Genomic DNA, 62740 nt, shown 5'->3' on the forward strand with positions numbered 1-62740 from the left:
CCAAAAAAAAAAAAAAAAAAAAAAAAAAAACCAATTAGTTCATCTAATTTTATTTATTAGGAAAATACCTAGTGCTACTTTCAAAGTAGTATTCAACATACTTTAATAATATGATAATTTAAGATATTCATTAATTTTGTAATATCTAACTATTTATCTATTGTGGTTTTACAGGGTCTAACTAAAGAAAATACAATTAAAATTATTTCCATGAATTATTCCCATTCATTTATATAAAATTATAATTGACAAGGCTTTATTGGATTTTCTTACTGTGAAAGAGAAAACCTTTGATATAATACCTGTTTTAAGTTCAACTAATCTACTTTTCTATATTTTATGAGTTATTTGAACTACTATATATGAGACTTTAATTCTCAAAATGCTATTATCCATTCCTAAAAATATACATTTGCACTTGGCTATTTCTTTTTGGAGTATATGATAAGTACATGAAAAATTGATCTGAGAAACTATTTCTAAAATAAAATTTTATAAAAGTTTAAGAAAATAGGTGAACACTATTTAGAAGTTTATAGTCCATTTTAATAACTTTCATGAAAATAAATTACTGCAGGTCTCCTTATGTTCCTTTAATATAGTATTTAATTTGTTATCATAGACTAGTCTTTAAAGGCTTTTGTTCTCATGAGAATTATGCCTATTTTGATTACTGACACATTAGAAATGAAATTGTCACTGTTATTTTGTATTAGAGTCTTGTGATATGCCTATACTTGAGAATGCTGCAACTAAGAATAATAGCACGTGGTTTAAACTCAATGACAAATTAGACTATGAATGTCATGTTGGATATGAAAATGAATATAAGCATACCAAAGGCTCTATAACATGTACTTATTATGGATGGACTGATATACCCTCATGTTATGGTGAGTACTATGTTCTCTGGAATATTTATTTAAATATTTAAAAATGAATGTTTATGTTATTAAAACTTAAATTTTCTAGAATCTTCCTTATGATTTTATATAATCTAAGAAAAAGGACTGTTTTCAAAACCATTGATGTTAATATTTGCATTTATTATTTCATTATATTTATTTATTCATTTATTTATTCTGTGTGTGTATATGCAATCATGTATGTGTTGATAGAGTTGTGTATACTGCACATGGAGATGTCGGAGATCCTGTAAGAGTCAGTTCTTTCTTTTCATTATATAGGTCTGGATTTAACTCAGGTCTCCAGGCTTAGAGGCAAGCACTTTCACTGACTGAGCCATCTTTCTGCTCTGATAATATGTTTTTAAAATAATATATTTGTCAGTTGTATATAGCACTAGATTATGATTCTAGCAATCAGGATCCTGGATGAAGAGGTTTTAAGTTTGAGAATCTATTGGGCTACTTACTAATTTCTGTTTCCTAAAGCAGGCAACCCAAAAATTTCATTAAATTAATGATTCCTTTTTTTTTTGTTTGTTTCTTTTTTTTATTACAATTTATTTTTTCTCAAATCGTAGTTCATTCACACATGGGTTATAAACACAGAAAGGCAGGATGTGGGGAAGGGAATGGCACTGGAGTGTGGGTGTTCAGGGGCAATACAGGTATCTTCAGAACCGGGTATCTGCTGGGTGAAGGTTCAGGGGACAAGTCACTATGACTCTGCCTATGGCTCACTTGTCCTTATCTAAGTTGGTATTGTCTGCCAAGGCTACCTATTTACAAGGTCTATGACTACTCAGGCTTGTAAAGTTCCACAAAAGCTACCTGTTTACATTAGCTTATAGCCATCTGTTCCAATGTTTTTCAACTGAGACCCAAGACTTGGTGTTAGTATACATGTATGACAGGCCTATTGTTGATTTTAGGCCTATGGCTGATTTTAGGCCTTCAGTGTGTAAGCAGGGCTGCCCCTGACATCTCCTCCCTTCTCTAAGTATAGAAGGGCTGTTGCAATTCTAAACTTGCAAAGGTGAGGATAGAGGCCTAACCTCCAGTATTTGAAGGGGACCTTGTAATGGCTCCAGTCCCCCTATCGTTGTCCAGTGAGGCATGAGGGCCACACCCATCCCGATGTCTTTTTCCTGGAGAGGGGATACTTTTGACATCAACCCCTATGCAGTCAGGCTTGTCCCTCAGGGAACCCAGAGAGATATTTTTATCTTTTATTTATATTCCCTTGCAGTGGTTAGCCTCGCAGCCTAAGCAAGAATTCAGATCGCCTGTCAGAGGGGGTTCTGGGTGGCCCCTCTCGGCTTGATCTAGGGGCAGAAGTCCCCCCTTTTAGGTTGGGTGGAGATGGGTTTTGGAAACGCCCTGTCTAAAGTAACAACCTCATCTTGAGTCTTGTGGTCCTCCATAGCTAACTTATGATAATGTATCTGAGTGAATACATTATTTGTTAATAATTTGTAATAATTTGTAATAATTTGTTACCAAATTATTTATCTGTTGTATCACAGAGTTAGTCTGCCTATTTGAGAGCCAGGGACCAGCAGAAATAAGCAAAAAGAACCCAAATAATGGTCCCAGGATGGGAGGAAATAGAGTTGACAACCTTGGAGAGGCTGAAAACCAATTGTTGTACCAGAATTCATTTGTCTCTCTCTCTCTGATTTTTCTTAGGGCCTTCACTATCTATTTCATGCTCTCTTTAACCTTCCTTGTCTTGTCTATGTAAAGGCAACTTTCTTCTTTAAGGGCTGTACACAGTCAAGAGCTGTACACAGCCTTTTCTATTGTAATAGAGTAAATCAAGTCCCATAAGGATCTTTGCGATTTTAGGAGGTCTCTTCAGACAGTGAAATGAGAGATTTCTTCAGATTAGTGATGTCAATCTCTAGCTGTTTGATGTTCTTGTCAGTGGCCCTTCAAAGGTCTGAGTAGTATAAGTTCAGAGGCCAGGATCTGGATTAGAACTTCTAACAGCAGACATCATGGGTGATTCATTTTTACCTGGGATGCTGCCTGAGTTACAGCTCCTGGGAGTCCCTCTTTCTCTTGGTTTTCTGGGGTTGGGTACAGAGCTGCAGCCTGTGACCTGCCTTATGCTCGGGCCCAGACCAGAAGTCAAATTAATGATTGTTTGTGTTCCCCTGGGTATATCATGGCCAGCACACTGGCCAATTGAGAGATGGCTGTTTCCTTTAAGGCTACCTCCTTAGCAGCCTGGTCATCCAGATTGTAACCTCTAGCCATTGGAATTGTTCCCTATTCATGCCCTGGGCAATGAATGATTGCCATTTTTTTTTTTTTTTTGCAACCAGAGGGCTTTAAGGATTTGTAGAATTTCATTTTTTTTTTTTTGATAGCTCTTTCTTCTGCTGTTAGGGGCCCTCGTTCCTGGTAAATGACTTCATGCATATGAGCAGTTGCAAATGCATTCCTAGCTGTCCCTGTTAATAGCTAGTCCTTTTCCTGTGATGAGGACCTGTGTTAATGCTATTACTTTGGCCCTTTGGGCTGAAGTGCCTGGAAAAGAATCTTAGTCCAAATTACTTCCATTTCTGTAGTCACTGTTGTCCTTCCTCTCCCCAGAGCCTCATGAATGACGCTGCTTCTGTCCATAAACCAGGTCTTCTCTGCCTCCAACAGAGAAGAGTCCATCAAGTCAGGTCCTATACTGTGTATCTGGGCCAGAACTTCATCCCATTAATGTAGTGGACAATCCATGTAACGATAGGGTAGGAGAGTCACAAGATTCAGGGAAAGAGGTGGCTGAAAAATAACTCAGCCAAGGTTGATTAGTAAAGTCTGATAATGAGTCATGTAGGCATTACTGAGCCATCAATCAGAAGGCTGCTTGAGTATACTTGAATTGCATGGTTGAGGTGCACTATCAGATTCTGTCCCAAAGTTAATTTATCTGCATCTTTAGCTAACAGTGCTGTGGCTACAATAACACACAGGAAAAATGGCCATCCTGCTGCCACTGGGTCCAGTTTCTTTAATAAATAAGCCTCGGACCATTTACATGTTCCTATAGTTTGGGTCAAAACCCCTTTAGCTACTCCTCCTCCAGCAATCTGTTGAAGCTTGGAGTTTCCTTTCTTTTGAATCCAAGGCTTTGTTGGCTAAAAATACTCTAACCAAATCTCCATTCAATTCCTTTCTTGTCTTAATCTGCACTCTTCTGTGCTCCCTTTGCAACTTCCGCTAGATCTCTCAAGGACTTCTCAATTAATCTTTCCTTGCCTCTGTAACTTCTTCCTAATATCCAAAGCTAACTGATCAATGAAAGTCAGGGCTACCGTACTACAATTCTATGTTTTCTCTGCTCTATGTGTGCATAACCCAATTAAAGAAATGCAGCTAGACTTTTATCAGTTTTCTGACTAATATCATATCTAAACCTTGGCCAAAGTTTTGTTGAGACCTGTTGAAAGAGCCTGGGGGTAAACCTGGAGATATTTCCTACCTTACCATGTGGAAATGCCAGTCTGGGTTTGCCTGTAGGTGCAGGAACTAGAACCTCTTTCTGTGGTGAAGAGAATCCACAAGAGCTTTGGATAGGTGGCTGCACTGAGTGCCCTGAAAGGGAGTGCCTATTGCTTCTCAGTGGGCTGAGTGTGACAAGAAAGTGTAAGTGGAGACCTACTCCTTACAACTCAGAAACTACATCTGTTCAGACAGGGAACAAGCACTTCTAGGAAGAAGGATAGGTATATACTGAGCAAAGTGAGTGACCAGGAGTCTGTTCCAAGCACTGGTGGAGGATACATCTGCCCACCTGGGGCCTCTCCTGTCCAGTCTGTGCAGATGTAGAGCCCTGCTCTCTGGGAACTTACCTGCCAACTCAGGGAAAGCCTGGTTAGGCCCTTAGGAGGCCCTTGTCTTTAAACATTCTAGGGTCCCTGGATGCCAGTGTGTTCTGCGCCTCCACTGGGCAGAAGGGGAGGGGAAGGGGAATAAGCCTATGTGAGCTGTCATAAAACATGGAGCGAGTTCTGAGGAAAAAAAGGAGTCACCAAGCAGTTACTAGAATTAAACTCAGGACGTCTGGAAGAGAAGTCAGTACTCTTAAACCCTGAGCCATTTTTTTTTAACCTTAAATCTGATTCCAGCAGGAAGGGTGGTGGGGCTGGAGCTGGTTCCTGTTGTTCCTTGTCACCCTGTGGCTGTTCCTGTTGACCAAAAAACATTAGCAGGGGAAAAGAGGGAAAAATTTGAAACACTTTATCCTCTACTGCTAACATGGAGAGGAGATGAAAGGTCCCACTCCAGTGACCATCCAACATCAAAAGCCAGCCACTCCACGTTGCAATTAGTCATCCTTAGCCCTAACTTCCTTAAAATGGTCAGGATAAGTTTAAGTTGAGAAACAGTGTGTCCCATGGCGTCCATCACTGTCTGATACAAGTAAAGACCAAGAGACACAGGAAACAGAATAGACAGGCACAAAATAACTGTTCCATAGGTGAAAACAAAGATGAATCCAAAATTTCAGACTCACAGATTCACAGATTGCTACTTCAGAAACTGAAAGCAGCAAAGGGAGGTAAACAACTGACCATGACTCTACGTTTGCACCAAAAATTCCTCCAACTGACAGGTGGATGCCTCATTTACCCTGGAGTCAGAACCTCCTTCCTTACTCCCATGGCTGCGACCTGCCAGTGTGTCTGCTCTTAGCTACTCCTTGCTGCTTTTACAGACACCTCAAGCCTCTTTCACCAACAAAAAGCACGTTCAAACACAGACAATACACAAAGACACAGACACTAGCCACATCAGACCCTTCAGATTGGTTACTGACCAATCCACAAACTGTTGTGCCTAGATTACAAAAACCCCAAATTGACCACCAAGAACCTCAACTCCAATACAAGCACATGAGAGTCTTTATTTAAGCTCAAGCTTGAGCCACAAACTTTCCTGATGGAATAGGAAGGAGAAAGACACTTGGGTCTAGAAGCTTAGGTTTTATATAGGGAAAGCATTCAAGATGGGGCTTTCAAACCTTGGTGTTACATGATGGATAAATTCATAAATAAATGTTAACCTTCAAACTGATGTCATCAGGGAGAGACCACACATCTAAAAAGGGGCATCTTATCATGAGAATGATTCATGTTTTCTTTACTTTTCTGGTTATTGTGACCAGCTTTTCTTATGTTGCAAGCTGACCACAGCTGTTATGTCTGCTTTCCACTGCTGGGAGTGCTTGGTCATCTCCTTCCCAGAGCCCAAGAGTGGGGATCATATCATTCCAAGGACAGCAGCTTTCTCTAAGGACAGCAGCTTTCTCCAAGGACAGCAGCTTAAAATAGAGTTTAGAGGGCAAGATGCAATCTGCTCTTTTTTAGCTTCTTCACAGTTTTTTAAAGGTTGCCTTCAGAAATATGGCTGACGAGTTTCTTATAGGAGAATAAATGACGTAAAGACAGCTGCATCACTAAAACCCACCCATTATGGCTGACAGCTCAGAAAAACACAGTGGAGCATATTACATAACTTATAGGCAGCACAATAGGTTGGAGAGTGTCTCTTCCATGTGACTCCGCTGTCTAAGCAACTTCCAGGTGCTAGGTAGGATCCGGCTTCTTCTGGAAAGAAGTAGGTGTGATCTTCTTCTTCTTCTTTCTCCTCCTCCTCCTCCTCCTCCTCCTCCTCCTCCTCCTCCTCCTCCTTCTCCTTCTTCTTCTTCTTTGAATTTAGGGTGATCTGAGTTTCTTCCTTGCAGCTTTGCTTCTCTGAGTGACTAAGTAGGATTTTTACTCAGGAAGTGGGAGGGCTGATGAATCTTCTCAATTTCAGTGACTTCCTGAAGCAACTTTGAGTTGTTTATCTCCCTGCTAAGGAGCTTATTTCAATCTCAAGGAATCTGTTACCCAACAAATTCCTATGGACTTTCAATATCTCCAGGCCTGACAGTGAAATTTGAATCAGAGGAGAGGAAATGGAGTGACTGAGACAACAGTGCAAACTGATGTGATCAGACAGTGTTATATTCCAAATTTAATGAAGACTAATGACAATGTGACACACAGATAGGAACCTGTCAGCACAATTTAAGTCTCCAAAAGTTGAATGAAGCTTAATGCTATTAAGTGTTCTGGCCTCAAAAATGTACGGTAGAACTGACCACCATCTAGGCTTGTTTCAAATGTTCTAGGAATTTCTCATTGTTAGGAGATGTGACCAAACTATTATTTTCAAGTCCTCTTGGGCTGAGTAGTATTTACTACAAAGTTAAAGAGCAATAAACATAAGAAAATAAATCGATACCTTTCCATACAAGAGCACTAAGAGAAACATTTCTCTTTTAGTGTTTCCCAGCTCAAAAAGATCTTTAATTCACATATCACTGGTTATGGCCTCTGTGAATTGCTTCTTCCCCTTCCCTGCAATAAATTCATTGGAGCCAAATTAAAAAGTATAAGGTACCTTCAGTTCCTTGATTCCCCAACATAGGGGAATGCTAGAGCAGTGAGGTGGGAGTAGGTGAGTGGGTAGGCCAAAAGGGGAGGGGAAAGGTGAGAGGTGAGGGAGGATGGGATGGGGTTTGTGGAGGGGAAATCATGAAAGGAGATTTCATTTGTAATGTAAACAAATAAAATGATTAATAAAACAAACAAACAAACAAACAAAAAACATACATTGTTCCAAAATGAAAAGAAAAAGTAAAAAGCAGATTTAGTCAGGGAATAGTTTCTCCCAGGTGAGCTCATGGTCTCTCCATAGGAGGTCCATGAAGTTACCCAAATAGGCTGGGTTAAGGGCCTTTTGTAGGAGAGTGGAGTGAGGAAGTAGCATGCTTGATAAAGTATTAGGGTCCTGTAGGCATGTCCTGAGTCCAGTGCTCATTTTAAAATCCAGAACTAAGTGTCTGCTTTGTCCATTGTTTTGAGAGGGCTTTTGTAACCATCAGCTTCTGCCTGGAATATATTCTGTTCACAGGCTTTTACAAGTGCCTGCTTCTGGAGTGCACAGGTGTGGACCCACACACAAACACACACACACACACACACACACACACACACACACACACGCAGACATAGGATAGACATGATTTCTGGTCTGACACACTTTGTATTAATATAGTAGCTAGGTCAGATAGAGTGGTTTTTTTCACATTAAGACAGAGTGTTATGATATATTTATTAAATAATTTGTATAAAAGAAGAAAAACACATATACAGCCATAGAGTCAATAAAAAAATAGTTATAGGTGGTTATATTGTGGCATTCAAATCGACTAGGAAAAAGCATAGACTTAGGCTCAATTCAAGTTTAGATTAATGAACTTATTCTTACTGCTAGCAGCATGGAGAAGGACTAAGGGGGGGGGCAGTATCAAATCAGATACCAAAAGGTGTGAATTACAATTATCTATTGAATCTTCACTAGGACAAAAAAAAAGTGTTTTACTCTCCTCAGTTGTTCATCCTTATCATTGTAGGCTAATAAGACCACTCCATCCTTGTCCCACAAAAGCAAAACTCAAACTGCTTATTATCTTACAACAAGAATTCCAGTAACCCAAATTTCTTTTCTCTTCTTTTCTTTACTTTTGTTTGCTTTTCTTTTTATTTATTCTTCTCTCTTACAATATCTCCCAACTGCAGCCTCCCTTCCCTCAACAGTTCTCAATTCCGTCTTCCCATCTCCACTATACTCATTGTTCTTACCTTCCCCTTCAGAGCAGAGCAAGCTTCTCATGGATATCAACCAAGCATGACAAAATGAGAAGCAATAAGACTAGTCACAAACCCTCATTTCAGGGTGGATGAAGCAACCAAGTAGGAAAATGGTCTCAAGAGCAGGGAAAGAATCAGAGATAATCCCCCCCACACACTCCCACTTTTAGGAGTCCTACAAAATACTCAAGCTAAACAACAGTGTGAATGTAGAGGACCTAGTAAAGATGCATGCAGGCTCTTCGATTGCAGCTCCAGTCTCTGTAAACCCTATGAGTCCTGCTTAGTTGATTCTATGGACCATATTTTCCTGCAGTTGCCAATCCACCCACAAAACATTCTACTGCTCTTTCCCAGAATGATATCCTTCTTAATTATCCTCCTTCTTACTTAGCCTCCCTTGGTCTATGGACTGCAGCATGATTATCCTTTATTTCATCTCTAATAACTATTTATGAGTACATATCATTTTTGTCTTTCATGGTCTGGTTGCCTCACTCAGGGTAGTTTCATTTCTAATTCTATCATTTGCCTGTAAATTTCACAATGGCATTTTTCTAACAACTTGAGAAATATATCATTGTATAAATGTACAACATTTATATACATTCTTAAATCGAGGGACCTCTAGGTTTCTGAGCCATCCAACCTATGGTTGCTGGTCATCCAGGTAGTCCCAGACATGGCTCTTACTCACTGCATGGGTCTTAAACTGTATCAATCATTGGTTGGCCACTCCTACAAGTTGCAGGCAGGACAAGTAGTAGGTTGAAGATTTTGTGGATGGGTTGGTGTCTCAATTCCTTTACTGGTAATCTTTCCTGGTTAGAGAAGATGGCTTCCTTAAACCCCACTACTAGGAGACTTTACTAGGCTTACCCTAAAGATTCCTTGGAGTTTACATTGCACTAAGGTTCTGTGTTGCCCTGATGCCCTAAATTCTAGTCATCTCCTCCAATAATTTCTCACTCCACCCCACCTGATTCTTCCTGTTACCATCCATCCAGTTTTGAAAGTATCAATTATCTCTTATGAATGACACTAATTGAAAATGTGACTTTTAATTAATACATTAGAAGAAGGGAGATTTTAAGGCAGGAATTATTTATTTATTTACTTACTTATTTTTGGTAACACTCTACAATGTCAAAAATTGAAGAAAAATTTTATCATACTGGAGAATGTGGTACATTCTTAATTTCCAGCAGTATAATTGACATTAGATTATTAATTAGAACTAGAAGTATAACAAATGGTTTAATGTGAAGGGTTTGCACATGTTTCTTATGTTCTTTTTAATTGTAAAATATACTAACTATATTTTCCTAACTTTAGATACATTAGAAATTATTTTATATATTTTATTTTCCCATTATATTAAACTGAAATGATTTTAATATGTTACTTAGGTATTGTATGACACTAATTTCAAATCTGAGTAAAAGAATTTTGTGTTGTAGGATAGGGAAGCTATCTCTTTAATATGAATATTTATGTGCAGCAAATCAGATCCAGTGAAAATAAGTTGATTTTTTTAAATCAGTTTTGAACACTTTCCTATATTTCTCAGAGACTACCATATTGATTTAGAGGCTATATTAATGCTAGTATGCAATGTTTTCATAAGGAGGAGGGTTACAGAACCTTCCTTGTGAATGTACATGAGAAAGATAAGCCTACTTATCAATGATTAATGGTATATTCTAATTATCTTACTTTTCAAGAAAGAGAATGCAGCATTCCCATGCTAGACCCAAACTTAGTCGTTTCTCCCAGAGAAGTAAAATACAGAGTTGGAGACTTGTTGGAATTCTCTTGTCGCACAGGACACAGAGTTGGACCAGATTCAGTGCAATGCTATCACTTTGGATGGTCCCCTAGTTTCCCAACATGTAAAGGTCAGTATCTGTTTTACGTTTGATGAATTAGGATCAGAAATTTAATTTTTATCTTTTAACATTCCCCATCATCCAACATGTCTATAGTATAAAATCTTCAGAGAAATTGACATCCATAAAGGACATGAATTATGTGGCTAATATAAAGCCATGTATTTTTGAGGTTAATAACAAGCTAACGTGATCCTTTAAGTGTATTATAAATGTATCTATATATGCAGACATGATGACTGAGACTGAAGATATTTCTTTTACTTTCTCTACATTATCATTAGTGCTGGTGTTTTAATAGCATAAGCCTTCCCTCATATTCCATAGAGTATGTCCAAACACGTAAAAATAGATTTTAATTAATTCAATACCATATATTAAAAAATTAAAATAGATACAAGATACAATGCTAATGCTTTTTACAAAATGATAACTCTATAATAAAATAGTATCAGTCAATGTGGAAATCATTATAATCAACACAACAATTACTTAGTGATTTGCATGTATCTTCAAGGTGTCAGGTTCACCAAAAATTCTTTCACCTTTAATGCATTTGCAATCGTATTCCAACAGTGCATTACAGCTATAAAATGTAAATCTAGTGTAAATAATATTTATTTTAAAAAGTGTTATAAAAGTGATATGGTGAATAAATCAAAATTTTCTCCATTTGCTAAAATTTTAGGCTGTAAGATGTACATTTTCATTTATATTTATACAGTATTTCTACAGTAGGTCAAGTAGGATCGTGTGCACAACCTCTTGAAATCCTTAATGGGGAAATTAAGGGAACAAGGAAAGTTGAATACAGCCATGGTGATGTGGTGGAATTTGATTGCAAAACTAGATTTCTACTGAAGGGACCCAAAAAAATTCAATGTGTTGATGGGAAGTGGACAACCTTGCCTGTATGTGTTGGTAAGTAAATACATTAATACGTCAAAGCTATTTTGTATTAGAAGTGGTGCCTTGATCATAAATACATTTTTGTGAAACATCTACAGAGGAGGAGAGAACATGTGGAAATATTCCTGAACTTGAGCATGGCTCTGTCCAGTTTTCTGTCCCTCCCTATCACCATGGAGTTTCAGTGGAGTTCACTTGTGCAGAAACCTTCACAATGATTGGACCGGGGTCAGTTTCTTGCATTAGTGGAAGGTGGACCCAGCTTCCTCAATGTGTTGGTAAGTATGTGTACATAAAATGGATACTTTATAAAGTTTAATATTTGTATTGTAGAAATATTTACTACTGTATACTTTTGAAGTTAGTATTCTTTTTGGAAATATCTAGTCAAATAATGTGAATTCAAACTTTTATTGTTTATAATTTGATGTATGTTGACAGATGAACAGAAATCATTAATATAACCTATAAAAGCTTACTCATTATGTTAAGATAGATCTAGTTGTAAATTATAAAGTTTGCTGTGAGTGAAATGTGAAGACTAACCACAAGAAGATATGACTATGGTACAAAATTATCACTGCTGTTATTGTATGAGACTTTCCTCTCAGGTCTTGGAACACTAAGAAAAAAGTCTACTAATAATCCATTTCCTACTCACATAACAAACTGTCCTCCCTAAGCACATCTAGAATACTTGTGTTTATTCCATGGGCTGCATTCTAAAGTCAATGTTGTGGAACTGGGACCATCTGCCCTGTCATCAGATGTAGAACTCAGTGATTGGATTGGATGAGAAACATTATTCCATATATCAATTCTGCACTGATTCCTCACGTTCTTTTGGTGATTCAATCCTAATAAGTAGTTGAAATCATCTTGGTGTCTACATTCTCTTTTCTCTGAAATGGAAGGTTTTTTGTTTTTAGAGTGATCTTGGTCATTCTTTCAGCATGGTCCCTGGTGTTCAGCCTTTATTTTTTATTGGAATTTTGGGTATTTGTTAATGCCAGGGAAACTTGGAGCTCCTTTGGAAAGAGCAACTATACTTATGTTGTTTATTGATATGTTCTCCATGCCCAGACAGCCAAACTCCATAACAGTTTCTCATGTAAATGAATAATAACTCTACTACATATTAATCCTAATGAATTTTTGCTCAACAAACACCTTTTGTCAAACCCATCTTCATAATTGCTTTTAAACTGTTTAAAAATAATTTCATATGGAGAAATATCAGACATAATATCATATAAAAATCTGAATTCTTTATTTAATACTATTCTATACTTATTTTTCTTTGCTCTATTCTAATTTATTATTTGTTCAGATATCAGAGGTTTAGTTTGATTAATCTGCATATACCCACCTTAATATGACTCTCTTCAGTTATGTCTTCCTGGGCTAGAAAGTTAATGTTATGATTCAAATATTTTTACCATGACACTATACATTACTTTTCACCATATCTTTAGCTTTCTCCTGTTAAATAATAGATTGAGAAGCAAATCAACTACACAGTTACCATGCCCCTTTGACCTTCTTCTTTTTCCTTCACAGAACATCAGCTTTTGTCTTTTTGTGGACCAATCTTTAGGAAGGGGCTAATTCTCAGGGGTCTTTAGTGTTTTCCTCACTCTTGTCGACATTTTAAATGTTACACAACCTTTTTCTAATTATTTACTTTCATTTGCACTATGTTCGTTTAACTCTAGATTTCAAGTTATTAATGAATGTTATCTAAGACCCGTACTGAAATGTGGAATTCTAAAAGGACTATCATTTTCACCAAATAATTAAAATATATAACATATTAAAAGGCCATAAATAGTCCTTACTTAACTCATAACACACCAGAAAAACTTATTATTATAACTTAATATTGCTATATTATAGAATAACCTGGAATATGAAAGTGTTTCTTATAGACTCATATGAAGGGAATATAAAGGATACAGGTGGTGACTACACACACCTAATTTCTTACACCAGTTCTCTCATAAAATACTTTGAAATATTTATATTCTACATATTATAGATGTTCTTTTTCATGTGTCACATCTATCAAAGAAAGAAATGTAGAGTAGAAAATGTCTATATCCTATCAACACATTTTTATTTTAATATTTTTAACATTTTAACATTATGAAAAATGGGAGAGTAATGAGTTTGAACATTTTTACAGGTTTTAAGGCTATGACAAGAGTTGGTCATGTTATAATCATTTCTTAGGTAGAACATCTGAGACAGTGACTTTTTTTTAATGTTTTTGTAGTTGCCTAGTACCCAAGTCTCTTCATGGCACAAACTGTCTCTGAGACATAAAAGAGTAGACATGACATCTAGTTCCCATACCATAGGTCACTTTGACATGGAAAGTCTGAACATTTTGGTTGGCAGAGTCTATAGTACTAAGGTGTAGTTTCATTTTACATCCACTGTATAAATATTTTAATGTAATAGCTCATTCACTTCTTATAAGTGTTTTTAATTTTCATTGAAATATTATCATATAGCAACAGATGAACTGAAGAAGTGTAAAGCACTGAAGTCAACTGACATAGAGGCAATTTACCCAAATAAGTATGAATTTAATCATAACTCTAACATGAGTTACAAATGTAGAGAAAAACATGAGTATGAATACTCAATCTGCATCAATGGAAGATGGGATCCTGAACCACACTGTGCAAGTAAGCTCTTTTTGCCACTGTCTTTTCATGAGTATTCTAGCCTTTACTCAATGATAGCAGTAATGTCTTTATTTTCTAAATAAAATTTCCTAGAATTTTATGTGTAAAGCCTGTGTTTATATTATTTCTACATCTCCCTCTTCCCACTCCAACTCAACTCCTCTTGTGTCCCTCCAATTTCATATCCAGTTTATGACCTCTTCTTGATGTATGTGTGTAAGTATACATACATGTATGAATAACATTTACAAATAAAACTTGTGTGTGTAAATTAAACCTGATGAGTCCATTTGGTGTTTCTCCTATGTGTAAGTGCTAGGAGTAATTGCATTGGATTGGATAACTTATTTGTTTGCTCTCTCATCCAGAGAGAAGACTGATTACTCCACAGTAGAAAGTCATTAATTGCCTGTAGCTCTTCATTTAGGGAACGGGTCATGTAACATTTTTCCTGTTTATACTAGTTTGCCAGTTGTTATTGTCATCATTAATATCTTGTTATGTGACCACTCTTTTGAGATTTCATGAGTTCAAATATCCTGCTATATATGAAGATATTATCTTCTAACAAAATTTCTTGAAAAACACTTTTTAATATAATAGTTGTTTTAGAAATTACAGTATCATGTTTGATAGTGACCTGTAGAGTAAAACACACAAACTTGATCAACATGGCTTTGCCTATGAGTCACAATGGTCCCTTACTCTTAGAGATCTACTACATATGATTATTTTATACCAACAAATGTGCTATGCCATTCCTGTGCCTATGATTAATCATCATGACTTTCAGTATGATTATGTGTTCTGTCAATATAACTACTTATTTAAGTCTTCTAACAATCACCTTACCTGGAAAATTCTGATTCATTTGATACCTTCCATTCCATGTCAGTTGGCAACAGCGTCATTCTACTACTATTTCTGCTTCTCTCTTTGTACTTATCACTGTTGTTTTGGAGGCCCTGCCTCATTTGATATTTTAACTAAAGTTTACAGAAAGTATTTCCTTGCCATTCCAAAATTAAAACTATTATGTGTATGTTAATGGAGTGCACCTGTTGTTCTGTAGCTGTCTCTGTTATTTTTTCTGTTATCATTTTGGTCATAGTATTAAGATAGTAATTGCTTTTCTTTTATACATGACTAGCTAGTTGTCCAAAGAATGTAAAGAACTGTACTTGCTACATAATGTTGATTTATTTCTAGTAATACCACTTTATTTAAGGAGAAATATATAAAAGAATGAAATTATTAGTAACTACTAAGTCAGTATCCATTCATGTTTCAATATGAGAAATGATTTTGAAGTGGTTTAATGGAAAACTGGTCAGAAGAGCCTTAATACCAGCACTAAATTATCCTGATTGTGAACCATCAGTTTTCACATCTCTATCCAGTTTAGGTTAAATGGAATGTTCAGGGTAGTTGACATTTAGAATTACATAACACACACCACTTGTTATCATACTCCATATTCTTATTAACCAAGAGTCAATCTAAAATTGATTATCAGTTGTGATGATTCATCTTATAATCTATCTGACAGAAACCACAATAAAGTAGGAAAAACACTCTGAGCATGTCTGTAAGGACATTTCTAGTTTAGGTTAACTGAGGGGAAACGAGCCACTATACGTGTAGGTGGCAGCATTTTATGAGCAGGATTTGTGACATAAATAATAAGGGAAATATGACTGCACATCCTGACTATATATACAGTATGAGCAGCACCTTCACATTTCTGTTGCTGTTGCTTCCCTGTATGATGAGCTAACTTAAACCCTTCCTTCTTTCTTCTTTTCTTCTTTCCTTCTTTCCTTTGTTTCTTCTTTCCTTCATTTCTTCTTTCTTTCATTTTCTTCTTCCTTTCTTTATTTCCTTCCATCTTCTTCCCTTCTTTCCTTCTTTCTTTCCTTTCTTATTCATTCTTCCTCCTTTTACCTTCCTTCCTAAACTTCTTCTGTCAGGTATTTCATCACAACAATGAGAAAAGTCATTAGTATATTAAATAAATACAAGTACAACTTTCCCTAATCAACTTTCATTTGTAAATTATTTCATGAGGATTTTTAATGTAATCAGCATATTAGATCATAAATATCCATAGACAGCTCTAGAGAAATATTTATGTAAGCTTAATCTTAATATAACACATTTAAGTGTGTAAAACAGCCAAAATATTTTAAAGGCTAGAAATGACTGAAGCAAGTTTTACAAAAAAAAATATAAAACTGCATTAAAAATGAGAAAAATTTCAAAGAATCACTATATTAACAAGAATCACTATATTAAATTGCTATACAAGTGAAATGTATAAAATATGGACAATTTTTACATTGTCATAACTAACTTACTATTTAATGAACATTATTACTTCAATAATTTAAGATACTGTCTTTACTAAAGAACTATGATTTTGATGCTTTCTAGGAAAAGAGAAAATATCCTGTCCTCCTCCACCACAGATTCCAAATGCCCAAGTGATAGAAACCACAGTGAAATACTTGGATGGAGAAAAAGTATCTGTTCTTTGCCAAGACAATTACCTAACTCAGGACCCAGAAGAAATGGTGTGCAAAGATGGAAGGTGGCAGTCATTACCACGTTGCATTGGTCAGTAGCTATGACTTTACAACATTAGAACTCAGGTGAAAGGATATGTATTGAAAGGGCATACTATAAATATTCTGAACACTTAATTCAAATAGTGTGTTTTATTTTCTAAATGTAAGTTTTTACTTCTGCTTGACTATTTCATTTATGTTCTTCATGTAGAAAAAATTCCATGTTCCCAGCCCCCTAAAATAGAACATGGATCTATTATACACAGATCTTCTGAAGAAAGGAGAGATTCAACTGAGTCCAGCAGCCATGAACATGGAACTACATTTAGCTATGTCTGTGATGATGGTTTCAGGATATTTGAAGAGAATGTGATAACCTGCTACATGGGAAAATGGAGCTCTCCACCTCGTTGTATTGGTGAGAGTGACATTAAAATTCAACAGTGGATTTAAACAAGTCATTACAAATATTCTACTCTCATCCTAACCAGAAGAAATCGTGATTTAGATCGGCAAATATACACATTTACATATTTTAACCATACATTTGTACTGGCATGATTCAATCCATGCTGCTTTAGTTGATTGTAGTGTTTCTATTGAAATCTAGTTTCATTCTTGAATTTCTATTTGTAAATATGATGTGTAGTCTAGAGACTTCATCTTCTCATGTGCGTTGTATTGTTTGATTTGCCAATGAGTGACAAAACCACAATTTTAGGGAAAACAGCAGAAGAAAAGAGATGAGAAACTATATAAACACAACGTGTCACTTTATACACTCAGGAATCTCATAAAAATACTAACTTGAAAACCATAATATATATAACAGTATCCAAAGGACCTTTCTGTACCAAAGATGCTTACCTCTGTAGGCACCAGTGCAACTTTGTTATGTTCAGTGAGTTGCACAGGTTTTGTCTTTCACAGTGTAGCCTTGCCTTCAGGCTATGGGGTACAATCTATAGTCTTGTCAACAGCCTGCCTGTGTTTTTTATAGGTTCCATCTGACCCCTTTGGCACCCACTTAATTACATGTACCCTAATCCCTGTAATAAAAGCTTCATTGGTGACAGGACATGTCCACTGGGATTCTGTCTCCTAACATTTTTTGGTAATTTCATCTATATGTCACAGGTAAATGATGGGATGTAGACAAAGATTTTCCTGAGTGAGGTAACTCAGACTCAGAAATACATACATGTATATATTTGCTTATATGTAGATATTAGCTGTAAAGTCAATGAAAGCTAAGTTATAATCCATAGAACAGTAGAGGTTAGGTACAGAGTAAGGGTTTGGGGGCAAGTTATTATCTCTTTGAGATGGAGAAACAGAGTAGATATTTATAGATGTCAGGAAGAAAAGACAAAAACAGAATATAGAGAGGGAAAGGATAGCAAAAGTTAAGGGTCATTTGAGGGATATTATAAAAATCTAATACAAGTTTACTTATATAATACAAGTATATATATATGTGTGTGTGTGTGTGTGTGTATAACATATATTTATATATGTAGCATATATATATATACATGTATGTTGCATACATATACACATATATACACATATAGATAGATAAATGATAGATAGATAGATAGATGATAGATAGATAGATAGATAGATAGATAGATAGATAGATATAATTACCCATCATTTACCTGTGACATTCATGATTTCATTTTTTGCATATAAATAAATGTAACAATTTTTCTTTATCCTTTCATCAAGTCAGGAATATATTTGGAATCTTATGCAATAATTAGACACTTAAGATGAGCAAATAGGTAATAATACTTTATTTTGCTCTTTAGATAATTCCTGTGTGGATCCACCACATGTGCCAAATGCTACTATAGTCACAAGGTCCAAGGCTAAATATCCATCTGGTGACAGAGTACGTTATGAATGTAACAAACCTTTTGAACTATTTGGGGAAATGGAAGTAATCTGTCTAAATGGGATTTGGACAGAACCACCGACATGCAAAGGTAGGGCATCATTTTCCCTAATGTTTATTTGACAACATAATTTACTTATTGTACATTAGTGAAAATAAACTGATGCAATTTTAAAAACAATTAAATTATTTTATTTATTTATGTCCCAAATGTTGTCCCCTCCCAGTCCTCCCTCCCAGAGCTCTTTCCACCATGCCCCCTCTACTTCACCTCTGAGAGGATGCTCCCTCCATCCCTCTTCCCTGGGTCATCAATTCTATAAAGGACTAGGTGCATCCACTCCCTCTGAGGCCAGGAAAGGGAGTCCCTTGGTAGATATGTGCCAGGAGCCTCTAACCAGCCTCTGTATGCTCTTTGGTTTTGTGGCTTAGTCCCCGGCAAGCTTAGAGGAGTGCAGGTTAGTTGATACTGTTGATATTCCTATGGGGTTTCTATCCCCTTCATCTACTTCAGTCTATCCCCTAACTCTTCCATGGGGTCCCAGACCTCTGTCCAATGCTCAGCTGTAAATATCTTCCTCAGTCTCAGTCAGCTACTGGTAGAGTTTATCAGAGGAAAGCCATGCTAGACTCCTGTCTGCAAGCAGAACACAGCACCAGTAATAGTGTCAGCATTTGGTGCAATGAGCATGGGAGATCTCTCCATTTTCTGAGGACTTCTTCAATTCCTTTCTTGGCAGACTTGAAGTTCTTGTCATACAGAACTTTTACTTGCTTAGTTAGAGTTACACCAAGATATTTTACATTATTTGTCCTATTGTGAATGGCGTTGTTTCCATAATTTCTTTCTCAGTCCACTTACCGATTGTATAGAGAACAGCTACTGAATAATTTGAGTTAATTTTCTTCCAGGCAATTTGCTGAAGTGATTTGTAAAAGTTCTCTGGCAAAATTTTTGGGGTTGTTTATGTATACTGTTATATCATCTCCAAATAGTGATACCTTTAATTCTTACTTGCCAATTTGTGTTCTCTAGAACTCCTTTTGTTTTCTTATTACTTTAGCTAGAACTTCGAGTACTATATTGAGTAGACATGAGAAGAGTGTTCATCCTTATCTTGTCCCTGATTTTAGAGGGATTGTTTCAAGTATCTCTCCATTTAATTTGATATTGCCTGTGGTTTTGCTGTATTATTGCTTTTATTATGTTTAGGTATAGACCTTGAATTCCTGATCTCTCCAATACTTTTAACATGAAGGAGTGTTTTATTTTGTCAAATGCTTTATCAGCATCTAATGAGATGACCATGTGATTTTTCTCATTGAGTTTGTTTATACAGTGGATTATGTTAATAGATTTTTGTATATTGAACCAATCTTGCATCCATGGATAAAGTCTACTTGGTCATGGTGAATGATGGTTATGATGTGTTCTTGGATTCCATTTGCTAGAATTTTATTGATCATTTTTGCATTCATATTTAGTAGTAAATTTGGTCTGAAGTTCTCTTTTTTTCTTTAGCCTTTGTGTGGTTTAGGTACCAGAGTAATAGTGGCTTCATAGAATGAATTATTATACTATTAGACAGTGGTCCTTCTCTTTCTATTTTATAGAATAGTATGAAGAGTGTATGCATTACCCCTTCTTTGAAGGTCAGGTAGAATTCTGCACTAAAGCCATCTGGCCCTGGGCTCTGTTTGGTTAGGAAATTTTGATAATTTTTATTCTATTTTTTTATGGGATATTGACCTGTTTAGAAAGTTTACCAGATCTTGATTTAACTTTGGTACATGGTTTCTGTCTAGAAAATCCCTCATTTCATCTAGATTTTCCAGTTTTTTTTTTTAATATAGGCTTTTGTAGTATGATCTGATGATATTTTGTATTTCCTTAGTTTCTGTTGTTCTGTTTCCCTTTTCCTGTCTGATTTTGTTAATTTGCATACTGTCTCTGTGCCCTCTAGTTAGTTTGACTAAGTGTTTATCTAGCTTGTTGGTTTTCTCAAAGAATCAGCTTTTCATTTTGTTGGTTCTTTGTATTGTTCTCTTTGTTTCTATTTGGTTGATTTCAGTCTGGTGTTTGACTATTACCTGCCCTCTACTCTTGGGTGTGTTAGCTTCTTCTTCTTTCTTTATATATTTTTTTATTTGATATTTTCTTTATTTACATTTCAAATATTATCTCCTTTCCAAGTTTCCCCAGAAACCTCTTATACTATCCTCCCTCCCCTGTTTCTATGAGGGTATTTCCCCACCCACCCATTCCTGCCTCCCCACCCTCAGCCTCTAATTCCCTTACACTGGAGCATCCTTTTTGTTCTAGTGCTCTTAGGTGTGCTGTTACTTTGCTAGTATAAAATCTCTACAATTTTTTTTTAACCAGGACACTTAGTTCCATGAATTTTCCCTTTAGAATTGCTCTCATTGTGTCCCATAGTTTTGGTTATGCTGTATCATTATTTTCAATGAATTCCAAGAAGTTTTAAATTTCTTTCTTTCTTTATTACTTGACCAAGTTATCACTGAATAAAGAGTTGTTCAGTTTCCATGGGTATGTGGGTTTTCTGTTATTTTTGGTCCTATTGAAGAATAGTCTTATGCTGTGGTGATCTGACAGAATGTGTGGGAAAACTTCAATCTTTTTGTATTGGTTGAGGCTTGTTTTGAGATCCACTATATGGTCAATTTTTGAGTAGGTACAATGCAGTGCTGAGAAGAAGGTATATTCTTTGGTTTTAGGATGAAATAGTCTATAGATCTGTTAAATCGTTACGTTCATAACCTCTATTAGTTTTACTGTGTCTCTGCTTAGTTTCTGTTTTCATGACCTGTTCATTAGTAAGAGTGGGGTGTTGAAGTTTCCCACTATTATTGTGAGGTTCAACGTGTTTTTTGAGCTTCAGTAAAATTTCCTTTATGAATATAGGTGCCCTTACATTTGGGGCATAGATGTTCAGAATTAAAACTTTCTATTAGTGAATTTTTTCTTTCAGAAACATGAAGTATCCTTTCCCTGATTACTTGATAACTTTGAGACTGAAAATCTATTTTATTGAATAGTTGATGGCAATTCCTGCTTGTTTCTTGGGACCATTGCTTGGAAAACTTTTTTTTTCAGTCTTTTACTCTGTGGCAGTGTCTGTCTTTGTTATTATTGAGATGTGTTTCTTTTATGCACCATAATGCTGGATCCTGTTTGTGTATCCAGTCTGTTAGCTTATGTCTTATTATTGGGGAATTGAGTTCATTGATATTGAGAGATATTAAATCAGATGATTGTTAGTTCCTATTATGTTTGTTATTGTAGGTGGTATTATGTGCATGTGATTCTCTCCTTTTTGCTTTGTTGTGAGATGATTAATATCTTGCTTTTACTTTGGTGTAGGTGTGCTACTTATGTTGGAGTTATTCTTGTAGAACTCTACATAGTGCTGGGTTGGTAGATAGATATTGTTTAAATTTGGTTTTGTCCTAGAATATTTTGTTTATTTTTTCATCTATGTTGATTGGGAATTTTGCTGAGTATAGTATCCTGGGCTGGTATTTGTTTTAAACAAATTGTGTGTGACCTCTGTCCAGGCTCTACTGGCTTTTGATGTCTTTTTTGTGAAGTTGGGTATAATTCTGGTTGGTCTGTCTTTCTATGTTACTTGGGTTTTGTCCCTTACAGCTTTTAATATTTGTTTTAGTTCTGTACACTTTGATCATCCTGATAAGCCCTTAGAAACAGTGATCTCAGGAGTTTTCACAGAACTTAGTTTATGCTTTGCTAGTTTTTGACTATTTGCATCTATGATATTGCTAATTTCTCAACCTAGAATTGACCTTAATACTTGCATGTAATTAAAAAGGAAAAGAAGGAGGTTTGGAGATGGGACAGCTGTTTTCTAGGGAGGGAAATGGCATCTGAAATATAAATAAATGAAATATCCAATTTTAAAAATTGAAAAAAAGTGCTCAGATTATTATGTGATGAGAGTATTTTCTTTTCTGGTCCAATATATTTGGTGTTCTACAGGCTTCTTATACATTTGTGACCATCTCTTTCTTTAGTTTGGGGAAGTTTCCATCTATGATTTTGTTGAAAATGTTTTCGGGTCCTTTGTGCTGGGAATCTTTGCTCTTCTCTATTTCTATTATTCTTAGATTTTAAATTTTCATTGTGCCCTGGATTTCCCGGATGTTTTGGGTTAGGAGTTTTTTATGTTTTGAATTTTCTTTGACAGTTGTGTCAATATATTCTTAGATATCTTCTCTACCTGAGATTCTATCTTCTATCTTTTGTATTCTGTTGGTGATGCTCTCATCTGTAATTTCTGACCTCTTTCCTAGGTTTTCCAAATCAAGGGTTACCTTTATTTATGTTTTCTTTATTGTTTCTACTTCCACTTTTACATCTTGGACCACTTTGTTCAATACTTTTACCATTTTGATTGTTTTTTGCTGTGTTTCTTTAAAGAATTTGTTTCCTCTTCAAAGGCTTCTACCTGTTTACCTATGATTTCCTGTATTTATTTCTATGACTTATTTATGTCCTCCTTAAGTGAATCTATCTATCATGAAGGAATAATCTTCATGAGTTAGGATTTTAGGTCAGCTTCCTGATTTTTAGGTGTGATGGTGCACCCAGGGCTCACTGTGGTGGAAGAACTGGTTCTGATGGTTCCAACTTATATTGGTTTCTGTTGCTTATGGTCTTGATCTTACCTCTAGCAATCTGATTATCTCTGGTATTAGCTTTCCTAGGTATCTTTATCTTTGTCCTGCCACTTGTGTCTCTGGGTTGCTTCAGGCATCCTGCTATGCCTTGGCTGTATCAGATCTCTTGTGAAGCCTTCAGAAAGTGAGGTCTTCATAGGTGCATGGATGCCAATGACCTATTGATCTGGTTGCAGAGGCTTTCCTAGGAGGCCTTCAGACTGTGGGGTCTTCAGAGGAGTAGATAAGCTGGTGATCTGCGTGGCAGAAGATGCAAGCTGGAAGGAACATGGAATTCAGTGGGCTAAGGGCTTGGAGGTGATGAGTCCTGAGTCTACTGGAGTCTTCGGGGTCAACAGCTGCTGCAGTTGTTTAGGAGGGTCTCTTACCTATTGTCCTCCATGCAGCAGAACTCCTAGGAGGCCTACAGTCTGTGGTGTCTTCAGAATAGTGGCCAAGCTGGTCAGGTCTTATTTCTTTTTTTTCACGTTGCTTTGGAGGAGTAGTTCTCAAGAATTTAATGGTGTCATGCATTTTATTATTGTTTTTCAATACACAATCTGAGTATGCTATCTCTCATAGTTTCCTAACCATCTGTTACTGAAGTCACCCTAGGTGTTTGTGTATGTATTATTATTGATTAATACTGACCTTTTATATTCTAATGATTAAATAGAATCTGAACTTACCTCCAAAATCCAATTATGTTTCCTATTTCCTATGTTTTCCTTAAGGATTCCTACATAGATTTCTGTTACATAGATTAAATACCATTCTTTTTTATTTTTTCTGAGTCCTTGTTTCATTATTTACTCGCCTACCTAGTATTACCCTTTAATAAGTCTCCTTTTTTGCTTTTCAGTATTATTCATCACATTTTTCTTTCTTTTTATTATTTTATTTATTTACATTTTAAATGTTGGCCCACTCTCCAGACCCCTATCCTCAAGTTCTTCACTCTATCTCCCCTCCCCTTTGCTTCTGAGAGGGTGCTCCCCAACCAACCCACCTACCCATTCCTTACCCCTACCAGCATCCCTCTTCCCTTGCACATAAAATTTCTACAGAGTTTGGCTGATCCTTCTTTATTAAGGTAAGACAAGGCAGTCCTCTGCAACACATGTACCAGAGGCCATGGACCAGTCCACATATGCACTTTCATTGTTGAGTTAGTCTCAGGGAGCTCTGAGGTTTGGTGGTTAGTTTATACTATTGTTATCCCCTTCAGCTCCTTCAATCCTTCCCTTAACTCTTCCATGGAGATCCCAGACCTCATTCCAGTGGTTGGCTGTAAGCATCTTCATCTGTTTCAGTCAGCTGCTGGTAGAACCTCTCAGGGGACATCCATGCTAGGCTCCTGTCTGCAAGCACAAACTGGCATCAGTAATAGTGTCAAGGTTTGGTGCCTGTGCATGGGATGGATTCCAAGTTGGGAGGGTCACTGGATGGGCTTCCCTTCAAGCTCTGTTCCATTTTTATATCTGCATTCCCTTTAGACCAGAACATTTCTTAATCAAACATTTTAAACATGAGTGGGTGACCCCATCCCTCAACAGGGGGCCATGTCTACCTACTGGTGGTCTCTTTAGGTTTTATCTCTTCACTGTTGACATTTTACCTCAGCTTATACCCATTGGATCCTGAAAGCCTGACATATCCTTACAGTCTGGGACTTTTAAGATGTTCCCATGTCCCACAACCAACACTGGTGCATATTTTTATACATTCTCCTAGCCCTCTAGGATTCTGTCCTGTCTTCCTCTCCCCAATGTCTGACCCTGACTTTCTTCTTTTCCTTCCTCCTCTCACCCTCATTCATGTCACTTCCTCCCTCTGCCTCCTATGATTATTTTTTTAACACTATTCTTAAATGCTAGGTTTCATTTGAAACACAAACATAATTTTATGAGTACAAAGATCATCTAGTATATACCCCTAATTTTACAGTTAAATTTCTCCTACTATTAATTTCTATTTTTATTTACATAATGAATTCTGGTAGGTATTCATTAGGAAGATATCTCTGCTGGATATAAATCCCATTTATCTTCTTTTGGTGGATAATGTCTATTTTAATGTCTTTATTCAAAAGATTACCACCACAGAATATAGAACTTAAAGTTGACACTCATTTTTTTTACTTCCTATGGTTTTCATGGTGGTAGATAGGAGTCACTTTCTTTGAGAACTTGGTCCAGTGTGGTTGCTGATGACTTCTTACTGATTTTTTCCAAGATATTTTCTTTAAGTAATTTCAATAGATGGATCTCTAGGAGTTTCATAGGACTTGTCCGATTTGAGTTTACTCAGCTCTTGAATATGCACATTCATGCGTTATGGCCATTATGTTTTCATTTTCCTTCAAACTAAAATATTAATTTTGTTTAAATCTTGAATGTTTTGTTTTTACCTAAAAAGCATTTGAGTTTTGTTCAGTTTCATGATGCTCCTCCCAAGATCTTATTGAACAAAATCAGTACTTTTGATTTCAGACTTTCCCTGTGTCCTCACAAGGGCAAGCAGTAGTTCAAAAGGAAGACACATAGGACAGTATTAGGTAGTTAGGTGAGTTCTGAATTTCTTTGCTAGAATTTTCAATGTCTCTTCTCTGCATATGTTTACTAAAAATGTCCAAGCATTTCAGATATACTTAGCAAAAGCATAACATATAGATAGCTATGCTTCTTTTGACCCTATCAGAAATCCAGAAAGCCTCATTAGCCTTCTGTAATATTATAAGCTTTAAATTCTTATTTACAAATATATTTTTAAAAGAGTGGGAATATATAGGATCGTATACTATTGAATTTTTAAAAAAAAAATCTTTCCTATCTACATTGGCATCTGTGTATTCTGAAGCTGTTAAGATATTTACTAATACTTGAAGGCTTCAGAACAGACATGTTTGCAGCACTTAAGTAAGTGTTTTAGGTGAGAAGGCAGGAAGAAATTGTAACTCTCATTTTATATGATTAATCTTTCTAAAAGTAATCATTTATTTAGCCAGAAATCACTAAAGTCTTGTTTAAGACTGTATTCCTTTTGGTTCTGCTTGAGCCTGTAATTTGACTTGATTCTCTTGACATTCAAATCTTGTCTCCTTAGACTCAACAGGGAAATGTGGGCCTCCTCCACCTATTGACAATGGAGACATCACCTCCTTGTCATTATCAGTATATGCACCATTATCATCAGTTGAATATCAGTGTCAGAACTATTATCTACTAAAAGGAAAGAAGACAATAACATGTAGAAATGGAAAGTGGTCTGAGCCACCAACTTGTTTACGTAAGTACCTTATTTTCATAGACTATAAGAGATTCTGTGTTATATCATGGATATTATTATGTTAATACTAGAATACTCACAAAATACAAGTACTGTTTTGACTGTGCGTCAGTGCCAAACATCAGCATGTGATGAAAACAAGATTATTAGAAATTTAAAAAAAAACACTAGTCAAATAAAATTGTGCTTGCTATTACTTATAATTAAGTTTTTACTACCATGTATTAATGTCCACAGAACTGGGAGCCAGCATGATATTTTATACCAGCTTCCTCAGCCAATGTTGTATTGCAGTAAAGAGGCACTATGACCATGACAAATCTTTAAAAACAAATAATCAAACAAAAACAAAACAAACAAACAGACAAAAAACAAAAACCATATTTGTTGGGTGGGTATTGCTTAAAATATCAGAAATTAGTCTACTCTCATGTTTGGGAACATGGTGGCCCAGAGGCAAACTTGATGGTGGAGAAGTAGCTGAGCATTCAACATCTGGCTCTAGAGGGAGCAGCAAACCATCATAGACATATCTTCTAACAAGGCAACACCAATTCCAGTAAAGCCATAGCTCCTAATCCTTCTCAAGTATCACCAGCCCCCAATGAATAATCAATATGTGAGTCTATAGAGGCCATTCTTTCTCAATTCACCACATCTTTGTACATCTTGCAGGTATTAAATCCATACAATATCTCTTTCCCTTAGATAAGCCAAATAACATCTATTAATCATTGTCATATATTCTAGAGAAATTATAATCTTTCTTTTCTCTTTGAGAAAGAACTCAAAATAGTTGTCTTCCTGTGTTTGGTTTATTTCCCTTAATGTCTACCAATGCCCTTTTCTAATCAAAACAATAAAATATATCTGTAATTTACGGACAACATTTTACATTTAAATATACCATGTTGTCTTTATAAATTGACCAATTAACATTAGTTCAGACAATTTTTTCATCTTAGCTATGCTCCTTTAGCAGTTTACAATAGATATGTGCATGCAGTTTGAGTAATTTGACTTTATTTCCTTTGGGTACATACCAGAAGTATATAAGAAAAATGTATGTAAAAATCTATTTTTAAATTTTTAAGATATCTCAATTATTATCTATAGTAATTTCACAAAGTCATATTCCCATCATTGTTTTATTTGTTTTTCACCACACATTCATGAGCATTTGTAATTATAAGAGCTCCTTTCTCTGGTGCTATTTTAACTGAGTGAGGAGATATTTTATTATGGATTGACAATGAAATTACAGCTAATGATATTCAGGTGGGTTTTTTTTACCCAATTTTGATTGGCTTACTTTTCTTTTAAAATGTGTTTTACCACAGATTAATGACAGTTCAGTTAAAGACTATCAACAAATTGAAATCTTTTTCAATTATTTAAGTATAACATAAGGCAGATATAGTGCAAAGCTTTTTCAAAATCAATTTATTGAAAATGGTGTTGTAACTTCCAAAAGAGCAACCATGCCCAAAGCAATCAATTAAAATCAAATAAAACAAAGCAAAGACAAATAAATGTATTTCCACTTCTTTAAATTTTTTTGACATAGGCAATCCTATAAAAGCTACGTAAATATCTGGAAACAAACAACAGACAACCATTTACTTTGATTCAAGTGTCTAACAATTTCTTAGTTGTATTGATTAACCTCTTTGCTATGCACAAGAACCACATTGTGATAAAATCCGTGGGTCAAGGTTTGCTTTTTGACTTGTGATTTGGAATCCCACCCAAACACCCAGTGTCCAAAACCAATGAAATGTTTCCCAGTTGTGCTTTTTTGTTCTTTCAGTGGTTTGTTCTTACATTGACGTCTTTAACCAACTTTCAGTTGACTTTGCCCAGAATGACAGACAGATATAAATTTTAATCATCTCCATATGATTACCAATTATTCTTATATCATTTATTGAATATGATATCAGTTTTCTAACCTAAGTTTTTGGAAAGTCTATTAAGATCAGTTAACTGTAGATGCATGATCATTTCTCAAATCACTTTTCTCATTCACTGGAGGGTTTATTGCATTCAAGTTACTGTGGGGCTCCTGGTGTATGTTGAAATCAGGTATTATGACATCTCCGAATTTTCCTTTCTACTCTAGTTCCAGTTATCTACTCATTCTATTGTACTTCCATACAAATTTTAGATTTTTACTCATATGAGTATGAAAAATGTTATTGGTATTTTGTTGTGGGCTCATATAGACTACTAGTAACCATAGGAGATGTGGACATTTCTATATCAATATTCTTAGAACCCTTTAATATACAAGATTTTTCCATTTTTGTCTTTTCTGATTCATTTACTAGTTAACTAATATTTATGATTGAAGTTTTCACTTCTGTTGATAAATTAATAGCTGAATTAATTTTCAAGTTACTGATCATGACATTGCATTTATAGTTAATTCTCTGAAAAAAATGTTTTTTTTATAAAAAAGGGGTGATTTTTGTAGGTTTATGTATTGCTTAATGAACTTTGCTAATTTTTCTTTCAGTTGCATGTGTAATAGCAGAAGATATTATGAAAAGATATAACATAGTCCTCAGATGGAGAGAAAATCAAAAGATTTATACCAAATCAGGGGAGAATATTGAATTTATGTGTAAACCTGGATTCAAGAAAATAAGAGGATCTCCTCCACTTCATACAAGGTGCATTGATGGTCACATCAATTATCCTACTTGTGAATAAAATCACAATACAATTATTAGTAAATCTTATGGGTGAACCTTTGTTAAAAATGCACATGCATGTTACTGGTACAGTTTCAATTTTCATTTGAAATATTGTTTAGCTCATTTCTTCTAATAAGTATAAACTTTTGTTATGTGGTGTTTAATTTATAACCTTAAAGAATGTTGCCACAATGAAAGAGCAGCACATTCAAAACTTCCAATCCAAAATATATATTTAAGGACAAACTATATCAAACAACAAAAATAAATATAAGTTCTTCAATGTCTGTTTCGGTTCAGAACTTTTCAGATTTTTCTGGACATCTTTTGATGTAAAGTTCTGATTCACAGTGAGTGAAAGACATATTGACACAGTCTTCAAATTGGAATTATTTCCCAAACTCATAACAACCAAACTATCAATTATATTGTCACTAATGCATGTCATTAATTACTATATACTACTTTTATAAATACTATATACTACTTTTGTATCAGTAACAAAATCTAATTAAGTTCTTGCATATGAACTTCTAATATTTTGTACATTGTATTAATGAAATATTCAAACAATTATACAAAGGGATTAAAATTTTTACTAGGTGTATGTTTCTATCACTGTAATAATATTGACATTAAAATTTACGAATATTTGTTATCACTTACGAATAGAAAATGAGCATTATCTTAGTTTTTTTCTTGTTTTTTTTAATTCGATATCTTATTTATTTGCATTACAGGTGCCATCCCCTTCCCAATTTCCCCCACCCATTAGTCCCCTATCCCATCCATCCTCCTTTTTTGCCTTTATACTGTTTAAATTACATGCAAGTATTAAGGTCAGTTCTAGGTTGAGGAACTAGCAATACAATAGATGCAAATAGTCCAGGAACAAGGAAGACAATAAACCCAGATAATCAAAGAACATGCACAACAATAAACAGAGTCCCATGATCACTCTGTGATCACTATTTCTAAGGACTTATCAGGATAATCAAAATATTTGAGCATATTTCTCTGTCCTAGTCCAAAGTCATTTTCATGCCTAAAGCCTACTTTTTGTTCTAGCTTAAGATTTAGATTTCTGCCTATAGTTGCTTCTTTGTTCTAGCCTAAGATTTAGATTCCCACCTGAAATTTCTTCTTTGTTGTAGCCAGGATTTATATTTCTGTCTGATATTTCTTCTTTGTTCCAGCCTAGGATTTAAATTTCTGCCTGAAATTACTTCTTTGTTCCAGCCCAATGTCAGATTCCTGCCTGAAGCCTACTTCCTTGTCTTTGGCCTAGGTCAGATTCCTTCCAAGCAGCGCATTTCTTTGTGTTTGGCCAATGACAGATTTCTGCTACGCAGCCCAAAAAGCTCTCCACATCTCCCCTTTTTTATTCCATAAACCAGACTGAGCCTGTCTTAGGTTCTTCTGACAAGAAAGACTTCCTTACCCACTGTGGAATATGCATTGTCACAAGCAACACATTTCTGTCTTAGGGTGATGAGGCTCACTGCAGAATCTTAACTGTCCTTGGCTTACCAGCCTGTTAAATTAATAACTCTGTCTGGGGGTCCATTATCAGTTTCAAGTCATGTACTTTGGTTGCCAGCATGTTGATGTAGTTAGAGACAAGCTTTAACGCTATGGGCAGGAATAAAAGTATCCCCAGGACAAGAAGGGCTAGCCTGATCAAGATATATATGCCAGTTGTTGTTGTTTTGAAGAGAAATATTAACCAAGGCAACTCAAATGCATAATGACATTTAACTGGGTTTGGCTTTTAAGTTAACATATTTAGTCAATTATCATCACAGTGTAAAGTAGGACAGTGTTTATGTAGACATGCTGCTGGCAAAGGAACTGAAAATTCTACATTTTGATCCATAAGCAGCAAAAGGCCATGTGCCACACTGAACATCACTTGACCATAGGCAACCTCAAAACCTGCCCCGACTGTGACAGACTTCATTCAACATGACCCTACCTATATTTGGTAAGCTACACCTCTGGTAGTCTAATAATATCTGTAAAGGAACAGAAAGTCCAAGAATTCAGTAGTTACTCAGTTCTTAAGGCTGCGTGTCTCAGTTGGTTTTTAGTTTTTAAATACATAATCTTTAATTCCAGGAAAAGAATTGGATGTACTAGCATGGTGAGGACAAGAAGGGAAAGATGAAAAGAGCAACAGTCCCCTCCTTCTATGTCCTTATATAGGTTTACAGAAGAAGTTGTGGCCCAGATTAAATGTGTGTCCTCCATCCTCAAATTCTGGAATAAAGTCATGTATCTTCCTGCCTCAAGTTCCAGATTAAAGATGTTTAATTTCCTACCTCAAAGGTTCACACTAGAAAAGTAGATTTGCCTACTTTTAACTAAGTAAAAATCTCTCAGAGATGTGTACTCCATATCTGGATTGTTCTTCATTCCAGATGTAATCTTGTTGACAGTCAAGATCAGCCATCACAATTTCAACCATTATTACCATGACACACAATCATATCTCCTCATTTCATGATTAATTTTCAAATGAAAACAATAACCAAGTCATAGTTACACTTGAACATAATAACTGTTCTACATACAATATAAAATAGAACATTGTTTGTGATCATTTTCTTATCCCAACCTTTAAGAAAACCATTGATATTCTTTTAATTGATGTTAGAGCATATGATTAGGAAATAGAGGAAATGGAGAGAAAAGAGAAATACGTGTTTAAATGCATTCTTAACAAAATACAACCAAAGCACTCATTTCAGCTATAATCCTTGTTTCTCAAATTGGCTACACTGCCTTAGTTGATGGCTTAGTTAGGGTGCTATTGCTGTGAACAGACACCATGACCATAGTAATGCTTACAAAGGAAAACCTTACTTTAATCTTTTTTATATGATATTTTATTTATTTACAATATAGATGTCATCCTCTTTCCCCATTTCCCCTCCCTAGAACCCTCTATCCTATACCCCCTCTTCCATTATGCTTTTATACCATTTTGATTACATTAATATATTAAGGTCAGTTCTAGGTTGAGGGTCTAAGAAAATCTTTAATTGGGGCTGGCTTCCTGTTTCAGAGGTTTTGCCATTATCATTATGATGTGAAGCCTGGCATCTCAAAGGTAGAAATGGTGCTGGAGCTGAGAGCTTTTACATCCTGATCCTCAGGCAGCAGAAAGAGACTGTGTCACACTCACTGGACAAAGCTTGAGCATAGTCTTCAAAACCTGCCCGCGAAGTGACATACTTCTTCCAACAAGACTACAACTAGTCCCAAAAGGCCATATCTCCTAATAGCATCAATCATAATGTTCCAGGAGTTCTACCACATGGTATATGTGGGCCATTCTTATTTAATCAGCACATCTGTATTTAGCTATATCCCTTTATTACACATGTTGCCTTTCTTACACCACCTGTAAGCACCTCTGCAGGTCTTGGCTCTTTTTCTGGAGCAATGACTCATACATTCATTCCTGTAAGGTCTGTGCTCTTTATCATGTTCCCTGGATTAGGCCATGGTAAGTTACCACTGACCTTCATCACAGGACAATGTAGCACCAAGTGACATCCAAAAGAATTCTCTGCATGCCAGACTTAATTTTCTTATCTCCACTGTAAAGTTCCGATCCAATTTTACCATGGAAATTTGGATTTATCAACACTCTTACAACTGTTAATTCCTCTTTATCCTGTTTGTAAAGGACATTAGAAGCCCAAAGTGGCCATATGGAATACTGAACTTCTAGGCCAATAGATTATTTGTTGTAGGAACATTCTCTACTTTGAAAACAAAACTTCTAGGATAGCAGAACTTATGGTCTCAAGAACAAGAAGCAATTTTTCCTAGACCATCACTAGGGGTGATAGTGGGCTTCTGTTTTATATCCCTTGATCTTTGACCCATGAATCCTGGATACAAGAGTTATCATATCATATCTTAGGTGTATAATCAAAACATAATCTGCCCTATGGATAACACTGCCACAGCTTTCCAGCTGTTGCCATGTAATTTTATTTTACACTGTAGCTGTGTCTTCACAAGGCCTTATCTCTCCATTAGGTTAGTTGCTGCAGAATAATGGGTAACAAGATAAGACCAGTTGATAAAATGATTATTGGCCTTGGTCAGCTGCAATACTGTGTAGAATACCATGATAGTGAATAAGGCACTCTTTAACTTCACAGATGGTTGTTTTGCCAGAGGTATTGCTTGCAGGAGAGGCAAGTCTAAAACCAAAATAAGTATCTACTACAGAAGGACAATAAGGTATACTTCCCATAGAAGAGGTGGTCCAATATCAGTCAACCTGTTACCATATTTCTATTTCCTTTACAAAAGGAATGGGTCCTAATCAGGAACTCAGTACTGATTTATGTTGTAGAGAGATTTGACCTCAGAATACAGTTGTAGCCACAGCAGACTTGGTGAGTGGAAGTCCATGTTGTCAAGCCCGTGTATATATCTCATCCAGTCAACATCTTCATTTTGTTCATGGGTACACTGAACAATGACTGGAATGTCTGTGGAAACAAAAGCTAACTTTCCACAGAGAGTCATTAAGACTACTTGATAACTGATCTCCTCTTCAGCAAAAGTCACCTATTGATGAACGTTTCCATGGGACACAAGTTTCTTCACAACTTCTGAAAATTTGGAGAGATCTGTCTACATACAGCTTCTTACTCAGATGACTTTACCATCAATTTTCCAGTCATGATTTTGCTCAAGCCTCATCCAACCAATAAATTAGTTACAGATCATGATTTAGTGAACCACTGCACATCTAGCCACTTCTTTTTTCAAAGAAATTATATTACCCTGTGTACTGCCTGAAGTTTGGGCCTCTGTGAAGATTTCCCCTTACCCATGACTTCCAGCATTGCTAGGAGATGTTTGTTACAGTCTACCTGTCCACTTCTAGGTGGTGCTTGTATAACATGCAGAAATAACAGCAAACCAGATCTAAGTCTTCTCCTCCTCAGTCAATCAATCATAAAGAACATACCATGAGGCTCTAGGTACACACTTTTCTGCTGACATTATTTTAAGAGGAGTAAAAATCATTTGGCCAACTTCTTCATGTAATTTACTTGTTCCAGCCTTCAGGAGCTGCTCAGATCCAATCACGTATACATCTCTTTCACTTGGTAATAAACTGCTGCCATGTACATCCTACTTTCTGATCGGTGTATCTGATAATATTTGTTTCATTGTGGGTTGCTTATGTTGCATGATGACTAGAGTCCAATAGCAAGCCAAGAGCTGTCTTTCAAAAGGAAAATAGTTTCTTTGTAAGCAATGGTAGAGTTTTGGTCCAAAATCCCAAAGGTTTATTCTGTAATTCACCTATAGGGGCCTGCAGCAGGCTCCAAAGAGCATTCCTATCTGCAATTGACACCTCAAGTACCAACAAGTCTTCTGGATCATATGGTCTAAGTAGTAGGTCAGTCTTCACATCTGCCTAGACCTTTGGAAGAGATTTCACCTGTTTTAGGCCTGACCAAAAGCTACCAGTCACTTGGTATATGCACCAGAGTAGTACACCTAAGTGAGGAATGTGCTTTCTCTAGAATCAAAATATACTCACTAAATATTTTACTTCTTTTTGTTGGTGAAGGACACCAGATGCAACAAAAAACTCCTTCTTTAATTTTGCTACTATTACGAATAGCAATATATATATGATATTCAGGATATCTGATATGTATCATCTATGAAATTATTGTTTGATCCCCAATGGCAGCACAACCCATAGGTTGAGAACCATTTAAGGAAGATCTACAACAGATGTAGACATAAGACTTGGTGTCTTACCAATGCTTGCCTTCTCTTTTCTATGTGCTGCCACGTGGTAGAATCATGACAAAGAAATTTTGTGTGCTTTGCTTGTATTGGAACTAACTCCATTAGTGAAGAAAGCACCACCTAACCCAATCTCCCAGAAAACTCCATTATCTTTACTATCATAAAGGTGATGTGGAAACATTAAATAAATGTTAGGTAGGATCACCATTAAGACTGTAGCAGAGGAATGAAAAAGACAGTTCATCATGATGGGAACTAAAAGACAGAAAAATGGTTATTCCCATCAGACAAAATAAAAATTAAATTAAAAAATATTAAAGGAAAATATAAGAGATTGTTAAATGTAAAGTAAATTCACTAAATACATCTAACAAGTAGGTCTGTGTGTAATAAATTTAATATAAAAACATATTTATAGAAGTAAAGGAAAAATACACTTAAGTATATTAACCATGAGGTCTTCTATTAAATATGGGTCTAGTGGATAGAAAAATAACACAGCAACATTATACTTGATTGATATATTAGCCATATTATCATCATTTATAAGGGTATATTATTTCACCAGAACTTAAAATTCAACTGACACACTTTATGTCCTCAATGAATATAAGTAATTGAACCTGTCAAATGCATGCATAGCATGCTATCTAAGAAGAGTAGCATGCACATCCTTTCAAAAGGCATACAAAATGTTCATCTGAATAGCTAATATTCTATACAGTGAACTTCATCTTCAAAAATATTTGTGTTTTTATAGACTCTTCTTCATAATGTCAAACCTCTACCATCTGAAGATATTCATACTGAACCATAGGAACCATGTTGATGTCTAACAGGAAGCATTTTGCAACACTTGCATCTCAAACATTTGCTACATGATGACTTGAGTACCTGGTACATTACAAAGGAGCACTTTCTTCCCCCTGCTCTAGCACATTGAGCATTAACAGTGACATATGATAGCTAGGATTGGCAGAGATTCTGACCCACTAGAAACTCACATCTCACACTTTCTCTCACCACCAGATTTAATTTCTCAGGAAATATAATGAGAACCTTCTTTTTCATTGAAAAAAATATTTTTTCATATGTATATTGTGATCATAGCTTCCTCAGTTGACTTCCTCCAGACCATTCACACACACACACATTCAGCCAACTCCAAGAAATTTCTGTCTGTTTCAAAAGCAAATAAACTGGCCAAAAGAAAAATTCAAAGAAACACAAAACAGAATAAAATATAACAACGGGGAAAAACACAAAAAGAAAAAAAACACACACATAGTGGGGCTAGAGTGATGGCATAGTGGTTAAGAGCACTGACTGCTCTTCCAGAAGCCCTGAGTTGAATCCCAGAAATCACATGGTGGCTCATGACCATTTGTTATGGGATCCCATGACCTCATCTGGTGTGTCTGAAGAGAGTAACAGTGTGCTCACATAAAATAAACAAAATCTTTAAAAAAAAAAAAAACATATACATAGGGACCTGTGGACCCTCTGCACTCTATCTTCCAGCCTACACCTCTAACCATATTCCTAGATACATGAAGGGACTTCTACTCTAATTTCCTGCAAGACATCTCTACTGGGTTTCCTCAGATAGGATTTCCTGCCCCCTCTACATTTCATTTCTCAGTCCATAACACTGCCTGAATACATGGAGACATACTGCTGCTCAAGACAAACAGAGGCTTGAAACCATCAGAAAATTCTACCTCTACCTGAATCCCTGGAGGCCTGCCCTCACCCAGGACAATCAGCAGCCTTAAGTCATCAGGACCTACCATCTCTGCCTGCTACCACCAATAACAACTAGCTCTAACTGAAATATCAGAGGCCTGCTGACATAGGTGTTACAAGATCTACCTGCAATCCCAGAGACCTGACCTCATCCGGGATTACCAGGCATGTCAAAACAAGGAACAACCAGATAATAAAAGGTCAGCATAAAATCACAATCAACAAAAACCAGGGCAATATGGCAGCACCAGAACTCAGAAATTCTACAACAGCAATCCCTGAATATCCTACCATACCTGACTCAAAAGAAAATAATTTTAAATCTAATCTTATGAAAATAATAGACATCTTTAAAGAAGAAATGAATAATCCTTTAAAGAAATGCATGAAAATACAAGAAATCATGTGAAAGAAATAAACAAAACTGTTCAAGACCTGAAAATGGAGATTAAAGCAATAAAGAAAAGACAAACCAAGGCAATCCTGGAGATGTAAAACCTAGAAGATAGAACAGGGAATGACATATAGAAGCATCACCATCAGAATACAACAGAAGAATGAATCTAAAGCATAGAAAATATTATAGAAGAAGCTGACATATCAGTCAGAGAAAATGGGAATATTAAAACAATTCTAAATTGATGTAATATTTATTTTTATAGCTTAGGTATCTTTCTTGTATGAAGCAGAATAATGGATCCTATTTTCACATCCAATCTGTTGTTAGTCTCTGTCATTTTATTAGGGAAGTGAGTCCATTGGTGTTGAGAGAAATTAATAAACAGTTATTGTTATTTCCTGCTATTTTCATGTTGGTGGTTTGTGTGTGTGTGTGTGTGTGTGTGTGTGTGTTTGTGTGTGTGTGTGTTCTTCTCATTTTTGCTGAAATGATATTTTTATATCTTCTGTTTTCTTGGGTATAGTTATCCATCCCTCTTGTGTTGGAGTTTTCCTTCTAGTATTGACTTCAGTACTAGAAATGTGGGTAGATATTGTTGGAATTTTGATTCATCTTGAAATATGTGGTTTTCTCCATCTATGGTGACTGAGAGTTTTGCAGAATACAGTAGTCTAAGATGGCACTTATGGATTTTGTTAAGGTTGCAGGACATCGGCTGAGGCTCTTCCTGCTTTTAGAGTCTCTGTTGAGAAATCAGTCATAATTCTGGTAAGTCAGCCTGTATATGTTACCTGCCCCCCTTTCTCCTTGTACCTCTTAATAGTCTTTCTTTCTTCTGTAGAGTTAATATTTTGATTTTTATATGTTCAGAAAAGTTTCTTTTCTGGTCAAGTCTAATTGATAATTAACAAGCTTTTTTGTATGTTTATAGGTATCTCTTTCTTTAGATAGGGAAAGTTTCGTCCTATAATTTTGTTGAAAATATTTCCTAGGACTTGGATCTGGGAATCTTCTCCTTCTCTTCCTATTATTCTTAAGTTATGTCTTCTCATGATATGTCAGGGTCAGAAAAAACAAGTAAACAGACTCAAGAAGCAAGCTGCAGTATCCATTCTATTATCTAATAAAATAGACTTTCAACCAAAATCAACCAAAAGTACTAGGGTTTCTTAGAAAACTGGTAATATTCTATCTCAATACCCAGATATACCACTCCTGGGCATCCCCAAAAGATTATCCAACATTCCCACAAAGACACTTGCTCAACTATATTCATAGCAGCTTTATTCACAATAGCCAGAAACAAGAAACAACCTAGATGTCCCTCTACTGAAAAGTAGATAAAGAATATGTGGCACATCAACACAATGGAATACTATTCAGCTATGAAAACAATGACATCATGAATCTTGCAGACAAATAGATGGATCTTGAGAATATCATTATGACTGAAATAACCCAGTCCCAAAAATAACATGCCCAGTAAGTTTTCCATTATAAGAGGATATTAGGACCCTTCTAGTTTGCACCTGTGAATGGAGTAGTCCTAAGGCATCAGCTCTGCATCCAATACCCCCAGAACCCAAAGGAGGCTGAACTCCCAGAAGCTCCAACAAGCCCAGGAGTGTAAGTGAGTAGGCCACAACCTCCCTCCCCCAAACATGGAGTAATTTGGAACCTGCAGGGAGGCAGGAACTCCTTCAAGACCAGTGGCATCGGACCCATTCGGTCTTCCCCTGCACTTGGAGCAGTCCTAAGGTGTCAGCCTGACTCTCAGGAGCTATCAGAAATGAGATCTCAGGATCACTGGATTGCATAGACAGTTGAACTCTGAGGAGTTCTGACACAACCAAGATAATAGGACAGCCAGACTCCAATCAGAGACAATGAGTGAAGGTAGCACTAGAAATAACCAGAAGTCAAAAGGAAAGCACAATAACAAAAGCAACAGAAACCAAGGTTACTTGGCATCATCAGAACCGAGTTCTCCCACCATAGCAAGTCCTGAGTACATCATGACACCAGAAAAGCAAGATTCAGATCTAAAGTCACTTCTCATGATAATGACAGAAGACTTTAAGAGGGACAGAAATAAATTCCTCAAAGAAATACAGAACACATGTAAACAGATAAAAGCCCTTAAAGAGGAAACACAAAAATCCCTTAAAGGGGTACAAGAAAACACAACCAAACAAGTGAAGGAACTGAACAAAATTATTCAGGACATAAAATCAGAAGTAGAAACAATAAAGAAATCACAAAGGGAGACTACTCAGGAGAAAAAAAACTAGGAAAGAGATCAGGAGTCATGGATGCAAGCATCACCAACAGAATACAAGAGATAGAGGAGAGAACCTCAGGTACAAAAGATATCATAGAAAATATTGACACAACTATCAAAGAAAATGCAAAATGCAATAAGTTCTTAACCAAAACATCCAAGAAATCAGGGAAACAATGAGAAGACCAAACTCAAGAATAATAGGTATAGAAGAAAGTGAAGATTTGCATATTAAAGGGCCAGTAAATATCTTCAACAAAATTATAGAAGAAAACTTTCCTAACCTAAAGAAAGAGATGTCTATGAACATAGAAGAAGCCTAGAGAAGCCAAAGCAGAATAGATCAGAAAAGAAATTCTCCCAGTCACATAATAATTAAAACACCAAAAGCACAAAAGAAAGAAAGAATATTAAAAGCAGTAAGGGAAAAAGGTCAAGTAACTTATAAAGGCAGACCTATAAGACTTCTCACCAGAGACTATAAAAGCCAGAAGGCCCTGGACAGATATCATACAGACCCTAAAAGAACATAAATGCCAGCCCAGGCTACTATATTCAGCAAAACTCTCAATTACCATAAATGGAGAAACCAAGATATTCCATGACAAAACCAAATTTACACAATATTTTCCACAAATCCAGCCCTACAAAGGGTAATAGAAGGAAACTATCAACACAAGGAAGGAAATTATGCCCTAGAAAAAGCAAGAAAGAAATCTTCCAACATGCCCAAATAAAGACAGCTGCACAAACATACCTCCACTTCTAATAACAAAAATAACAAGAAGCAACAATCACTTCTCCCTAATATCTCTTAACGTCAATGGACTCAGTACCCCCAATGAAAAGACATAGACTAACAGAATGGATACTTAAACAGGTCCCAACATTTTGCTGCATACAGAAAATGTACATCAGTGACATAGACAAACACTACCTCAGAGTAAAAGGCTGGAAAACAATATTTTAATCAAATGGTACCAAGAAACAAGCTGGAATAACCATTCTAATATCAAATAAAGTTGACTTTCAACCAGAAGTTAAAAAGAAATATGAGAATAGACACTCCATACTCAGCAAAGGAAAAATCAACCATGATGAACTCTCAATTCTCAACATCTATGCACCAAATGCAAGGGCACCCACATTCATAAAAGAAACATCACTAAAGCTCAAAGCACACATTGTACCTCACACAATAATAGTGGGAGGCTTCAACACTCCATTCTCATCAATGGACTGATCATGAAATCAGAAAATAAACACAGACATAGTGAAACTAAGAAAAGTTATAAACCAAATGGATTTAGTAGTTATCTATAGAACAATTCATCCAAAAACAAAAGAATATACATTCTTCTAAGAACCTCATGATACCTTCTGAAAAATTGACCATATACTCAGTCACAAAACAGGCCTCAACAACTAAAAGAAAATGAAATAATCCCATGCATCCTATCAGATCACCATGGACTAATGCTTGTGTTCAATAATGATAGAATAAATGGAAAGCTCACATACATATAGAAACTGAATAATGCTCTATGCAATGATAACTTGGTCAGGGAAGAAATAAAGAAAGAAATTAAAGACTTTTTAGAATTTAATGAAAATGAGGGCACATTATACCAAAACATATGGTACACAATGAAAGCAGTACTAAGAGGAAAAATCATAACTCTAAGTGCCTACAAAAAGAATCTGGAGAGAGCACACCCTAGCAGCTTGACAGCACACTTGAAAGATCTAGAACAAAAGGAATCAAATGCACGAAAAAGGAGTATGCATATGAAAACTCAGGGCTGAAATCAACCAAGTAGAAACAAAAGGAACTAGACAAAGAATCAATGAAACTAGGAGCTGGTTCTTTGAGAAACAAGATAGATAAACCTTTAGCCCGACTGACCAGAAGGCACACAGACAATATCAAAATTAATGAAATCAGAACTGTGAAGGGAGACATAACAACAGAAACTGATGAAATTCAAAGAATCATCAGATCCTATTACAAAAGCCTATACTCAACAAAACTGGAAAGTCTGGATGAAATGGACAATTTCCTCTACAAATACCAGACACCAAAGTTAAATCAGAATCAGATAAACCACTTAAACAGTCCTATAAACCCTAAAAAAAAGGCAGTCATTAAAACTCTCCCTACCATAAAAAAGCCCAGATGGATTTAGTGAAGAATTCTATCAAACCTTCCAAGAAGACCTAATACCAATTCCGTATAAACTAGTCCACAAAATAGAAACAGAAGGAACACTACCCAATTTGTTCTATGAAGCCACAATTATGCTCATACCTGAACCAGGCAAAGACCCAACAATGAAAGAGAACTTCAGACCAATCTCCCTTATGAATATCTATGCAAAAATACTCAATAAAATTCTCACAAACCAAATCCAAGAACACATCAAAACAATCATCCATCATAATCAAGTAGGCTTTATCACTGGAATGCAGGGATGGTTCAATATTCAGAAATCATCAACATAATCTAATATATAAACAAACTCAAAGAAAAACCCCACGTGATCATCTCACTAGATGCTGAGAAAGCATTTGACAAAATTCAACACCCCTTCATGGTAAAAGTCTTGGAAAGAACAGGAATTCAAGGCCAATACCTAAAATAGTAAAAGCAATATACAGCAAACAAGTAACCAACATCCAACTAAATGGAGAGAAACAGATAGCAATACCATTAAAATAAGAGATTAGACAAGGCTGCCCACTCTCTCCCTATCTATTCAACATAGTACTTGAAGTTCTAGCCAGAGCAATTAGACAACAAAAGGAGACAAAGGGAAACAAATAGGAAAGGAAGAAGTCAAAATATCACTATTTGCAGATGATATGATAGTTTACTTAAGTGACCCCAAAACTTCCACCAGAGAACTCCTAACCCTGATAAACAACTTCAGCAAAGTGGCTGGATATAAAATTAACACAAAAACTGGGGAATATCAAATGACCATTAAACACGTAAAGAAATGTTCAACATCTTTAGTCATCAGGAAAATGTAAAGCAAAGTGATGTGGTGAGATTCCACCTCATACCAGTCAGAATGGCTAAGATCAGAAATTCAGATGACATCAGATGCTTGTGAGGATGTGGAGAAAAAGGAACACTCCTTCATTGTCAGTAAGATTGTTAGCTTGTACGACCACTCTGGAAATCAGTCTGGGAGTTCCTCAGAAAATTGGACATAATATTACCTGTGGATCCAGTGATACCATTCTTGGCATGTACCGAAAAGACACTCCAACATATAACAAGGACACATGCTCCGCTATGTTCATAGCAGCCTTATTTATAATAGCCAGAAGCTGGAAAGAACGCAGATATCCTTCAACAGAGGAATGTATACAGAAAATGTGGTACATTTATACAATGGAGTATTACTCAGCTATTGAAAACAACAAATTCCTGAAATAATTAGGCAAATGGATGGAACTAGGAAATATCATCCTGTGTGAGGCAACCCAATCATTAAAGAGCACACATGATATGTACTCATTGATAAGTGGATATTAACCCAAAATCTCACAAAACCCACATGAAGCCCGCATGAAGAAAAAGAAAGACCAAAGTGGGAGCATTTCAGTCCTTCTTAGAAGGAGTAACAAAATACTCATAGGAGCAAATATGAGACAATGTGTGGGGCAGAAACTGTAGAAGGGGACATCCAAAGTCAAACCCAATTGGAGATCCCTCTCAGATGCAATCACCATATGCAAACACTGTTGTGGACGTCTGGAAGTGCATGTTGACAGGAGGCTGATATACCTGTCTCCTGAGAGGCACTGCCATAGCCTGACATGTACAGAAGTGGATGCTCACAGCAAACCACCAAACTGATCACAGGGTCCCCAGTGAAGGATGTAGAGTGTAGACTGAAGGAGTTGAATGGGCTTGTGGCCCCATGGAGAGACCAACAAAACAACCAACAAGAGCTCCCAGGGTCTAATCAGCAGGCTTGGGAACACACATGGAGGGACCCCTGTCTCCAGCTGTAAATGTTGAGGAGGATGGACTTGTCAGGCATCAGTGGAAAAGGAAGGCCTTGGTCCCTTGAAGGCTGGATGTCCCACTTAGGTTCAGGAAATCGAAGGCAGGGAGGTGGGAGTAGGTGGGTGGTTGGGGGCACTCACTCACAGAAATAAGAGGAGGGAGGATGGGTTAAGGGTTCCTGGGGAAAAATGGGGAAACGGGGTAACATCTGAAATATAGATATATAAAGTATCCAATAATTTTTTAAAAAAGAAAAACAAACAAATAAACAGTTAATGGAACTGACTATCAAACTTGATAATTTGAGACTTCTTGGCAGCAATTTAAAATTACCCATACTACTGAGATTCCTTAAGATGTTGAAGGACAACTGAGGAAGGGCCCCTGGAACTTAAAACAATATCTTCATAAAAAAAGTGAGAGATATATCCCCATACACAACAAATTTATTTAAATCATGTTATTTTAATCTAGTTTTTTTTATATTCTTTAAAACAATTTGGATGCCAAGAAACTTTCTACTGAGTGTCTATGGTACTCTACACCTAGGCATACTTATGCATAGGTGTAAGGGAAGGATCTACTTACTGGCATAAGGCATGATCCCGATCAGGAATTAAATATGGAGAAGAAGGCATGTTTGTGTTCTTTCTGCAGGATGCTGAAGGAGCATGGTGGCTGCCAGAGCAATGGGTAAGACATGCTGATGCCAAGACAAGAATGATGCTGACTTGTGAGCTTGCTGAGTTTCCTGACAATGGTGACTGGCAGCTGTATTGGACATAGGTTCCAGACCAACCATTGCTTACCTATACCCCTGATGGAACAATCTGCCTTGCCTCAATTTTTTAGACATTGTGGAACAGAGAATCAAAAAGGGAAGTTATAATGACTCCTGTATTGTTCTTAAATGTGACCACTTTTTCAGATTCAATCATGAACTGGCCAAGAAATCAATCCAATATTGGAAATAACAGTCTTCAATTGGAAGTCTGGTTCTGGACATTTTCAGAGGCATATATGGTAATGAGCTCCAGTTCTCTATGATGTTATGTTAGCAAGAGATAAAGTTGGGTCAGGATCTGGATTTCAAACAGGTGTTAGCACATTTGTTAAGGCTCTTTTAATTGTCAAGTTAAAAATAATTTTGTTTGTTCTACAGTATTTAATGTAAGTTCAATTGATTGTATACCTTCCAATTGTGTTTGTGTTTTGAAATCTGGCATGTAAGTTATGGAGGTCTATCAACAAGCTTTTGTTTTAGTGCCCTGAGTATCACAGAACCTTGGTCTTCTAAAAATGGCCTCCAAGTACTGGAGGAAATGAGTTAGGCTTTAAGCAGAAACGAGAGAGTAGTGGGCTTGATTATTATCTATGTCTATCAATATCTGTATCTATATATCTATCTATATCATCCATCATATATATATATGATTATATATGCATCAACATATATATATATACATATATATATGGGATTATATATATATATGTATCATCTGTCATATATATAGACAGATAGATAGATAGATAGATAGATAGATAGATAGATAGATAGATCATCTATAATGTTGCAGTTGATGATTTTTCTTTTTTATGGAGTAGAATAAAGTATTTCTTTTCTCATGCAATATATCCTGATTACAAGGTTATTCTATCTCTATAACTCCCAGTTCCTATCTCTCTGGCCTCCAGATCCACTCCCTTTCTGTCAAAAAAAAAAAGAATAGGTTTCTAAGACATAACCAAATGAAGCATATTACAATAAAATATAAACTATCAGGTTGAATTTGGACAAGAGAGAGCCACAGAAGAAAATGATAACAAGAGGAAACACAAGAATCACAAAAACATTCATTCACACACTTATGAATCCTGTAAAAATACTAAAGGAAAACTATAATATGTATACAGAGAATTTGGTGCAGACCCATCCAGGGTCTATGATTGATGTCTTGTCCTCCATGAGATTATTTCAGACTTACTTAGTTGATTTGGAGGTCCTTGTTCTCCTGATATCCTGCATCATCTCTAGCTCTTTATACTCACTGTACCTCTCCTGGGGCTTTCTTGATTTATGAGGGGGAGGATTTGATGGATAGATTCCATTTCTTAGTGTCTAAAGGTATCTCTTTCCATACCACCATTACCTGCCTCCCCCCATTGCTCCACTCCCGTGTGTGTGTGTGTGTGTGTGTGTGTGTGTGTGTGTGTGTGTATGAAATATCTAGCTGTGGGTATGTCTAATCGTTCACACCTGATGTAGAAACAAACCATTTTGTTCATGACTGAATAAGGCATTGATTGACCAGCATAGCAGAACAACATTTTATTTTATTCTATAGAATAAAATAATTCTATAATAATTTTATTCTATTTATTTTAAGACCAGTAGTGTTTGGATTTACCATAGTTCTTTGGACTCTAATCTCTGTTTCTTGGTCATGAAAGCAATATTGGGTATGCATTTCATCTCATGGAGTGGGCCTTAAGTCAAATCAGACATTGATTTGTTACCCTGACAAGCCCAGTGCCACCCATTGCCCTGTTGCATTTGACAGGCAGGACAGCCCTGTAGATCAAAGGTTTTCTGGCTGAGTTGGTGAATGTGTTTCTCTTTTGGAAGCTTGCAAAGTACTTTCCTCTACTAAGGTCAGTAGAATATAGTGATGGAAGTTTTTATGTATGCACCAGCTTATCCTCTCAATATTCAATGAGTTATATGGATGCTTACTTCATAATTGGTAGCTTGCCAGTTTATGGAAAGAAAACTATTGCCTTGATAACAGCCTGAGCTTTTAAGGTATTTCTGTAATACCAATTTGTACAATAACTTAATTGGATGTAGACCAATTCCAGTACAGAGTTTATTGGTTTAAAAGAAATGGCCAGTTGGGATTCCAGTTTGCTCATTGTTTAGAGACTTCATTTGGAACACCTTCTTATATTTAGGAATACTCACTACAATATATTTTCATACTCCTCCTCAAATGCCCCTCAGTACTAGTTCTCTCTCTCTGTATTTTCTCCCCATTATGCCCTTGTTGACTCTGCCCTAAAATTCACCTATAGAATCTATTTTATTTCCCCTTCCTAAGGAGATTCATGTATTTCACCTAATCCTTTCCTCAATACCTAATTCTTATGGGTCTATGAATTATGCATTGATAATTAGTTACTTAATGACTAATGTACGTATGTGAGTCAACATATTCCACATTTGACTTTCATGGTGTGAGAAATGTATATTAGAAATGAGATGAAGATTGCATTGAACCTGTATATTGCTTTTGATAGAATGCCAATACTACCAATCCATGAGCATTGGAATTCTTTCATTCTTTTGATATCTTGTTCAATTTCTTACTTGAAAGACTTGAATATTTTATCATATATGTCTTTCATTTGCCTTATTAGAGTTACCCCAAGATAGTTTACATTACTTAATGCTGTTATGAATCAATTGTTTTCTTGACTTCATTCTCAGTTCATTTATCATTTGTACATATAAAACCTGATGCTTTTGTGCATTAATTTTCTATCCAGATACTGTACTCAAAGTGTTTATCAGAAGCTCCGAAGTGCAATTTTAAGGTCACTTATGTATACTATCATGCAATCTAGGAAGAAAGATAATTTGATATCTTCCTTTTCAGTGTGTATCCCTGTGATCTCCTATAATTGTCTTATCAGTCTAGCTAAGTCTTCAAGCACTATATTGAAAAGGTAGAGAAATCATGCACAGCATTTTCTTGTCCAGATTTTAATGCAGTTCCTCTTCCATTTAACTTGATGCTAACTATGCTTTTGCTGTAATTACCTTATCATGTTGATTAGGCCACCTTTGTCCCTAATCTCTCCAGAATTTTATCATGAAGTGGTGTTAAAATTTTATTATGAAGGGGTGTTAGAATTTTGTCAAAGAACTCTTTTGCACCTAATGAGATGAGAATGTGATTTCTTTATTTCAGTTTGTTTTTATTATAATTATTGATATACATTTGTTGAACCATCTTTGTCCCTCTAGGATGAAGCCTACTTGATTATGTTTTGGATGTGTTCTTGAATTCACTTTGCAAGCATTTTATTCAGTATTAAAAAAAATCAGTGTTCATAAGAGAAATTGGCCAGTATTACTCTTTCTTTGTTTAATCTTTATTTGATTTTGGTATCACAGTAACTGTTGTCTCATCAAATGAATTGAGTGAAGTTCCTTCCATTTTTATTATCTGGAATACAATGAAGAGTATTGGCATTAACTGTTCTTTGAAATAGTAACATAATTTTGCTCTAAAACCATCTGGTTCTGAGATTTTTTGATTAGCAGATTTTAAATGTTTGCTTGTATTTCCTTGTGAATTATTGGTATATTTAAATTGTTTACCTACCTTTTATTTAACATGGAAAATTGGTACCTATTAAAAATTTATCCATTTCTTTCAGATATTCCAGTTTAGTGGAGTGTAAGTTTCTAAAGTATGACTTTATCAACCTCTGGAGTTCCTTGATGTCTATATTTTGGTCCTTTCATTTTTGATTTGGTTAGTTTGGGTATTCTCTCTATATTCTTTATATGAATTGACATATGATTTTGTCAGGCGGTAGAAGAACATCTTGGGTTGACACGGGCCAGAACCCTGAGACTGCAGGTGTTAGGCCACACCCCCAGAACCCAGGGCCCTGACACGCGGTCTCATCTCCATTTAAACTATACCATCAGTCACGTTAGACACAGGTAGAGGGCGTGACTAACAGGCCTCTGCCTTGAGAGATTTACGTATTAATAAGGCCTGGGGGCCTAGATAATTAAGTTATTCCTCCCTTGTCACTCCTCCTTCCCACCCTGTATATAAGCCAGCTCTCCCCTGGCTCTTGGGGGGGGGATGCACATTCAGAGACAACTTTCCTGTCATGGACAATAAAACTTTCATCTTGGACTCCACGTTTCTTCTGGGCCTGGGACTTTCTCATGTATGTGGGAACCAGCCTGTGGAAAAGCCTCTGGGACTCTTCTCAGCTGCAGGTGAGCCGAGCCACCCCCACCCCCACGCCCCATCCCCCATGCATGTGTTTTTTCCCCACACAGTTTGTCAATCTTATTAATATTTTAAAGAACCAACTCTTTGTTTCATTGATTCTTTGCATTGTTTTCTTTATTTTTACTTTACTGATTTCAGCACTGAGTAGATGGTCAGAAAATCATGAATCAAAAAATTTTTTATTTCTTGCCATTTATTTCTTTTTCATGTGATTTCTTCTTTTTGACCTAGATCTTTCAGATGTATTGTTAATTTTGCAGTATGATATCTTTCCATGTGTTTTTTTAAATTAGGTACTTCATACTATAAACTTGCCTCTAACAACCACTTTCATTGTGCCCTTTAAGACTGAGTATACTGTGTTTTTATATTTTCATTGTATTCTAGAAAGTCTTTAAATGCTTTCTTAATTTCTGTGTCGACCCTTTTTTATTCAGAAGATACTTGTTCTGTTTCCATACGTTTGTAAGCTTTCTGTATTTCTGTTGATGATATCAGTTTTAATCAATGATGTTCTCATGGGATGCAGGGTGTTATTTCAATTTTAATTTATCTGTTAAGACTTGTTTTGTGACCAACTATATGATCAATTTCAGATGAAGTTCTGTGAGGTGCTGAGAAGAAGGTATATTCTCTTTTGTTTGGGTGAAATATTCTTTAGATAACTATTAAGTTCATTTAAGTCACAACATTTGTTAGTCCTAATATTTCTATTAGTTTTTGTCTGGATGAACTGTTCATTGGTGAGGGTAGAGTACAGAAGTTTCCCACTATCAATGTGTGAGACTTTATTTAAGTTTAGTACTGTTTCATTTACAAACCTGGGTGCCGTTGCATTTTTGGTATAACAGCTAAGAATTAACAAGATCATTTTGGTGGATCTTTCCTTTGATTAGTACAAAGTGTTCTTCCATGACTCTTTTTAATAATTTTGGTTTTAAGTCTGTTTTTTGATATTAGAAAAACTACACCAGATTGTTTTTTAGGTCCATCATCTTGGAGAAATCATTTTTCTAGCCATTTACTCTGAGGTAATGTCTACATTTGATGTTGAGGTGTGTTTCTTATATGAGCAGGATGGACTCTGTTTTTGCATTCATCCTGTTAGACTGTGCCTCTTTATTAAAAAATTGGATCCACTGATATTAAGAAACATCAATGACAAATAATTATTCTTTCATATTATCTGCCTGGTTTTGTTGTTTTGTGGTGGTGATGGGGGATAGTACTACAAGTATTCTCTCTCTCCTCCCTCCTTCCCTTTCTCTCTCTCTCTCTCTCTCTCTTCCTCTCTCTCCCTCTCTCTCTCTCTCTCTCTCTCTCTCTCTCCCACCTCTGTCTCCACATGTATATGTATTTGCTTGCTGAGATCATTTATTCAATGTCATCTTGATAAATCCACTGAACCTAGAGGAATTCTATTAATAAATGAGGCTGAGTAAAATCTCATGCAGTTACTACCTTTATTCAGAATGTTAACAATTAATAATCTAAGGGTTAATAAAGGTCATATAAATAACATTCTCATGAATTCATTAAAATCTCAAAGTCAAGTCCCACCTTAAAAAATATTTTTCCATAGAAGCATATACAAAATAATTTAAACACTTAACTAAGTAACAGCACAAGCTGTAATCAGAAGTATCAAGTAAACTAGTTGTTCTATGGAAAAGCACAGAAACACATCCCAAAAACAATTCTATTTTGTGAAGAAATGATGTCACAGGGTGATTGCTGTTCTCACAAGCACTCAGAATTCTTATCACAGGAATCTATTCCTGAAATTTGTGCCAACAATTCTGTTATTTTATTTTTGTAGGTAACATCTTTAGGTTGGAGTTTTCCTTCTTGTGCCTTCTATTGCACTGTATTTGTAGACAGATTCTGCTTAAGTTTGCTATATTGTAGGGTGTCTTATTTTCTACATCTGTGGTGCTCGAAAGTGGTGCTGGGTAAAATAGTACATCTTTGGTTTCATGGAGTCTATACCACATCTTCCCAAGCCCTTCTTCCTTTTAGGGTCTCCATCTCCATTAAAAAAAGTTAGGTGTGATTCTAATAGGAATGCCTTTATATGTTACTGGACCTGTTTCATTTACAGCTTTTAATATTCATTATTTGTATGTTTAGTGTTTTTACTATTATTGCCAATGGGAACTTTCTTTCCTGTTATAATCTATCTGGTTTTTTGTACGGCTCCTGTACTTTTATAGTCATATCCTTCTTTAAGTTAAGAAAATTTTCTTCTATTTTATTCAAAATATTTTCTGTCCCTTGATCTGTGTCACTTCTTCCTCTATTCCTATTATTCTTAGATTTGGTCTTTTCCTAGTGTCCAAAATTTTCTCTATGTTTTGTTTCAGGAAATTTTAGACTCAACATTTTCTTAGACTGATGTATCCATTTCTCCTATTTCATCTTCAACATGAGAGATTCTCCCTTATAACTTTTGGGCTTTGTTACTGAAATTTGCCTCTGGAATTCCTGTTCAAATTTCATTTATTTTTCATTTACAAAATTTCCTCAGTTTGGCTTTTTTTAATTTATAGTATTTCAATTTTCAGGTGTTAAACAGTTTTATTCATTTTTTTCTCCTGCTTTCATTTGTCTTTGCCTGGATGTCTTCATTTTCTTTTTAAGGATCTCTATCATATTCATACATTTTTTTCAGTCTTTTTCTTGTGCTTCAGCTATGTTAAAATACCCAGGTACTACTGGGGCAGGGTTGTGGGACCTAGTGGAGATACAATGTCTAGGCTGTTATTGATTATGTTTTCATGCTAGCACCCTGGTTGTGGTATTTCAAAGATTATATGTGCTGATTTCTGTTTTTGTATTTATTGGGTGTAGTCGTATTTTGTTTTGTTTTGTTTTGTCCCTTGTTTTCTGTTTTCTCTCTGGATTTTAGAAGAGTGTGATTATTTTATGTTGCCTGGCAGATAATTTTCTGTGGAAGTTATAAGTGGGGCCACTTGGGGTGCCAGTTACAATGTGTTTCTACGTGTATGGAGATAATACTTAGGAATCGGAATAGACTAAGTTTCTTTATGTGGGCACAAAAGAGGAAAAATGTAGTATGTTCTACCAGAATCTACTTATTTAGTCTCCTCAGAATAGGTGCAGAGAATAAAGAGAGGTCTCCATTAGAGGCATTGATGAAATTGCAGGATTGGACCTAGAGAAACAGAAAAAAAGATGAAGATCTATAGATAGCCTACCAGCTTTCCTGGGAGTAGTGCCCTGTGGGTTAGCATGGAATGCTTGCTGTAGTTGGGGGTATGGGAGGGATTAGAGCAATGAGAGTGGGAGGGAGAGTGTAGGAGAGGGAAGGTGTGTGAAATCTACCATATGTGGAGTACATAGAAGCTACCACAAGTGTTCTACTGCAAAGCTGCTGCTGAGACCCTGGAATTGTATCTGGAAAAATACAAGAAGGAAGGGAGAAGTGAAGTTCCCAGTCATCTGTGGGACTACGTAAGGGTATCCTGGTTCATGGCTGGGCATGGGCCTAGAACCCTAAGACTCTACGTGAGAAGCAGCAGTAACTCGGCCACACCCCCAGAACTCAGAGTCCAGTCTTGTCTCCATAGACCTACATTGTTCAGTCACATAGGTCATTACAGCCCCTCCCAAAGTGCACAGGTAGAGGGCATGACCATAGGCCTCAGAACCTAACGATTTACATACTAATGAAGGCCAGAGGGGGGAGCAAATTAAGCATTCCTCCCCAGATACTCCCTCTTTCTCCCTCCCTATTTAACTCAGGACTGCCCTGAGTTTTACCGGGCGTACATCCAAATCCATCCACCACCCACCATGACAATGAACCCTTTTGGAACCAAGGACTTCCTCGTGTCATTGGGGCCTGTTGCCATCAAAGCCTCCAGCCTCTGGAACCTTAGACTTCCTCCTGTATGTGGGACCCACCATGTGGAAACCCTCTGGGGCTCTCCACCACTTCGGCCCCATTTTTTTCCCACAGTCATCTCATCTGCTTCTATGACAGGAGTACCCTGGTGTTAGCAGAGAATGCCTGCCGATGTTAAGGATCTTCAAAAGGTCAGCAAGTATGGGGAGAGAAGACAGGAGAAAAACTACTAGATTCACTGGTAATGTGTGTTGTGTGATCAGGAAGAAAGTTGCATCAAGTATTCTGTAGGGATACTACTGCTGATCTAGGGATTAGATTCCAAAGAGATCATGGAGTGGTGAGGGTACTCGGCTTACCTGTTTTATTGTGCTGATTAGCTGGTATTTTCCCAGGCACTGCCACCTAATGTCAGAGGCTGAAAAATAAGATATGCTGAGGAAAGGGAAATTGTACTAGAAGATCTTTTTGATCCACTGGGTATGGGGTCAGACAAGAATGGGAAGCATGCACATGTTTTTTGCTATAGAGCCAAGGATGAGATTAGGAGACTGGATTCGGAGAAGACAGGGAAGTGAAATTCTGTAGCCAGACATCTGCTGTCTGGCAGAACTTAGTTTTATCCTTTTTACTAACTTATGCTCTTATTTGTAACCTGGGCTGACCTCAAATTCATGTAGACAGATTTGGCTTGAACTCAGTGAAGGCTCTCTTCTTTTAGACTCTAGAATGCTGAAATATCAGACCAGTCACCATTCCATACTTCAAACACCTTTCAAGTAACTCTTCATAGAAATAAATTCTTCAAAGAGCACTATCAGGTGCATACAATAGTACTATAGGTTGGATTATTTTTGACTAGCATAGTAAAGTTATTGCCAGTGTAAAAATTAACAACCAAAATATAGCCTACTTCTGAAATAGATATCTGAATATTTATTAATGACAGCTTCTGAGTTCCTTCTCCAAGGATTTTGGAAGTCTGAGAAGAAATGTTAATCCTTCTTTTTAAGTTTAGCAGAATTAGGTACTGACTCCACTTTATCACAGTACTTTCTATGTAACACTTAATACACATTCAGTCACACTTGTCCATTCATAGTTCTTTGCACTCTTTGTTTAAGTGTAAAAGGTCATAGATGTTCAGAATTTGTTCTAGATTGTCTAATTATCATCATCAAATGTTTCATAGCCATCTTCACTAGAACAAGGCTGTTTTGTATATCTTAGGTATTTAATCCACAAGAGTTCTGAGAGTCTCTCCCATTTCCTGTTTATCAGGTTCTATAAGAAAGCCTTAGGTCAGTATCTCACTTTTGGTCAAGCTTCAAGAATGGCATATATGAACCTTGATCATGCTAGCCCTTTTTTTCCTGGGAATACTCTGATTCCTGCCCATCACGTTGAAGCTTGTCGTTAACCACATTAACATGTTGGCAGCCAAAGTACATGGCTTGAACATTAAAATGGACCCCCAGACAGAGTTATTAAATTAACAGGCTGGCAACTAAGGACGGATGAGATTCTACACAGAGACTTACCAACCTAAACAGAAGTGCATTGCTTTTGATAATGCATATTCCATGACAGGTAAAAAACACATTCTGTCAGAAAGACCTAAGACAGGCTCAGTCTTCTTTATGAAATAAAAAAGGGGGAGTGGCAGAGAGTTTTAGGGCTGCTTGGCAGGAATCTGACATGGGCCAAGGACAAGGAAGTTTTCTTCTGGCAGGAATCTGACTTTAGAGTAGAACAAAGAAGTAATTTCAGGCAGGATTTTATATCTTAGGCTAGGACAAAGAAATAATTTCAGTCTGAAATCTAAATCTTAGGCTAGATCAAGGAAGTAGGATTCAAACATGAAAACGACTTTAGGCTAGAAGGGGAAATAGGCTCAGATATTTAGAACATCCTGATAACCCCTTAGAAATAGTAATCACAAGAGTGATCACAGTGATCATGGAACTTTATTGCCTTGATTATTCCTTGATTATTTGCATCTATTGTATTGCTAAGCCTAAACCCAGAACTGACCTTAATACTTGCATGTAATTAAAATAGTACAAAAGCAAAAAGGATAAGGGGGGAAGAAATAGGAAGTTTATATGGAGGGAAGTGTGAGAAGGGTATGACATTTGAAATGTAAATAAATATAATATCTAATAAAAAAAAAGATAGTTTTCACCCTCAAAAATGGAGCCTTCTTGGACTGTTCCCTTCACACTTTCTCCTCTACTGGAGATTCTTCTCCATCAAACTGCTCTCACAGTGTCAGTGTGTTGTAACCCATTGTCTACTTCACTGGGATTGGACAATGGTGGTTTGGATGAAATGCCAAATCATGAGAGAGAAAGCACATCTTGATCAATGAAGGTAATTGAGATGAAATATTTGTATATAGACGAGAACATAATCAATACTATTAAGATATGACAGCCTGTAGAAATAGAGAAAATGGTCATTAGTTTTTCTCCATGTTGTTCTCCATAGTAACTGAATGTAACTAAGTAACCAGTGAACAGATGAGTTTCTTTTACTCTACATACACATGAACATTTGCAGTTCTTTAACACTTGTTTCTATAACGCCATATTATAAGTAATACTGGATAATAAGTTATCTCATCGGAACTTTGATTAACAGTGCCATTAGAGATAATACTATTAATCATTTTTCTTTTCCTCACTTGCATGTGGATTGTTTTTTGGTTTGTTTGTTTGTTTTGAGGAATATCTGTTCATTTTACCCAGTTTTTGCTGGCTTAATTTTTTCTTTAAAAGTATTTTCAATTCCATATGTATTCTTGACATAGGAAAATCCTACATAATGTACATATATATATATATATATATATATATATAAAATCACTGATAATAAAATAAAATGACAACTATTTTCTCTAATTCTACGGGCTGTCATTTTTTAATAGTATTGATTATGTTCTCAGCTATACACAAGTATTTCATTGTGATTAACTTCATTGGTCAAGATGTACTTTTTCTCTCATGATTTGGCATTCCAACTAAACATTCAACCCATCATTGTCCAATCTGAGTGAAGTGTTTCCTTGTTTGTTTGTTCTATTTTCTCCCTCTATTTTTGGTGTTTTTTTGGTCTTTTGTTCTTACCTTTATGTCTTTCATCCACTGAGAGTTGATTTTTGCCCATTTTGAGAGACTAGAATGAAATTTTAACCATCTCTTCATGGATATCAATTTTCATTGTAACATTTATTGAAGATCCTATAATCTCTCCACCATATGTTTTGGAAACTTTGTTAAGATCAATTAACTATAGATGAATAGATCAGTTTCTCAAGTCTTATTCTCTTTCATTCATTGGTTTAATTCAATGCCATAGTGTTCTTATTACTATGGCTCATAATGTAACTTGAAATATGGTAATATATACATATATTATGCATATGTATATATATATATATGTGTGTGTGTGTGTGTGTGTGTGTGTGTGTAGTGTAGGACAGTAGCAGAAGACACATTGATGGGAGACAGAATCAGCCAAGATATTCCATCTTCCCAATTTTCTAACAATATAAGCCTGAGTGCAAGAGTGGTGATTTATGATGCTGCTTTTAACCAGGCTACTTACTTTTCCAGGGTTGAAATTTGATAGACTTCCATTTGAAAATTATCAAATAAAATTTATAAAATATAAATCATTATTAATATCTACCAGTAGTAGTAAATGAAGATATGTATAAAAGCAATTAATATTTTGGTTTTTAATAGCAATATTTTTAAGTGTACTTATCACATTAAACATTAGATCTGAATATCAAACACATTTCAAGGTTAAAATTCTGTCTCTTTTATCAAGACTTAAATCAATGTAAACCATGAATATTCTGAAATATAACATTTTTATTTTTAAAATGTTAGTAATATTTGATTATGAAATGTAATTATCACTTTAAATATATTATTTTGATGCCATTTGGAACTCAATATTTACTAATTCTATGTGCCTATTTTATATAGGATTTTTAAGTACTTGAAGAAATAATGGTAGAAAGTTAATTTCCTATAGGTTTATGTATCAATTATGAACACTTTTCATAAATTTTCTTTCAGATGCATGTGTGTTAACAGAAGAAATTATAGGAAGACAGAACATAATTCCGACATGGTCAAAAAATAGAAATATTTATATTCAGGGGATTATGTTGAATTTGTATGTAAAACTGGATATCAAAAAGCACAAGGATCACCTGAATTTGGTACAAAGTGCATTTATGGTCACATCTATTATCCCACTTGCTAAAAATAAGTTACAATCATTAGTAGACATTATAAATGATGCTTTGTTTTGAAAGGTGTGTGCACATTACTAATACAGTTTCAAGTTACATTTGAAGCATTAGCTCATTTCTTCCATAAGTCCAAGATTCTGTTGACAAATGGAAATTAATTTGAACATGAGAGACATTTGGCAAAAACGCAAAAGCAGTGCATTCAAAATTCTTTCCAAATGGGATGAGTCCTACCACAAAATGTCCTAGCACAAAATCAATGGCCAGGAAATAGTTGCAACTGCTTCAGTGTCTGCTTCTATACAGCACTTTCTTAAGTTGTTCCAATCATTATGCATACCTTTGTATCTAAATCTCTGAGTCCCAGTGAATTTAAGATGTTTTGTCTCAGTCTTCAAATTAGTATTATTTAACAAACATATAACCACAAAACTGTCATACTAAATATTACTACTGAATATAAGTAAGTGTTACATAATTCTTTTTTAGTAATAAAATATCTAAGAAGCATTTTGTGTATGAACTTCTAAAAGATTTGGCACAATGAAAGACTCAGGTGATTATATAATTAAATTAAAATGGGAACCTCACGATCAGTACTATGATTAACTGCAAGCATTCACCTCTGTATATGTCAGGCCCTGGCAGATGTCTAAGGAGATAGCTGTGTCAGGGTCCTGTCAGCATAAACTTCCTGGCATCCACATCAGTGTCTACCTTTGGTGACTGCACATTGGATGGGTACCCAGGTGGAACAGTCTCCAGACAGACCTTCCTTCAGTTTCTGTCCCAAGTTTTGCCTCTATATTTGCTTCCATGAGTATTTTGTTACTCCTTCTAAGAAGGACGAAAGCACCCACACTTTGGTCTTCCTTCCTCATGAGCTTCACGTGGTCTGTGATTTGTATCTTGAGTATTACAAGCTTTGAGGCTAATATCTACTCATCAGTGAGTGCATACCATGTGTGTTCTTTTGTGATTGGGTTACCTCACTCAGGATGATATTTTCTAGTTCCATCCATTTGCCTAAAAATTTCATGAATTCATTGTTTTTAATAGCTCAGTAATACTCCATTGTGTAAATGTACTGCATTTTCTGTATCTGTTCCTCTGTTGAAGGACATCTGGTTTCTTTCCAGCTTCTGGCTATTATAAATAAGGCTGCTATGAACATAGTGGAGCATGTGTCCTTATTATATGTTGGAGCACCTTGTGGGTGTATGCCCAGGAGTGTTATAGCTGGATCCTCAGGTAATGTTATGTCTAGTTTTCTGAGGATCCACCAGACTGATTTCCAGAGTGGTTATATTAGCTTGCAATCCCACCAACAATGGAAGAGAATTCTGCTTTCTCCACATCCTCACCAGCATCTGCTATAACCTGAGTTTTTGATCTTAGCCATTCTTAATGGTGTGAAATGAATCTCAGGATTATTTTGATTTGCATTTCCCAGATGAGAAGGAGTAACAAAAACTCATGGGAGCAAATATAGAGACAAAATGTGGGACAGAAACTGAAGGAGGGTATGTCTGGAGACTGCTCCACATGGGTACCCATCCAATGTGCAGTCACCAAAGGCAGACCGTGATGTGGATGCCAGGAAGTGCATGCTGACAGGAACCTGACACAGCTGTCTCCTTAGAGCTCTGCCAGGGCCTGACAGATACAGAGGATACAGAGGCGAATGCTTGCAGCTAATCATAGTACTAATCGTGGGGTTCCCAATGGAAGAATTAGAGAGAAGACTCAAGTTCCTGAAGGGGTTTGTGGCTCCTTGGGGAGAGCACCAATACCAGCTAACCCGAGCTTCCAGGACCTAAACCACCAGTCTGGGAGCACATCAAGAGGGACCCATGGCTCCAGCTGTATATATGGGGGAGGATGGCCTTGTTGGGCATAGGTGGGAGAGAAGGTCCTTGGTTCTGTGAAGGCTGGATGCCCTAGTGTTGGGGAATTGGAGGGCATGGAGGAGGAAGTGGTTGGGTGGGTGGGGGCACATCCTCATAAAACAAGAGAAGGGGGATTGGATAGGGGGTTTCGGGGTAGGGGGAAATGGGGAAAGGAGATAACATCTGAAATGTAAATAAAATATACCCAAAAAGCCCCACTAGGTGTACAGAACCAAGGATAGTTGAAAGTTGCAAAATATTTTCATTACAGGTAGTGTTGTCCCAGTATTTGCAAATACATCATTGCATTGCAGCATATAAGAGAATCAAAGAGAAATCATGTGGTCATGTCAATTGACACAGAAAAGACAGTACAGAGTTCAATATCCTTCACTCTAAAAGTCTTAAAAAGACAGGAAGAAGAATGTCAAATCTCAGCAAAGCATAATGGCTATACAAGATAATAACCAACATTATACTGAATAGGAAAAAATAATTGTTTTTTTTCTGATATTCAAAGTAACACAAGGATGCCCACTGTTACTCACTCCTGAACATATGTAGAAGAGGATGGCCTTATCAGGCATCAATGGGAGGAGAGGCCCTTGGAAGGCTTGATGCCCCAGTGTAAGGAAAAGCCAGGGCAGAGAGGCAGGAGTGGATGGGAGGATGAGGAAGCACCCTCATAGAAGCAGGTGGAGGAGGGATGAGATAAGGGCTTTCCAGAAGTGAAACTGGGAAAGGAAATAACATTTGAAATATATATAAAGAAAATGGAGTAATGCTGAAGATATCACAAACCTGATTACATTTGATATCTCAAAGCATGAAACTGGTACAGAAGTAGATGTCAAGCCCAAAAGAATGAATGGGATGTAAGCTAGCTTGGGAAACTATAACCAGCAGATTATTCATGATAGTGATAAAACATCCTTTGGAGGGAAAATAAAATCTACAATAAATGGTGCTGGGATAATTTGATATTCACACAGCACTTACAAGCTATCTCTCACCCTTGGGGAAATAGCATCAAAGGCCTTAACACAGGACTACAACTTTCATACTGCTGAAAGTAAATGTAGATTTATCGAAGAAGTAACTGTAACCCATGGCTTTCCTATAATGTTCCAATAGTTAAGTAAAAAAAAATATTGACAATCAATAAAAAAGATTGCATTGTATTAGATGGGGTTTTTTTTCAATGCAAAGAAACAAACAATCAGCAGAGAGCACACCCAACCTATAGAATAGAAGAAAATGTTTTCTAGTTGTTCATAGGATAGGGGGATAATATACAGAATATACAATAGGTTTTAAAAATTAACCAACGAAATGACAAAAATTTCACTAAAAAATATGGGCTAATGACTTGAGTATGCGACTTTAAAACATGTTCACTTGCACTGAAGACTCCTGCTTCCAAATCTTCACATGTGAGTCCACATCCTGAGGAAACTAACTACAGAATGCAGGAAAGTAAGGACAGACCATTGCCAGAGTAGTAGGCTGTGTGAGCAATGGAAAGATGAAAAGCAGGATAAAAACGATCCGACAGGGGAAAGAAAAAAGTAAGGTGTCCCTAATTAGGGAGAGGTAAAAGAAATAAAAACATGAAGAAGAAGTGTAAAATAACACTAAGGATGCCTTGGAAAGTCATAATAAATCTTACTATCAACTCCCATTCAGAATGAACTCTAATTTGTGTAAGTTTGTGTACACATGTATTGACAGCTCTGGCGCTGGCTGCGGTACTGAGTGTAGGTCTGAGGGATTAAAGAAATAGACTCAGGTCATCTGTTGTGAGAGAATGCCAATGCCTTTACTGGGAAGGTTCAATATATACACCAAGCCAGGGAAGGAAAAACACAAACTCTGGAAAAAACAGGAACTCAACTTGGGGGCAATGGGATATCAAGTGTAAATTCCCTTCCTGGGGCATAATCCTTCAACAGGATGTTTTGTTGGATGTCAAGTGTAAATTTGCTTCCTGGGGTACCATGCCTTAGTCAGAATGTTTTTGATCTTAGAGGAACCTCAGAATGTTACTTAGTAGACAGCAACACACAGAAAGTCTCAGCCAGGGCATAGCAGCCCTTCGGGGTCCTACAATGTATCATACACATAGATATTATTGTGTCCATAGATATTATGTTATCATATTATTAAATAAAATTTTCTATTGTAGGCTGACAATGCCCCCTCCAAGTACCAAAGATCATCTGATAAATACAGTAATACTAGACAAGAAACATACTCTTGTGAGTTGTTGGTCAGGGTTGTCTTATAGAACACAAAACATAACAGACTACTTGTACTACTTTTGGTGGAAGAAAAATACATACTGCTGAAGGCACAATGTACTCCATTACAGGACCTCAAGGACCCTAAGCTGGAACTGTTCTGAAAGTCTCCTACTGAGGACTAGTATTCATGGTATCAGCAGTTTCCATATAAAGTTTCAAAGAAGAAAATCAACCAACAGTCCTAACCAACTATTATGCCTATAAGAAAGGGAAAAGGAAATGTAATCCCTCCTCTTCTTTTCTGAATAGTTCAGTTTGATTGTCTAGGATACTCACACCAAAAAATATTTAAAAATATAAATAAATACTATTGTATTACTAAGTAAATGGTGAATGTGAGTGCTGAATGTTTGTGTAAAACACCTATTGGACATTCTTTATTTGTTTTGCTCCTCCCTTGTGAACTTTGATTTTACCAAACTAGCTGCCAGTAATGCCCTGAAACAGAAAGTCATGCACAGCACTTTTAACAATAATATTCCCAGAAGCACCACCAGGACTGGAGTGCTCTAGGCTTTAGAAGATGGGATTCTGTCACCTGTTGCTCTTAGCCAACGTCCTCCTAACTTCATGGTTCTCTACTGCCAAAGGTGAAGGTAAGCAGAAACAGATGTGGAAAAAAAAACATCCTGTTTTGTATATGAAGATTTTTTAATTTATTTTATTTTTAATAAAACATTAAAATGGAAAATAAACTATAAAATGTTTTAAGTGAAAAAATAAGAAAAATTTGAAGTGTAAAAACCAGTCTACTTACGGAAATAGTTTCTGATAGACAACTAAAAGGAGAAGCTGAATAAAAGGGGTTACTTTCATCTGTTTCTAAACTCCAAAGTGTCATTAGCCTCAAAATGCAACTGAGAGAAAACAAAAAATATTTTGAAATGGATAAGTAATAAGTCTAACAAGATGAATTTTCAAAATGAATTGTTACCTAAATAAACAGAGCCATTGCTCCACACAGACACTAAACATTCCTAAGTCTATGTGGGATTGATTTCCTTTTCACAGGTTAGACACTTTTTAACTTCATAGTCATTAAAATGAGTAACTTTTTCCATTTCAACAATTTTATCTTTTTATCAACTGGAAATGTCTTATATAAGATAATGAAGAATACTGTCATTTTGGACATCACATGCATTGAATCAAAAATGATGCTTTAGACAAGGGGTGGGGTTCTGAGATTTAGTCATTGTACTTGAGTCTAGTAGCAAAAAGACTTTATTTTGCTTTTTTTGTTGTTTTTGCTAATCTTCACATATAATTAACAGTTATTTAGAGAGTGATTACATTCTCACTTAAGTGAAGAAAAAAATAGGAAAAAGATCATTTTGAGATCCACCCTAACAAACTTTCAACATTATTTCAGAAATTTAAACTCATTTTATTGGGTTTCCATACCTCACTGAGAGGCAATCAAGGGAAAATATTCACAGAGGAGAAAAATGTCATCTGACCAAATAACAGAAAATGTTAATTTGTTTCTTTGTTTTCAACTTAAATTTTTTTCTGAGTTTATAGTGTATTATAATTTTTCTTCCCTTTTGTCCCTAAAAACCATCCTATATATACTCCCTTGTTCTCTAAATCATGACCTCTTTAGTAGGTGTTTCTGAATGTATATATATTTCTAAATTCAGTTAGCTGTGTTCACATAATTTTATTTATAAATACTGAGTGTCTGATACTATATACAGTCTGGAAAATGAACTACAAGTGTCAAACTTGTAATTTTGACTCAGTTTACTAAGAATGAAGTAAGTCATAGTTAAAGAATAAGTAACAGCTAATAAGTTCATGAATAGATGACAGATCAGGAACCAGACAGGCAGGAAAGGAGAGAGAGAGAGAGATGGGGGGGAGAAGGGGG

At 36.1% G+C, this 62740-nt stretch overlaps 2 protein-coding genes across 4 annotated transcripts in view; both read left to right on the top strand.

Annotated features, from left to right (window-relative positions):
* The first annotated feature begins 714 nt into the window (after positions 1-714).
* Positions 715-31542, top strand: LOC114626413 (complement factor H-like). 2 transcript variants are annotated; one of them, XM_028773814.1, is made up of 11 exons: positions 715-893; positions 10333-10506; positions 11233-11418; positions 11505-11684; positions 13923-14099; positions 16533-16715; positions 16878-17084; positions 18481-18657; positions 26370-26552; positions 29071-29227; positions 31370-31542. In XM_028773814.1, the coding sequence occupies exons 1-11, from the start codon at positions 728-730 to the stop codon at positions 31416-31418; spliced, it is 1839 nt and encodes a 612-aa protein (XP_028629647.1). In that variant the 5' UTR covers positions 715-727; the 3' UTR covers positions 31419-31542. The 2 variants fall into 2 exon arrangements, with proteins under 2 accessions (XP_028629647.1, XP_028629648.1); XM_028773815.1 differs by lacking the exon at positions 31370-31542 and adding an exon at positions 31134-31236.
* A 29769-nt stretch (positions 31543-61311) lies between these two features.
* LOC114626376 (complement factor H-related protein 2-like) overlaps positions 61312-62740 on the top strand; it is an 82056-nt gene continuing 80627 nt past the window's right edge. Inside the window, exon 1 of one of the 2 annotated variants that reach the window (XM_028773762.1) lies at positions 61312-61463. In XM_028773762.1, coding sequence (XP_028629595.1) covers positions 61391-61463 — 73 coding nt within the window. In that variant the 5' untranslated portion in view covers positions 61312-61390. The remainder of the gene's footprint in view (positions 61464-62740) is intronic. The other variant, XM_028773760.1, reaches the window with a different exon arrangement.

The sequence above is a fragment of the Grammomys surdaster genome, unplaced genomic scaffold, assembly GCF_004785775.1.
Source record: "Grammomys surdaster isolate TR1022 unplaced genomic scaffold, NIH_TR_1.0 234, whole genome shotgun sequence".
Classification (NCBI taxonomy): Eukaryota; Metazoa; Chordata; class Mammalia; order Rodentia; family Muridae; genus Grammomys; species Grammomys surdaster.

Bases quoted from the DNA above. Each gene is read 5' to 3' on its own strand.
- LOC114626413 (XM_028773814.1), top strand. From the start codon at position 728: ATGCCTATACTTGAGAATGCTGCAACTAAGAATAATAGCACGTGGTTT. The intron at 26,553-29,070 runs GTAAGTACCTTA...TTTTTCTTTCAG, and splicing joins TGAGCCACCAACTTGTTTAC to TTGCATGTGTAATAGCAGAA. The intron at 29,228-31,369 runs GTGCATTGATGG...CTTTAATTCCAG, and splicing joins TCTCCTCCACTTCATACAAG to GAAAAGAATTGGATGTACTA.